Source organism: Heterocephalus glaber, unplaced genomic scaffold, assembly GCF_053883595.1.
Source record: "Heterocephalus glaber isolate CG9 unplaced genomic scaffold, H.glaber_assembly_v1.0 deba00000546, whole genome shotgun sequence".
In the NCBI taxonomy this organism is placed as follows: Eukaryota; Metazoa; Chordata; class Mammalia; order Rodentia; family Bathyergidae; genus Heterocephalus; species Heterocephalus glaber.
Genome location: NW_028258147.1, coordinates 4,858,839 through 4,928,722, shown reverse-complemented (window position 1 = coordinate 4,928,722; position 69,884 = coordinate 4,858,839). Strand labels below are relative to the sequence as shown.

The 69,884-nt window shown below is 47.0% G+C and overlaps 1 protein-coding gene and 1 long non-coding RNA gene across 2 annotated transcripts; both read right to left on the bottom strand.

Annotated features, from left to right (window-relative positions):
* Positions 1–9,756: 9,756 nt before the first annotated feature.
* On the bottom strand, positions 9,757–58,478 carry Podxl (podocalyxin like). Its single transcript, XM_087204421.1, has 8 exons — positions 58,028–58,478; positions 20,014–20,619; positions 18,629–18,885; positions 18,243–18,332; positions 15,933–16,080; positions 15,615–15,676; positions 15,234–15,401; positions 9,757–13,788 (listed from the first exon to the last, which is right to left on the bottom strand). The coding sequence occupies exons 1-8, from the start codon at positions 58,101–58,103 to the stop codon at positions 13,591–13,593; spliced, it is 1,605 nt and encodes a 534-aa protein (XP_087060547.1). The 5' UTR covers positions 58,104–58,478; the 3' UTR covers positions 9,757–13,590.
* LOC147829599 (uncharacterized) lies at positions 55,660–58,016 on the bottom strand. Its single transcript, XR_015448630.1, has 2 exons — positions 56,894–58,016; positions 55,660–56,105 (listed from the first exon to the last, which is right to left on the bottom strand). It is a non-coding gene; the product is annotated as an uncharacterized LOC147829599 (long non-coding RNA).
* Positions 58,479–69,884: the final 11,406 nt, after the last annotated feature.

Genomic DNA, 69,884 nt, shown 5'->3' with positions numbered 1-69,884 from the left:
GTGTTAGGCAAAATTTTACTTTCATTTGGAAACTTCACATTGGGTGACAAACACGACTATGCCCATCTTCTCCACACACAAATTCAGCCATCTTCCCCAAAATCATAAAACAAGTTTGTCAACCAGGGTACCACTGTATATGTCCATTACTACTTAAAAATTTGTTCATTTTGGCTTGGTCCCAAATTGAAAAACCTCGATGATGCTTTAGACACATTAATTAGTGAGATACAATTTGCTTAGTTTATTTGGAGCTTCAGCCTCATTCCCATGTCTTTTTCCCAATGGAATATATTACTTTCAACCAGAAATAAACTAGATCTCAAATACTATTTTCAGGGCTTGTATTTCATGAGAAATGATTTGATTTGCAAGTCACCTCTCAAGTGCATTTGCATTTTATTTTTTGAAATGACAGAGACCTTGCATGACCAGATTGATTAATTCAGAGTATATCACTGTCTTATTCAAGCAAAGGAATTCAGAGTTGGGTAGCTACCTCTGTGCTAAAGCTGACAAGACAACATTAACCTTTACCAGGGTCATCTTTTTTAGATGTAGTTTTCCATTTATACTAAAACTGACCTGTCCATGCCTAATAAAAACTAATAGGAAACTTGAGAAGTTTAAGTTACTGGTTTGTCCTAGAAAATCCAATCAAATTTAGGCCTTAGTGATTTAAGCTTATAAAATGCACTCTTGAGTGAAATATACATATTGTATATACATGGTTGGCAGCTTTTCATTCCAGTGGGTCTTTTCACATCTGCCTTAAAAGTGATATTTAGAGCTCCATCTTAACAGAGTTTCACTTAATAAAAAAGGATTTTAAAATCTAACCAACAACTACAAACTTACAAATCGTAGCATTTAGTGGGAGAGTAAGAATGATGCTTAATGGATCAAAAAGTTGTACTCAGTTTCATGGTAATTATACAGAGAAATTACTTTTAAATTGTTCTTAACATGGCATGGACTTCATTGGGTAATTGTGGGTCATTTGATTATTTTATGAATGAAAGTTGCATGAAGTCCTTAGCTGGTTGAGTGTTGTATAAACAGTTGAAAACTACAGTTTGAGGTAATTTCTGTGGGAAGGACCATTACAGTATGTAACAGTGTAAACAGACATGTAGCTATTCAAAATATGCCCTTCCTTAACACCTATTTTCTGAAAAATCCTTATTCATCCACAATCTCATTCCTTTGCAGTAATTCTTGACTGAATTTTCACTAAGTTTTAACTAGTCCTTGCTCTTAAGATGTGCTGACTGGCCTCAGAAAAAGTCTCTGGTTGTTGTTGGAGTATCTTAGAGGTCTGTATGTGATCATACTTGTATGTTTTTGGGCTCTCTAATGCAAAGATTTTTGTTTTCCATGTATTATTCTTTTGTGGCTTTTGACTGTGGCTTATATCTCCCATGTGATTTGTCTTAATGTTAAAATGACTTTGTTATCCAAATCTTCTAGTCTAGAGGTATGTCAGTTGAAGGTTGGGGTTTCCAAGTTTGTTGAAATCACATGGAACTGACTAGCTCATCTGAATAACATTGCCACAGTTTTGTTTTATAACTCATTGCTGTTTCTTAATTTCTTTACCAAATGCTCATTTTGTTTTTCCTCAATAAATGCTATCTCAGAGATTTTATTTATATATGACTTTTTAACCTTGAGTTCTCCAAATACTGTGAATTGTGTTTCCATTTATTTTTCTTAGCTAACTTTTTTTATTTTTAATTTCTTTTTATTTACTTTTTTTGTTACTGGGGATTGAACTTGGGACCTTGTGCTTGTGAGGCAGGTGCCAGAACCACTGAGCTAAATCCCCGGCCCTTCATTTCATTTTTTTGAGACGGTCTCACTGTGTGGTTCAGGCTGGCTTGAACTCACTGTGTAGTCCAGGCAGGCCTCAAACTTGTGGCGATCCTCCTGCCTCAGCCTCCTGAGTACTGGGATTACAGGCATGCGCCATCAGGCCCGGCTATTCTTGACTTTTTTTAGCCCCAGACTTCATTGACTTTCTGTAGCATTGCTTAGGACCATTTTACTGCTTGAAAAAAAATCAGGTCAGAATCATTCTTAAGCAAACATGGTCATCATCCCTGTTTATGACAAGCAATAATAGTGAAATTAAAAATTATATGTTATTGAATAACATTTAGATATTGCTATAAAAACGTATGCATCATTTTTATTTGGAGATAGTTATAATGGCTGCGGCAGCTTTAATAAAGGAGCCTGTGATGGTTTCTTTTCCTGGCACTGGGAATTAATTGTCATAAAGAGAGCTCATGGAAAATTCAGTATAACTCCAGAATTTCCACTTGCCTATTGTCTTTTTATTGTTTTTAGCCTTTTTTTTCTGTTCCTACTTCCCATAAATAGCATTGATTTTCTGCTGATGTTGGGATTTATATTAAGAATTGGCTTTCAATTTCTGATATAGTTGAATATTAAGAATAGCTTTCATTAGTGACTATGAAATGATTGGGTTTTTTCCTTAAATAAAAACAAGTATATGAGTGTCTCTTCCCCTCAAGAATATGACTAGACCTAATTCTGAATAACTAAATCTCATTCTCAGTTATACAACCAGTGATAAAATCACCCAACAGTAGCTTTCATAGCCCTTAACCTAAGGAGTCATTAGAGGTTACAGTAAATTAGATTTTCTAGTGTCACAGAGAGAAATGCCCTTTTGGGAAACTATCACTTGTCTTTTTCTGTCAAATCTTGAACTGGTTCCCAATTCACAACTTAGCACAAAAAGCAAAGTAGTTTATCTTCTATTTTACAATTGTTATTTGGAAATTAAGTTTGCTTATATACACTCATGTCCCCAAACGCTGCCAATCTTCCTTGAATTTTTTGTGGATATCACCTGAGCACTACGACGTCAACAAGAAAAAAGATGGCAGGGAGCTAAGCGGGGTGTTTGATAGGGAAGGAGACTAGTTCTACGAAATCACTTAAAATTATGAATCTTATGTCTTTTGTTTATCTGCTCTTCATACAGCCTTGGTGAACTATTACACACTTGTGTGCAGTGTCCTGTTTTGCCTATCTAAGGCATTTTGACTTGGAAGTATTGAACCTCAGGAACAAATCTAGAAGGGAGATTGGGAATATGTTGGGAAAAGAATAATGGAAACTTTTGGCTTATGGATTTGACAGTTCATAAATCTAAATGAAACAGAAAGCTCTTCATTTTTTAACCCTGAATAATTTTATTTATGCAGCACAGGAAAAAGACTCCCAAAAAAGGATCAAAGTTTAATTTTCTAGAATATTCGGGTTAGTCTTTGGAATGCATTTCTCTTCTAGTAGTTGTAAGAGACTTTAAAACAGAAAACCTTATATAATCAACTCTAGATCTCAAATAGGTAAGCAGCTTTTTTTGTAGATCTAGTTCCTTGATAAGTGCAAAGTGAAAATCAACAATAAAACATTTTCACATGCAGTTATTTGGCTCCCAGAGGACTCACTTAGATAGCTCTGGATATTCTAGGTTGCCAGTCTCAGGAGATCACCCTTGTTCAGTTTCATTCACTACTTAATGAATGCAAAATTAATGGCCAGGGAGGAGAAACGTTGTGTGTGTGATATATGGAACAGGCCCATGTACATAATTAAGGAATTGCAATGTGGTCAGTTTTGAGCTTTCTCTCTCTCTCTCTTACTAGCAAATCTCAAAAAAGTCTTTCTTAAAGTTTTACTAGTGCCGTTGGATTGGTTTTCATTTACTAGCCCTTTAAAATAGGAAGAAAGGCTAAGTGTGGTGGCAAACTCCTGTAGTCCCAGCATGTGGGAGACTGAGGCAAGAGGATTGCTGCGAGTTTGAGGCTAGCCTGGACTACATAATAAGTTCAAGGCCAGCCTAAAATACTTAGTGAGACCCTGTCTCAAAAAGTTAAATAGGAAGAAAATTTCCATTTCATATAAAACTTATAATCCATACAGAATTGAACTTACATTAGTTTTCATGCCTTAAAATAAGTTAATCATATATACAATACCAGAGATTTCTCTATTCTGCTTTGCCAAGAAGTCCATGAGTCCTAGATGTTAGAGATATGTAATAATTTTGGCTTATTCTTTAGGTTTTCTCCTCATTTGTAAAGTGATGGATTAAATTAGAGATGGTATGTAGAATAAGCCCCAATTTCATTACAACTGGCAAAGCTTTACAAATTGAATTGCCATAACAGAGAGCTATGCTAGCCCTTATTTCCAAATGACCATGTAGCATGTTGCTTTTTAGTGCTGGATTTACTTCTGTTTCCTTATTTGTGGTATTGGGGATCCTTGCACATGGCTAGACAAGCACTGTACTGCTGAGCTACACACCCACCCTTGTATTTACCTTCTTGAAATGCAAAGGGGAACACTGAGGACAGAAATGTGTGGCTTTGCATTGTTAATTACCTGTTTTGGGAGTCCTAAGGTATTTCTATCTTTGTAAAGCTTAGCTTAATTTTACATATACTGTACATGTTAGCTTTGCTTGTAAAAGCACTGAATACAAAGATGTAAGACACAACAGAGTAATGTCAGCCCAGCTCCAGATTTGATTAATAGTATGTCAGAGTCAAAAATATTAGGTTAAATATAAGTAGTCTTCTATAAGGGAAGACATACTTTTTAAAAAATTATGTAATCTCCTTCAGATTTTTTTCTCAAAAAAATGATCTTGACTGACCAGTTATAAACTATTTTCTTCCTCAATTGTAAGCCATTTATTTAGAAACATAAAAATGGATTTCTATTTCTATTAAGCCTGGGCAAGAGATGCTCATTCTGTTACTCATTAAGCCAGCCTACCTTTTTAACTTCTGTTAAATGTCTTTTGAAATAAATTAGATTGTATAGTATTAATTGTCCTTTATATAAATGAAGCCTTCAGCTCAATTGAGATTGCATAATTCTGTGAGCAGACTTCTTTGTGGAAAAAAAAAAAAAATATATATATATATATATTTTTTTTTTTTTTAATTTTCCTTCTAATAAATTGCTTCCCTTACCACCACTCCAAACGTACAGTCTTCAGCCTCAGACGAATAGTACAGGAAACCTAAGTTGAGAACCTCTTTTTCTTATCTTATTCTTGCCGGTAGACTGAATGTTCCATATTTCCAAAGTGACATATTTATAAGCAGCGTGGGAAAGATGTTAGAATTTTTAAAAAGTTAACTCATAAATTAGAAGTACTTGGTGGCCAGAAATTAAGATCCCTTTGTTAGAGAAAGATCTTTAAAACCAAAGTTGGACTGGAAATTAGATTGAGAAGAACAATACAGCTTTACCCATAGCCAGCAGAACCTTGTCTTTCCAGGCCTGCTCCTCAGCACTGCGGAGAGCTGCTGCCTTCTGAGGGCAGCTCCTGGGCTGGAAATGTGCTAATAGCATCGGCTCACTTTAAGGTTGGAAAGTGTTATTATCCTTTATGGGTCTTTGCCTTTCCCAGAAAAATAGGAACTTACTAAATGTAAAGAAGGAAAGCTCTTGTTGATGATACCTCTTCATTTTCTTTTTCCTAACCTCTCAGCAAAAATGGTAAAGATCAGAAAAGGTTAAAAAAGCAAAAAAAGTTATTAGACCTTTTCTCATTTTCTCCTACCACTTTATATGTAGGAAAGACCAGGTTGCAATTGTACGTCCCCAACCTTATATTCCTTAAGCATTACCCTTTTCTAGACAGTCTAAAAATAATTCTGTTGATAAGTGTCTTTAAGCCTGAACAACAGATATAAGATGGTAACCAGCAGCTGTGGAGAGCTGACTTGTTCGAGTCATTGAAAATTTCACCCCTAAAACTCACTGGAATTTTAAAGCTCATTAGGCACCACTATGTATGAAGCATATTGATGAGGAGCCACTTTTTGTGATGCACTTTTTTATAAGGCCATAATTAAACCCACACTAAGAGAATGAGCTAACTTTTCTAAGGCTCAAAGCACAGCAAAAGAAATTGTCAAATGAACATAAATGTAAGGCTTAGTCTGTGAAATAAGAATTCCTTATCATACTTAAGTAAATGTCTCAAAAAAAACCTTGTTTTTCCATAAATACCAGCTAAGATTCAGAAGTTTGCACCCCAGTAATATCTCACATGAGACTCCTTCTCTTAGGATGTGGAAAAGAAAAAACACCTTATTAGTTCTCTTCTTTCCTTTACCCGCTCTTGTGTGGTGTTGTGGGCCTAAACTGTGTCCTGAAGTACTTGAGTCAGAAATGGCCCACTGGAAAACTAGGTGGAGCATTTAAACAGAGTGCTCTTTGGGTAGCAGGTCTTGGATCTCTTTCAACATCATTGTTTTAGGTTACTGTTAGGCTGAGTTTTATCTGGAGTCATCCCTCTCAGATCCTCTGATTTGCCTTTTGTCCAATCCATATGGATTTTTTAGGATTTTTCTTCTTTAGTACAAGTAATTTTCTGATCCCAGGTTTGGTACATATGTTATCTTGTGAATAAATAATGAGTGATCTGCTGGACAATTGCAGTTGTAGAATTATGTTGTATGTAATGTACATATGGAGAAAGAATGTATTTTGTTCATTTTCTTAATAAAAAATTATATATAGACACTACAGAATGTCTTGTGTTTGCCAAAGCTACTTTGAAATCAGCTTTTTGGGTGTTTATGCACTTTATACTTCTTCCTCAAAAAGTTAGTTTTATTCAGATTTCCCCAAATGTTTTCTTTTTTGGTACCAGGGATCAAACTCGGAACCTTGTGCTTGTGAGGCAGGTGGTGGCACCACTGAGCTAAATCCCTGGCCCAGATGTTTTCTTCTGAGACAGTGCTCGAGGAAGTAATATGGATCTCACAGAGCTCCTGGAGTTTTCATTTTAGATGAACACTGACAAATTATTTCACGAAATGCTTTTCTATCTGCTATTAACAACCAGTCTTATTTTATCTGTTTTGTGAAATTACACGTGTCACAATTTTTCTTTAAGGGGTACATACTTGTGCCAGTTAGGAACTAGAAGGAAACACTGGACTGAAATAGAAAGTTGTAGAAAAGATAGTACAAGGAGAGAATCTGGAAGTATTGACTTTGCAAAAATTCTGGGTTCCTGTCCCCAGTGAAGAAGAAAAAACTCTTAAGGGCCTGACCATAAAAAAAAAATCGAACTCAGAAGTCTGCCAAGTAAAGGCAGGGAATGAGAGGGTGTTGTGTTCACTGTCCAGGTGGACATGAAGATTACTCAGCCCTTGTCTCCCCTCATCTGCTTCACTTGTTCTTGGCTTTGTGATCCTGGATTCTGGGGTGAGTTGTCACTTATTTATTCAAAACAGGGCCTATGTTTTCTTATTTTATAAACCACATAGTCCATATCTTACTGCACAGCTTTCATTTCTAAAGTGCACTCAGAAAGCTTTCATTTCTGAGCTTCAAGTGTGGGTCAAAGCTCAGAAATGACATTTCTTTGTGTTCTTAAAACAGGAAAACAAACCTGAGGTTCAGTGATAAGGTAAGGAATTGGCCTTTCCTTGATTAATCCCTAGAGAATTAACTCAAAGATACCAAAACATGGGACTCTACATTTGACGTGTTTGTCATTATCTTCTGGCCAGAAGATAGCGGTAAGCAAAGAAGGCTTGGTTGTGATGCAGGCTGCTTACTGGAGCGAGTGTGGAGACCCACAAAGATTTAAGTTGCTACTTTATGGCCATGCTCAAGCTCACATAATTTCTAAATTTCACAGAAATTGGAAAACAGTACTGTCCCTGGAGAAGGCCACATTCTTGAGCACTAACCCTTCAGATTCTGCAGATCTGTGACTGATAAGACCAACTGGTGGCTCTCCAGAGCCCTGTGCTGGTTCTGTACAAGTTAAGATACTATGTAATGATATTTTCTCCTTTGCCTGCTGGGTATCCTGGAAGGAGAAAAGGAAGACAGTCTAGATTTTTTGTGACATAAGGAAAGGGACAGCAGACCATAATACTTAAGAGTTATCCAACTATTCCTGATCCTCAGCTTCTCTGATATCATAGGAGACTGTCATCCTGCTGGGCAGTTGGTTGTCCTTCCAGAGACACCCTAAGAGAGGAAAAACTTAGCTGAAAGTGGCCTGTCCTAGTGTGTGCTGTGCTAGTAAGTTTTGATGGCTCCCCAAAAGGGGAGATGAGGACACTTGGCAGCGTACGTAGCACTCCTTGTACAGCTGCCCTCTGAACTTGGACAATAGTCTGGGCAGTCCTAGAGCCTGGAATCCTGATTTTTATCTGCATATCCACCAACTTCTGTGTAGCCTTGGGCCATCTTAACTCTGCAAGTAAATGTTGGCAACAGGTCCTGTTTGCTAATCTACAAAACGCCAAGATCTTTGAAAAATGCAATCGCAGTATTTATCGCTAGTGTTCATTTAGCATAGCCAGTCCTATTTATTTTTTTCCCTCAGTGTATAGAAGTAGCAAGTGATTTGGGAGGGAATGTATAGAATGGGGAGGTTTTGAATGATAATAAGAGGCATAATGTTTAAAATACCAACCAGGAGAATCGCTTGGTTAGCAGGGCAAAGAACAGGGCCAGTGACCTACACAGGAAGAGAACAGTTAGATTTAATTTGTTGGCCTGAGATAAACTGTGAGTCATTCTTAGAAAAGTGCCTGAGCAGGGCCAGGGTCCTGCAAGAGTTCTTGGCATGTGGACTCTTTTCTGAATTCTTGGTACACTTTGAGAAGTTAATCTCAAAATATATGGGCCCAACTCTGACCTACTCTTCTAGGTATTAGGTGCCTTTCAAAACTCCCAGATGAAATCAAAATTATATGGTTAACTACATCCTAGAAATTAATTTTATGGTTGAATCTCGAGCATGAAGGTACAGAAAACAATGTAGAACTGCATAGAGAAAAGTTGGAGTCAAGGACTAAGGCTACCATTAAATGGCTGCATAAATGCAGAGATTGCACCTAGTTTCCTTTGTAAGAGGTAACATCTTCCTATAAACTATGTGAACATGCTTTGCAAACTGTAAGGTGGGGCCAAATAAAAGAGACTTTTGTCTAGCAACTACCAGTATGAGCCAGATCTCCAAGTCAGTGTTTTCCTTTCCTCCTGCAAGCTGGGAAGAATGGAGTTAACATGCAGCTGTAAATACTACCACCCCAGGAGATGAAAAGGATCGAATCGTCTCCGAGCTGAACCTGCAGTATGTACAAAAGACAGGCAGAAAGCCTCTTGTGACAAGTAGATAGATCCTTTTATGGGCATAAATGTCCAGCACAGAGCATTTCTGCTTTTTATATTTTTATGTGTGTATTTCTTGGCCAGTGTTTTCATACCTGATCAGGGCTCAGCAGCCCCTGTGGAGTCTTTGGTGGTGGTGACTCACAGATATGTTGGAACCAGAAGTAGAGCAGAGGAAGATCATGAAACACTTATAAAACATCATCTTGGGAAGAAAAGAAGTCCTCGTGATTATATTCCCTAGGGCAGTGATGGCAGCCAGTTGCAGTACATGTGCCATAGGTTCACCACCACTGTGGGCCTAGGGCATCCTGCTATAATGTGGAGAACTGTCAGCACCTCCAGGATCCTCCCCGCAACTTCTTTCTTTGGGCCTCTCCCCTCCTCCTTATGATATATGTAGGTCAGCAGGTATTACGAAGAGAACAGCATGCCTCACACATGGAGTTTGGGGCATTGCTGACCTTCTTTGGATGTTTAGTGAAGACTACACAGGTGAAGAAGCCAAAAGAATTTGAGCAATTTGGAGCAAATTACTAGGACTTGAACCAGTTTACACAATAGCATTTTAATTGACAGTGTACGATTTCCCAAAATATATTTTTGTAAGAAAATGCAATAATTAACTATAGTCTTTACAAACAAGTTTCTCAATAAATTCCAGTGTACTTCAGACCCCTGTCCACTAAGACATGCTCCCCTAGTCTCCTGGGCAAACTGTTTAACATTCAATAACACCTCACCACCACCACCATGAAATAGTAATCCCTTCCTTTCACCTGGTGTTGAGTGTCAGCAGACCTGAGGGAATCTGCTAGTGACAATGAAAACAGCTAGGCTACAGTTTTACTCTTGACCTCTGCCCTCTCCTATCTTGTTCCCTTTGATCCTTAGTCTGCTAGAAGTTCCAGAAGCAAAAACTTGTTCAAATTATTTCCTGGCAGAAAAGATACTAATTTACAATTTAGACCTAAATGACTCAGGAAGTGTAAAAGACCAGTGGCATCCCTGTTTCTGTCTTGGAGTCCTCCCTGGCCTTGCTGGTGTAACTCTTGGGAAGGAATGGCATCTTCTGTGTCATCCTGGTTGGTGCCTGTGAGTGGCAGAATTTAGTTTCCTGATTCTTTGGAGGACCATAGCATGGGACAGTTGGTGGGACCAGGTTTTAATCCTGTTTCTGTCACTGACTGTGTCATTTCAGCCAAGTCACTTTACTTTTATGGGCTTCAGGTTCTTTTTCTGTAGAAAAAGATTAAATTAGATCTCTACATCTGTCTCACTTTCCAACCAACTCACCAACTCTGACCTTTCCTGGTATGGCTGGAACTTGGCTGGGGAGGAGCAAGGATAATTTGAAAATAAAAAATGCCTAATCTGCAAAGCAAATACTTTGTCACCAGCCCATCTTCTTGTATTTCATGAAAACAACAACAACAACAACAACAACTTGTTTCTAGTAAAATAGACATTTACATTCTTGTTCAGAGGGGAAAAATAACTCAATGTTTTCTTTTTTCAAAGTATATTCACTTAAAGCAGTGCAGAATAGATTAACATGTGGCTCTTGTATTTACATTGTGAAAACATACATCACTTTGAATTTGTTCTTCAAAGTTTCTCCAGTATATTGCCAAAAAAAGGATAAATTCAAAAAGTAGTTTAAATAAACCTGCTCATTTTCCTTATCAAGAAAGGGTAAATCTAGTGTCTCTAGATTAACCCCTATCGTCCTAAGATGCATGTTCTTCCATACTTCTATAAGCACAGCAGTTTCTCTCCCTGCTCACATGACAGCTCAGGGCCCACTAGGTTACATCCAGTCAAAATCATCAGACCCATGGTTTTTGTAGCTTTTGGGACCCCGATTCATGGTTTTTACACCTTGGGGAAACCACAGTTTGTTACTAAAATAAAGAGCCCCTAACTTCTCTTTGGTACAACTGGTTTGAAGTCTTGCCAAGCTGAGCCCCTGGTGTTCCTCTTAACTCTTCCTGGCCCCACAATCAGAATTACTAGATAGCACAGAGAATCCAATAAAGACATGGGAAGAAGATGACTTACAGATGGTACCAGTGTGGTCTATTGACACCGATGGTTCAGCAGTAAGAGCAAGCCAAGACCTGGTATCATATTCTGAAGTTGTGCTAAAAGGCAGCACAGCTTGGATGCAAAGAAAGAAGGAACCTCTGGATCAGCTCCAAGCCTCCCCAGCTTCTTCTTGGATGGAGCCACGGAGATTCTTCCTGACCATCATTTCTGTTTCTTAATGCTTGCAGTCATCATCTCTAGAGAGCCCTTGGGGTTGCAATGTCTGATCATTTTGCAGAAGCAATTATTTGCTATCTCTGTCAAATGCCCTAGCTGGTCAATGTGACCCAGAATCTCCAAAGGAACAATAATCTAGCCTTTCACAGAGATGGCATGACAAACTCACTGGGTACACAGAACTCAGTGGTGAGCAGGAAGGAAGCAAGCAGACCTCTTTCCAGAATAAAAATATTTCCTGTATTTCTCCTTAACCTGCCACTGTTTTCCTTCCTGCCCCACCCCTAAATGCTAGAGAAACAGGGCAGATGTTTGTCAACAGAGCATCTAACTCTTGAGAACTTGCTGGGGGCCCCCTTGATTCTCTGACTGTCCTTTTCCCCTGTGGTATCAAAAAGCTACAGACTGTAAAGAAGGAATCAGGCAGCCAGGGAAGGACAAAGGTCTTCTCCATAGCTCCTCCTACCTTTTGTTAATTAAATTTTGTCAAAGGAGATAGTTGGTTCGAGGGAATTTATGCTCCCAGAACAATACAGACCATGGCCAAAAGTTCAAAATTGCATGCAAGATCCCCCCTTCTCAGAAGCTGAGATGAACCTTCACTATGTCTAGCCGCCAGGAGCTTCCTACAGGTAGCTAACTTCTGAGCCTATAAAAACCATGTTGGGGAATAAACATGGCTTTGTGTTTCCCTGAGATGCCACCAGAAACAGCAGAGCTGCTGAGGCTCCACCAGGAACACAGGTAAGAGGAACCATTAAGGCCTACCTAGGACAGTGGGAAATTAGAGATTTTAAAATTTACTGCATGTAATTGGACCATTCTCTATGGCATAGGAGAATCGTAATCAGTGAGACTGACTGAAAGTCTTCAGTAGTATGAGCTCTGACCTTTGGTAGTGGGGGGCTACATTAAAAACAAACAATAAAAAACCCAAACATATACAACAAAACTCTCAGTAACTTGAAAAGTCCCTGAGTTTCCTATGAAAAAGAGAGTAACTCTTGTCTTCCAGCAGTTTCAACTGATTGTCTACTGAAACACATCTCTGCCAATCAGGGCCCCTGGGACAAGACTGTCCTGTGACAACTACTCTTGAAACCTGGGGCTCAGGGATCCATCCCATTAGCTAGCAGTGAACAAGAGAAACATTTTGCTTTCAGTTACTACTGCAGATTTCAGTCCCTGAAATCTGAGAGCAGAGGGTCAAAGGAGATCTTGGGGGGCATCTTCAAGGAGTCTTGGGGGAAGGGCCAGTGTGAGGGCTAAGCCCGAATCAGCTGCCTTGGGGAGGCCATCCTGGGTTGAGATGCTCCCCTTCTCTCCCTACCCACCTACCAGTCCCTTCTGCAGATCTCATTCACTCTGGAGGAAGAGGAGGTCCTGACCTCGTTAAGCAAGGAGATCAGAATCCAGAGCAAGGGGTTCAAGATCATGAATGACCTGTGGGACTAAAAATTGAGTGAAAGAGTTTGTAAAAGGAAAGGGGAAGAGAGTTCTGGCAGACAGGACTGGGGTAGGAGACAGAAGCTTGAGACTTGTCCTTTTGCGCAAGTCAGATCCCCTGAAACGGTACGGGCCTGCTTTCCTTTCCAAGCCCCCCCCCCGCCCCGCCCTTACTGTAGTGTCATCCCCTGCCCAGCCAAGGAAGCTCTGAGGAGAGGGTGCAAGTGAACACAGCAGTGTGACTTGGTCCAAATGAGCACTGGACTGAAGGGAGGAATCTGTCATCAAGTAGCTGTGTGACCTTGTGCAGCCAGCTGCCCTCCTTAGGCCTCAGTCATCTCACCTACAAAGTGAAGGATTCTACTAGAGGATCTCAAAAGTCCCTTCCATGGCTCTTTCTCCATCTTCCTTCTGCTCATCTTCCAGCAGCTCTGAGCTCAGGCACTAGTGGGTTATTTTATGAGAAGAATCTAAACAGAATGTGATTTGTTCATCTTGAGAAGGGAAAAAATTAAGGCCCTGGGGGAGTTGAGAGGAAGTAACCCTCAAGAGTCCACTCCCTCCCCAGTCTTGCCCTCCTCGGATGGGGAGGCATTTTCCTCTCCAGCCCAAATGGCACTTCGGGTGGTCAGTCTGCAGCTCTGTGGCGCTGACAGGGGCAGCCAATAGACCCGACTAGAGGTGTGTGTCTTCCTCCTCATCTAGGTCATCCTTGGTCAGGTTGTCCAGAGGGACGATCCAACTGTCCCCAAGCTCCCCATTAAGGTTGACCACCTTCTTCTCCTGCATCTCGGAAGAGGTCTCCATCACTTCCAGGGTTGGGTTGTCATGGTAACCATTTTCCACTGTCTGTAGCTCCTCAGTAAGTCGTTGCTAGATTTCGGAAGATGACCAAGGACAAAAAGGTAATTTTGGAGAGCTGTGAGCCTTAAAGTCTTACTACATGTAGCCCCCCTTTCAATCCAGGGGCCTCAATTTGGCTACAGCAAGCACTTAATTGTTCGGGTGTGGGAGATTGGCTGCTCCTGGTGGCCACTCTGGCTACTGGCCTGCCTGCCTCACACAAAGACTTGCCCTTCCTCCTAAAATTCCCAACTCATCTTGCATTTACCCAGAAGACAAATCTTTTTTCTTTTTTTCTTTTTTTCCAGAAGACAAATCTGTGCCATCTGTGGAGATGGACTTTGTTCTCTCAAATCCTCCCAGCTCTTTCTTATCTCTTCCTACCTCACTCCATAGTATGGGAATGGGCAAGACTTGTGAGAAAATGACATCCCTCAGGTTGAGTCACTGAGGACCTCTCCAAGTCTGGGCAAGGTTGGAATGGGAGTCCCCATAGCCATTCCTGCTGGAGGTGGCACCCATTGGACAGTGGTGCATTCTCTGAGATTCAACCTTGCTTGCATGTTAGGATCACCGGGCAGGCTTTTAACACATACACTGATCCAGAGATCGGGTTCCCGTTGGCGAGTGAGGAAGCTAGGCATGGGAATGTTCTTACAGCTCCTGCTAGTGCGCAGCCAGGGTTGAGAACCAGGGATCTGGGTGGAACTGTCAAGATGGGAGTTCTAGTAAGGCAGGTGAAAGGTTTTGATTAGACAGGCACACACAGGGCCATTTATATCCAGGGCTTGCCAGGAAAGCTCTGCAAGGTGGCCATTATCCCCCTTCTGCAGGTGAGAAGCTCAGAGATTTAACAAGGGTAGAGGCAGGGCTTAAGCCCTGTCTTTCTGCTCCAAAGCCCCTCTCTTCCTTCTAGAAATGTATCCTCTTTGATGACCCCGGCAGCAGGTGGCTGCCAAAAAAGACAGAGTTGGAGGTTTGGATCAAAAATATTCCCAAAGTTCTCATGTGTTCACAAGTGGGGTTTTTGGAAGGTGACTGGATTGGAAGTGCACTAACTTAATCAATAGATTAACCTATTGATGAGTTCATAGCTAAATGGGCTATTAGGAGATGAGGACTGGTTGGAGGAAGTAGGTCGTGGGGCATACCTTCAAATAGTGTATCTCTCTATGGATCTTCCTTGCTCTTTGGCTTCCGGGCTGCCATGAGTTGAGCAGCTTTGCTCCACCACACCCTTCTACCATGTTGTTTCTCCCATGGAGCCAGCCAACCATGGACTGGAAGCTCTGAAACCTGAGCCAAACTACTAAACCTCTTCTTCAAGTTGTGTATGCCAGGTATCTTTGTACTAGCAATGGAAAAGTGACAGGGTGGTTCTGCCTGCCAGAAAGGCCCTGGTCCACCCACTTTCCCCTGTTGGACTATGGAGTGACAGAATGACTGCTGCCCCAGCTGGAGAAGGAAGAGCCCACCTGATCCTTCCTCTGGGAGAAGCGCTGGTGGCAGCAGCCATAGAGGGCTGCAACGAGGAGCAAGAAGGATGCCATGCAGACGATAGTGATGATGAGAGGCATGCTGTAGCGGTCCTCTGTCATTTCCGGTGGACCATCATCCCCCAGCTTCATGTCACTGACTCCCAACTGGCCAGAAAGGAAAAGTTATACGATGAAAACACAGTTGTATGATGAAACTGTCCCCACAAGCTCTCGTGTATCTGTGAGCTATTATACACGGGGTCTATTGCCACTGCCCGACTCCTGGTGGCCCAAGAGCTCTTCCATGTGCAGGGGCCGATGGGCTTCCAGCAGAGGCTCCTGACCCACCCCTCCCAGCACACAGTGGGGCCCATTTACCTCTTCTAGTTCATCCCATTGGTCCTTCAGTGATTTATACACATCCGTGGGAAGAAGGTTTGCTGTGGGAAAAAGGGAGAGCTGCACCTCTGGAGTCTATCTCAGAGTGACATGAGGTTGGAGGTGGGCCCCAGGAGGAGGATGTTCTGTATAATTCACCATCTCTTGGGTGGCCCTGGGAAACCACATGGCTTGACCCTGCTTAGAGACCTGGGGTGGCATCACTCAACCCATCCTCCAGTGAGGTGCAGGCTCTTGCCTACCTCTTTCCACCCTACTCCCACCCACACAGGCATGGGCCTCCTGCCCTCAACTCACTCTGAATGCTAATGTGTTTGATGGCCACTGCATGGCTATTGGGAACAGGTGCTAGCTGAACATTGCAATTATCTTGACCAGGGTTGAAGTTGGCTTTGACTGCCCGGCACAGCACTGTCACCAGATTCTCGTTCAGGAGATTCTTATTCTATTGTGAAGAGAACACAGATGATTCCTAAGGAGTTATGACTTAGGGAGGTACCCTTGATCACTTCCCCTCTCCACACTCTACACGTCATGCCCAGGCCGGCCAGGAGTCAAGTTCTGTCCTGTGCCAGTCTTGGCCAGCTCTGCACCCTCCAGCCTCTCCCCATGCCCCTCAGCTTTTATCTTGGCTATGGTGCACAGTGCCTTTCCCTCTAGTGCCACTTTCCTCCCTCCAAGCTTTTTGCTGATCAGGAATTAGTGCCCTGTATTGAGTTTTTCCCAGCACTGCACCCCACCAGTGAGTGGGGGGTGGGAGTCAGGGGGATCCAATGCTCTCTCAAGTTGCCATTTGCCCCCCTCTTGTGCACAGTGCAGAGGCCTCAGGAGTGGGGAAACCACAGCTCCCAGCGGGATGACCCTGTCCCCCTCCCTAGGCTAAGACACTGAGGCCACGATCAGACTGGCAGGGAAGCCAAAGTGCTACTGAACAGAGCAAAAGGGGAATCCTGAAAATGTATAAGAATTGCTTATATATGCAATACTGTGAAAACATGTGACCGAGGTTCAAATTTTTAAAAAATTTATTATAGTTAAAGATATATTGCCCTTAATCTCACCCCTCTTCCTTTGAACACACTTATTCCATCATTATTGCCACTTTCTGAAGCAGTTCTGGAAATCTTTCACGAGTATCTTTTGTTGTGCTGCCATAGTTGTCTCAGTGTCCTCAATTGATTAAAAACATTTACTTTTCACATTCATTCTGACTTTGGGAAGAGCCAAAAGTTAGTTACATGGTGCCAGACCCAGTGAATAAAGTAGGTGAGGACATTGTTATGTTTTTACAAGCCTGATTTTTCAGTGGATGCTACTGAAACAAGTAGCAGCATTTACTGTATTTTTGATCACATGTAATAAAGATACCCATGAAAAGACTTACTGAATTGCTTAGGAAAGTGGCAAGAACGATGGGATAAGTGTGTTCAAAGCAAGTGGGAGTATTTTAAGGGAAATTAATGACAATATTGTTTTCTATTGTTATAATTCAAAAAAACTAAATATTCACTGAATATTGTTCACTCCGTCTATATATAAGCAGGATGAACATGGCGACACGCCTCGGGCTTCTGCCTACGACTTCCTTAGGCTTCGTGATGCCCCACCCTGACGACAGGAGGAACCCAGCACTTTCCATCTTTCTTTACAAGAAGAGAAATGCTTCTCTCAAACAATACACAGCTTGGCAAGTGGCACCAAAAGACTGTCCCCAGGATCAATCAATGCCATTCCTGCCTTGTCCCCAAAGCCTGACTCCTGGACAACACTGGTTCCTTTAAAAACTCTTTTAAGTAGGTGTATGCATCTGGAAGTTTCACTTGGGAAATAACAGCAAAATGGATGCCCAAGAGAAAACAATGACAGAAATACAGGCGTTGTAAGTTCTGCAACCTATAGAAACCAAATCTTGTTGTTCTAGTTCCTAGGAGTGGTTGTAAAACTATGCACTGGCCAGGAGGGGGCAGCAGCGAGCCAGAGACCACCTGCACTTACCAGAGCTCAAGGCTCTTTACTAAGAGCTGCACATCCCAGACCTGGGGAGGCCAGAGTCTGGGACAGCTGCAGGGGCTGCTACATACATCCTCTCATACCAAACGTGTATACACACACACACACACACACACACACACACACACATACACACATACACAGACCACCCACAGAGGAGGCACAACCACAGGTGGTAGGTCCCTCATGTTCAATTGGGGACCCTATTATCTCCTGTCCAGGCCATAGCTCCTTGGGTCACAGTCAAGGATAGTCTTTGTTTTTTTAAACTCTCTTTTTCAAAGATACTGACTTAGCGAAGTCACACCCAGAGCTGGAAGCAAACAGGAACTAGGATCAGGGTCTCTCACACCTCAGACCACAGTGAAAGCTCAGGAGACCTGGGTCCTCGTTCTGGCCCTGCAGCAGTCCTGTTGGTATGACCTGACTTAGACAGGTCTGAGCCTTGGCTTGTTGCTCTGTAAGATGGGAAAGGGCCAATCCCCATGGAAAGCCACACCTCAGTTCCTTTTAGGAGCACTGTGGTCCCCTTGGCCTCCCTTCGCCTGGCGACCTGCGGTGGGGCTGGGGCTCTGGTGAGTAGTGTTCATTACTCACGCAGTGGTTGGTTCCCGGGTTGGTTCCCTTGCTTGTCAAGTTCAAGACAAGCAGCTTGTCAATTGACTCCTTGAGAGACTCACAAAGTACCTGGAAGAAGCCACAACACAGAGGTTCAGACAAGTTGAAAGGTCTTGGACTCCCCTGGGTGAATGAAACAGAGGGAAGAAATTGTGGCAATCTGGGGCACAGCTGGGCCACTTTGGAGCAGGTATGTCCTTGGTGACCCAGCTGTCTGAGCTGCTCTGGGGGCGGGGTAGGGGACAGACAGTGATAAACAAATAGACAAAATCTCTTCACAGCCCAGGAGGAAGCCTGAGTTGGGGGGAAGAACAGAAATACTTTTCTTTAAATCTCTTTTTTTGTCCTACCCATCATGGAATTACCGTCTTATTCCCAAAATTCCAGAGTTTAGTGGGTATGCTGGGGCTTTGGGAAGCCGAAACAGTGCTGAGGCTTGTGGGTCCCCTGATGCCAGGCACAGTCACAGTTCCCGTTGGAGAATCCGTGGGCTGTGGTGTCACAGAGGAAGAGGGTGAAGGGCTAGGAGGCATCTGGCTGCCAGACATGGGGCTGGCCGGCACCTGGCTGGCCGGCCGCATGCTGGAGGCCTGCTGAGTCCCAGGTGACAGGTCCACTGGTGCTGTAATGGAGGAAGCAGAGTCTGTGAGAGGTGAGCTGTACCCTCCAGAGGAAAGGACAGGCTCTTCTGGCTTTAGTTCATGCAAGCTAAAGCCACCAAGCAGGCTGTGAAGATGAAGAGACAGAAGTGATGCCACAGGAACCAGTACCATTTTACAGGACAGGTCAGACTGGATCAGCTGGACTAAGAACCAAGCCAAAGAAGTCACAACAATGGTATCTCTGGCCATAGCTAACATTCACCAAGCACTACGATATGTGACGTTGAGGATACTTTCCTAGAGGAAGGGACCATCGTTATCCCCATTTTATAAACAAGGAGACTGAGCCTTGGAGGGACTTCGCCTGAGACCATGTGCCAATGGGCGGCAGAGGGGTATTTGAACACAGACTTGTCTACCTCAGAGACCAGCTCTCCCTGCAGGACACAACCACTGTCTCCCTCTGTGGCAAGTGGTGAAGTCTTTCAGGATGCCACCATGTCGCCTGAGCTCCTGGAAATGCTGAGTCTCAGGCTCACACCCAAAATTCTGGTTCAACAGAACCTGTGGTGGGTCACGGTTTTGAGGCTCATGATCCATCAGTACAGTCTGAAATTAATTTACTGGGCTAAGACCAGCACTTTAAAAATAAGTTAAAGGAAATGGAACAGAATAAAAAAAATCAGAATGTACAGCATATAGTGAATCCTAGTTAGTCAAACTTTGCTTGACTGGTGTGTGTCATGTGTGTTTTTTGGATTATAGCATAACATTCGAGTTCCTGTGCTTCTTATGGTGGGCTGCCATCAAAAGGGTCCGAGAAGCACTGTTCTAGAACCTTCTCACACCCTGCCTCCACCACCATGCAGTCTTGCCTGTGGATAGACTGCTGGCTTGTTTATGTGCTTGACTGGGCAGGACAAAACATGGAACTCTCGTTAGAATATGTGCACTGTTGGCCTCTGCTTACCCCTGAAACGGGAAACCAGGTCTGAATGAAGGTAGAAGATACCAGATGTTTCACTGTCAGCTCTACCTTCATTTTTAGCTAATCAGATGTACGGGGGCGGGGAAGGGGGGAGCCCTGAAGTGTTTCTTCTTGCTTGGAAAAACAAAAATAAAAACAAAACCACCAAGGTCTTACTTACTTTGAGTGGTGAGTGTCCTCTGGGCTGTGGGGGTGAGACCAGAGTCGGGCAGAAGGCCTGAACTACTGGAAGGCGTGGTGGAGCTCTTCTGTCCCTGAGGGGAGCTCCCAGAGGGCACAGCAGTAACACTAGCCAGTGGGTTAGAGCTTCCTGTACTGGGCAGTGAAGGGGCATGAGTGGGTGCTGTGGTCTTCAGGGGTAGATCTTGAGATGGAGAGGTCTCCAGTTGGTTTTGTGAAGTGGACACGGGGTGTGTGGTAGCAGGGGTGCCACTGTTGCTTGTGTTCTCAGGCGTGGTGGAGGTGGTGGTGGCGGGATGGCCAGGGCTCCCACCCTGTGAGTCCACGGTAGTTGTAGCAGCTGTGTTACTCGGGTCAGGGGATAGAGTCACAGAGGTGCTTTGCTGAGGTGAGCCTGTGAAACCTGCAGAGCTGCTTCCCAGGACTTGGTCTGTCTTCAGTGAACTGGAGAGCTCTGTTGTGGAAGTCTCTATTGGAGTAGTGGAAACTGAAGATGGGCTTGACTGGCTTGAGGAGGCAGGAGATTCCGTCACAGGTTTTGTAGGAGTCTGTGTTGAGGCAGTTGTGCCAATACTGGGCTGGGATGCTGGTGACAAAGACAACACAGAACCACATCAGGATATCAGGTGGAGTTTCATTACCACTTTGTTCCTGCTCCCGTCCCTACATCTGCCTTGAATGCCTGGGTTCTTCCTGAGTTCCAGAGCCCTCAGGGAAGGAGGCCGAGAGGGAAGGGAAGACACAGGGACACAGGAAAGGGAGCTCCACAGAAGGGGAGGACAATGCCAGCTGATTCGGCCTCACGGAGTCTGCAGGGGCCCCCACCCTCTCTGCCTGGCCCACACACACCTCCTCAAGTCTGTCCACAGCTCCCCTCCTCCAAAGCTCCAGGGGCAAAGGCCCCATGGTGATTCCATGGACTGATGCTTGCTGAGCTGGCCTCGTCCCACTGCGGGACAAGCGGGTGCCAAATGGCCTTTCCCAGGGAAGTTGCAAGCAGCAAAAGAAACTGTGATAAACTGGGGTCACACAAATGACTGTGCCATGTGGGGCTGTGCCAGGAGAGTAGGGCACAGAGTACCCGGGGTCTGTTCAGCATGGTGGCTTCACCTGGGGTGGCAGGGGGGGGTGGTGGCAGGGAAGGAAGGACTTTTATTGGTTTAACCAAATGCTGAGTGACAGCACTTTTGTATGACAGGTCTTGTGTTGGAGCCTGCAGATACAATGGTGAAAGACACAGAAAACTAAATGTCAGGTTTTGGTGACTATAGGAAGAAAGTGAACAAGGAAATGACACCCAGGGCAGGGGAGATAGAGGGAAGGAAAGACTATTAAACTAAGTCCTGAGGAAGACAAAGAGAATGCTGTAATGTGGGCAGACAGTCCCCCAACAGAGGGAATAGCATCTCCAAAGGCCCCGAGGTAGGAAAAGGCCTGGAGAAGATATGTGTGCATGGAACATACGAGGGAGGGGGAAAGAGAGGCTCAGAAATGCAGGAACTTCCATGTGGGGAACTTCTGGTTCAAACCAAACATTTCAGAGAGTAACAGAAGGGGTCACTTAAAAATCAGATGCAGGGCTGGGGATTTAGCTCAGTGGTGCTGTGCCTGCCTGCCAAGCGCAAGGTCCTGAGTTTGATCCCTGGTACAAAAAAAAAAAAAAGATGCAACAGCTGAGCCTGGTAGGCTAAAGTAGGACTGCAAGTTTGAGCCCAGCCTGGGTAACTCAGCAGCTTAGCAAGACCCTGTTTCAAAATAAAAAGCACAAGGGCTGTAGCTCAGCACAAAGGCTGAGTTCAATCTCCCGTACCACCCCCCAAAAACCAACCAAACAAACAAACAAATAATCATATTTAAGCCAGGCTCAGTCATGCATACCTGTATTCTCAGTACTCAGGAGGCTGAGGCAAAGAGATCACAGATTCAAACCCAGGCCTGGGCAACTGAGTGAGTTCAAAGTCAGCCTGGACTACATAGCAAGAGCCCATCTCACACAAACCAAAGTATCCTAAGTAAAATGAGACTTTAAGTTCAAAGGCTTAAATGTTTAAAATTTTATTCTAGCTGTAAACACAAGCCATGGATGACACTAAAGAAAGGAAGTTGTATAGGCTGAGAAACCCTAAGCTTCCTTGCTGCTTTGGGGTCCTGGGAGGTTGGCGGGAAAGAGCCTGCAAGCAGGAAGACAAGCTACAAGCTGTCAGTCAGAAGTCACGGAGATGAGCTTTCGATGGGCACCTGTGGACGCTAGGCATGCTGGGGATGAATGGAGGGTGGAGTCAGGGCATGGACTGCTTGCTCAGGCAGCACGTGGGGGAAGGAGAGAGTCTGGCAGTTCTGATTCCTGGTTTTCCACCTAGAGCAGAAGGGAGGCCAGGGTGGGAAGGGATGTTGCAGCCCCAAGCCACCCTCTGGCCAGGCAGCATCTACACATGCCTCTCTGGACATTTCCTTACCCCGAGACTAATGGCAGCAGAGGGTGCCCCTATCAGGGGCTGAATGTGCAAGTCTCACCCATGGCGAGCACAAGCACCACACGCTGAGTACTCTCCGTCCAGCTAGGAGACGGATGTTGAGGATCCCAGTAGTGAGGGGGCCTGTTCAAGGTGCCCAGAGTCACCCAGCAGGCGCAGCAGCTCCACAGCCCACCAAGGGACCCTCCATGTGGTCTCTGCCTGGCCAGCTACTCTGTGAACTGGACAGTGTCCCAGTGTCTTACACAGAGGTTCTGTTACTAAGAAGTAGAAGTTCATATCGAGTAGCTAGGGGTAGCAGGGTTTCCAGGATTAGTGATAGGGCCTCACTGGGGCCAAAGACAGTCAGAGCTCTATTTAGGGGACAAGATTCTAGTACCTAGCTATAGATTGCCTGGGGGTTGCCAGGGGGCCCCTCCACCCCTTTCTTTGCTCTTTGGTGTTTTTTTTGTTTTGTTTTGTTTTCCCGGCAATAAGGAATTGAATCCAGGGCCTTCATACTAAGATACATCCCTAGCCTTTTTTTTTTTTTTTTGGTACTGGAGATCGAACTCGGGACCTTGGGCTTTCGAGGCAGGCTGTGGAACCACTGAGCTAAATCCCCAGCCCATCGCTAGCCCTGTTTATTTTGATACAAAGACTCACTAAGTTGCCAAAGCTGGGCTTGAACTCCTGATCCTCCTGCCTCAGCCCCCCAGAGTGCTGGGATTATAGGTGTGCTACCATGCTCAACTGTACATCACAAAGTAATGGTACTTCTTGTAATTGATGGATTATGGTGTCTTGTCAAGAGGTACTTGATTGCTGAGGGAGGTATCAATATGGCTGGGGAATTAGGGAATTCAAGGAATGAGGGGTGGGATGGGTACTTTGTACTGTAGTGTGGAGCTGAAGGTGGGGTTTCTCCACTCTGGAACTACTGACACTTTGGAATGGATTCTTCTGTTGTAGGAAGTTATCTTTGCATTATAAGATATTCAGCAACATCCCTGGCAAGTAACACACACAAAACCCTGCCATCCGGAACAACTAAAAATGTCTCCAGTTCCCCTGGGGAAGATGAGCTACTACTCAGTGAAAACTACTGGCTTAAAGAAAGGGGGGGGAACAGTCAGTCACAATGGTGACACCTGTATCTCCAGCTATTTGAGAGGTTGAGGCATGAGGATCTGGGAAGTTTGAGCCCAGCTTGGGAAATTTTACAAGACCCTGTGTCAAAATTAAAAGGGGGGGGTGGTGGTGCTGAGGATGTCACCCAGTGGTAGAGTGCCCCTCGATTCAGTCCCAGGTAGTGGGGAGAGAGAGACCTCAAATTCCTAAATCCTTCTATCAATGTCCAGAATGAAAACAAGACTTTCTAAGATGCGCTAAAGGAATCTCTTGTTTGCAGTTGAAGGGCTGAGAAAGCCAAAAGTTGGACTCCACAATTGCCAAAATACAGTGCTGACTTAATGCATAAACTCACCATGCCTCTTATGTAGAAATGGGAATTGGTGGGTGACATTTGGGAGAATGAAGATAAATGAGACTACACATGAATCGCCAGCCCCAGTGGAATTCACTTGCCACAGACCCAACCACTGCTCTGTCTGATGAGGCCATGCCGACCTTGCTCAAGACGCTCAGGAACTCACCCTGAGTCACTGGCACAGAAGCTGGACCTCCTCGGTATTCCTACCATTCTTCATTAGATTCCAGTGTGCCCCAGGGGTACAGATACACAGTCTGACCCTGGGAAAACATTTGTGTGCTAAAAATACTTACAAATATCTAGCAAATATGTACAAGGGCACTAGGTCAAGGAGGGATTCTTTCTATATTGCACTGAATTTGCCAATGTGGGAACACACACCAGAGATTTTACATTCAATGTGCAGGTTCACGCAGCTAGGAGCATTCTGGTTGTTTTCTTAGTTGGTTGACTACAGCCTGAACATTAGACAGCTGAAGCAATGGTTTGGATATGGTCTGAACCCCAGAGGTTCAGACCTCTGAAGAGGTTGCCAATGCAACAGTATTGAGAAGTAGGAGGAGCTTTTAAGAGGCGGGGCCTGATGGGAGATGCTTGGATCTTGAACACCCTTCATGAAGGGATTAATGTTGGTCTGGTGGAGCTGGTTAGTTATCACAGGAGTGGGTGAGGTCCCCCCAGAGAAGATGTTGTTGCAGAGGGAACCTGGCCCCTCCCTGTCCTCTTAATTCCCCTCTTACCAAGTGATCTCTCTTCCCTATGTGTTCCTGCCTCATGCCACCATCTGCCAAAAGGCCTTCATGGAAAACTAATGACACGCTGTTTAATCTTCCTAGCCACCAGAATCATGAGCCAAATCAACTTTTTTCCATTACAAAGTAGCCAGATTCTGGTATTTTGTTATACAACAAAAAATGGACTTGGACAGTAGAGTTGCCAAAAATTCCCTGGAATAGCGTATAAGAAGAAATCCTAAGAACTGAGCAAGAGAAACATGAAGTGTTTATCCTATATGACCTGCTCAATACACTCTTAACTTTGTCTCCTGAGAAATGTTCAAATGCCACTCCCTTTGCAAGGCTTTAAAATATTCCATTTCAGGGCTGGAGATTTAGCTCAGTGGTTCCACTGTCTGCCTCGAAAGCGCAAGGTCCCAAGTTCAATCCCTGGTAACAAAAACAACAACAACAAAAAATCCCATTTCATGAGTTCTAGGATACACATCTGTCATGTCCCCAAAATGAGCATGTATTATAAGTGACTGCAGATCACAATTGGACAGTGGTTTGGGTTTTTTTCTAAGTGACTGATAAAATAATAGCGCATCTTCTAACTGATGGTGTCCAGGGTGGTGGTGATTACCTCTGGGATGTTACTGGGAGTGCTGTTCCCATATTGTGAGCTCCGCTGTGCCTGTTCCTTACCAGCCACCTATGTTGGGAGGAAATGCTGCTGACTTCACGGGGGTTGGAGGTGGTGGTGGAAGCCAACTTCCGTGGGTGGTGGAGGCAATATTCGAATTGACTGTCTAGGAAAAGGGGATGTGTATGAATCCATAATGGGCAGCCACTCCAGCACGGTGATCAAAACAGTCCTCCAAAGGGTATTTTGAACAGTGGATAAGAAGTCATGTGCTCTTAAGGCTGCAAATATGGAGCTCTCACTAACTTCCTAGCTCCAAGCCCAGCAAACCAAGACCTATGTTGAATGACAACAGAGAATGCAGCCACTCATCCAGTTCAGGCTCAATGTTTTCTCAACAGTTACCTTCAGTGAACTGCATACTCCTTGCAAAAGGCTGCTGTGACAAATGCCTACCCACTGGGTGGCTCAACACAGCACAAATGAATTCTCTTGTGGTTCTGGAGGCTAGAGGTCTAAAGTCAGCAGAACCATGCTCCCTATGAAGACACTGGGGAAGAATCTTTTCTTGCCTCTTCCTAGCAATTCTTGTGCTCCTTGGCTTGTAGCTATATCACACAATGCTCTCTGGCTTCATCAACTCATGGCCTTCTTGCCTGTGTATCTCTCCCTTTTGGGGGTTGAGGGTGCCGGGAAGCGAACCTAGAGCTCCTGCAGGCTAAGCATGGACCCTATCTACACCCAAGCCTCCCCTCTTATAAGTATACCAGCTGTTGGACTTAGGGCCCATCCTGATCCAGTATGATTTCACCTTGACCTGATTACATCTGCAAAGACCGTTTCCAAATAAAGCCATGTTCACAGTACCAGAGCTTAGGACTTAAACATTATTAAATCCCCTAATCTGCTCCCCTATAACCTAGTATGAGAAGCGGGGTTCTCAGTTGCAAACATTAATAGTCAACTCTGCTTTAAACAGAAAGTGAATTTATTAAAAAAACAGGGGTCAGGGATTTAGCTCAGGGGTGCTGCTGCCTGCCTCAAAAGCGCAAGGTGCTGAGTTTGATCCCCGGTACCGAAAAATTAAAAAACTAAATTAAAAAAGGTACTTAGCTAATAAAATACTTGAGCTGGCTAAAGTACCAGGCTTGAGTCAGAAGCAGCACCCAGGCCTCTCCTGCATGGTCTGGTGAGGCCATCTCTCTATAGCACGGAGCAGGGGCAACTTCTGCCTGCAGCCCTGACGCTCTGAGGACTGGACATGGACACATTTCCTACCAATGCAGTCCACAGGGAGGCTGTCAGTATGAGTTCCTTCCATTTACTTGCATGACTGGGCACCACAGGGGCATCCTAGGTCCCATCCATATTCCTCCCTGTTTCATTATTTTTTTTTTAAGGTTTTTTTTTTTTTTTGGTACCGGGGATCAAACTCAGAACATTGCACTTGCGAGGCAGGCGAAGCACCCACTGAGCTAAATCCTGGCCCCAAAGTCTGTATTTTCTTTTTTTTTTTCTTTCCTTTTTTCCAGTACCAGGGATCAAACTCAGGACCTTGTGCTTGCCAGACAGGGGCCAGCACCTCTGAGCTAAATCCCTGGCCCTGTTTAATTATTTAGTAGCATGAAGTGTTCATGGCATGACAAGTAAATCATGCACTTAATGCTCCTGACTCAGCCTTAGAGAATTCTGTAGGGGATCCCTGTGCTCAGAGGACCGTTGTGGTGGTGAGGAAGACATTCTGAGTCCATGGACAGTACTGCTGATGGAAACAGGGCAGCTGGAGCCATGTGCAGACCAAGGCATGTCTGCTTTAGTCACCTCCCTGAGCCAGGTATGGTGATGCATGCCTGTAATCCCAACACTCTGGGAAGCTGAGGCGGGAGGATTCCAAGCTGAGCCTGGCTTGGGCAATTTAGTGACACCATGGCCACTTGGTCATGAGCCCACAAAGCAACCATCATAATGAGCCACCTGGCTCCCAGAGCTTCCCCTAGAGAAAGACAAGATATCCACCCACTCCGTGAATATCCAGCAGGTGTGTCTGTGTGCCTTCTCCTCTAAACTTCCAAGCACTGATTCTCCATTCCTGCTCCTTCTGAGTTCCTAACCACTGCTTTAAGTCTTTAGCTACTGGCTATGAATCTGTCACACCCCACCTCAGTGTAACCCTCCTTCAAATCAAGGAAATGCCTAGGAAATGCGCTATTCAAAGTCCTGATCATGGGAAAGTTTTCCACCCTTTTAGGGTCTCTCCTTAACAGAACTGTGATCCTATAGCTTGTCGACTTTTGGCTGGCAGCAGCACCTTTCTCGAGTCATCTCCAACCAGCTTGACATTCCTGCTCAGTCAGCTGATCACAGGGAACAAACTCTGGGACACTGTGACCAGGGCTGGGAGAGGAGCAGCGTGCTCGGAACTGGCAGGCAGAGGCTGTGAGGCCCGCTTGATTTCCACCTGTCTTTCTCTAGGACCTGCTCAGCCCTAGTTCTGTATATGTCTTCAGTTTGATAATGGAAAGTGAAAATCAAACCTAAAGAAAATATAGTAGGAAGAAAATAATGATAGAAATCAGGCAAGCCTTGGTGACACACACCTTAATCCCAGCTACTCCATTTGGGAGAATGAGGCAGGAAGACCAAAACTTCAAGGCCACCGGGCAACTTAAAGAGAGCCTGGGGGGGGGGGGGGAATGTAGCTCAGTGGCACAGAGCCTGCCTGGGAAGTGTGTGGTCCTGAGTTCGTTTGCCAGTACCAGTAAGAAAAAAAGAGAGCCTGTCTAACAATATTAAAAAGGGAATGTAAAGCAAGTGTGGTAGTGTACACATGCCTGTAATCCCAGCACTCTGGAAGGCAGAGGCAGTATTACAACTTCAAGTCCAGCCGGAACAACTTACCAAGACTGACAACAAAAAAGGGGGTGGGGTGGGTGGTATAACTCACTCCTCCCTGGGTTCAAGCCCAAGTACTGCCAAAATACATGCATACATACATAAATGAAATATCAATCAAAATACAACAGCAAATATCAAGAACATTAAAAATTTGATTTTGGGGGGCTGGGGATTTAGCTCAGTGGTTCCGGTGCCTGCCTTGCAAGTGCAAGGTCCCAAGTTCGATCTTCAGTACCAAAAAAAAAAAAAGAGAAAAATTTGATTTTTTTTTTTTGAGATGGAGTCTCTATGTTGCCAAGGCTGACCTCAAACTCCTGGGCTGGAGTGTTTAAGTGATCTTCCGGCCTCAGCTTCCACATAGCTGCTACTACAAGCAGATGCCATATCACGCCTAGCAAAAAAAAGGAAAAAATGAAAACAAACTTATTTTTTGTGGTGCTTGGGATTAAACCCAGAGCCTTTCACATACTACACAAATGCTCTACTAATGAGCTACATCCCTGACTCAAAAGTTGATTTAGGACCAAGGCTAGTAAAATGATAAGCTATTTGGTGATGTTAATAAGAGGAACAATTCCAAAGGTATAAATAAACAATGAGGTATAAAAATAATATTTAAAGCATAGGCTGTTACAGACAAATGCTGATAAATTTAAAGCAGATGAGATTTTCTTAAAGTGACTCAGAAGAAATAGAATAATTTATCCTACAGTCCTAAAGAAAGTGAAAAGGTAATCAACTCTTTCCTCATATATAAACTCCAAAACCATATTCAAGGGTCAAATAATTCCAGCCTTACACAAACGTTTCATAGCAGGCTGTTCTGCTATAATGTGTACGTAAAGGAGTCTACATGTGACACTCCATCGACAAAACATGAAAAGTGCAAACCAAGAAAAAGACCCATACATTTGGCTTCATCAAAGATATGAACTTCACCAAAAGAAACTATAAGACTTACAGTTTCAGCTAAGAAAAGTAGAGAGCTGGAAAGAACTTCACTCTGCTCTTAACAAGAAAAGAGCAGAGAAACCAAAGTCATGATGATGGTTCTCTGGCCCAAAAAGGAATTGAGGTCCCAAGGAAAGCTACCATTCTCAACACCAGAGGCACAGGGTGACTTCAGGAAGAATCAACCTGAGCATTTGCTTTTTAGGAATATCCAGGTACATTTTTGTGTCTGTCTGTCTATCTATCCATCCATCCATCCATTATCCATTTTGTGGTGTTGGGGATCGAACTGGGGGCTTTGTGGATATTAGGTAAGCACTTTACCACTGAGCTACACCCACAATCCCAGGTAAATTTTTAAATAAATAGCTAAAGGCTGAGCATGGGCTAGTGTGAGGGGAGCTGTGGACATTGAAAGGATTCCAGAAGGAAGCCTTAAGAAAGTGCTCCCCGTGGGTGGGGCTGGCTGGGGAAGAAACCAACTAATGCTGGAACTCCACACAGCTCCAGGTCCTGTATATTCAAGAAAAAAAGCTTTCAGGTGGCACTCGACAAAACTTCCATTCTAAAGGCACTGTTGGAAGCCCCACTGCAACTGGGGAAGAGAACAGAAACAATAAAAAAGCTTGTTAGAGGCATTAACATCTAACAGCGCTGGTGAAGGCCACACTTTCACCAACAAGTTCCCACTGCCTTCAAGAGATTTAATCAGAACCTCAGACAATGTCCCCTCTTAAGCTGCACAATCCTGCAAAGGCAAATAACAATGAAATTCTGCTGGTAGAGCAGGAAAAAAAAGACCTACAGCCAAGCAGGGAGACAAAGGTATTACTGAAGAACTTTGCAGGCTCTTGTAGACTGATGGTATCCACAGCAGTAACACATTTTAAACCCAATCCCTGATTAGACTAATACAAACCCTTACACTAAAGACATAGCAGAAGAAAAGTGCTATGGTTGCCATAGGTAACCACTAAAGAGCTTTCTGTCTATGGATCTATTCTGGACATTTCACGTAAAATGTTATCAGTGGTCTTCTGTGACCAGCTTCTTTCACTTAGCTTAGTTTTTAAGTTTCACTTTTTACTTTTATTTTCAAAGTTCATCCATATTGTAGCTTGTGGTAGTACTTTATTCCTTTTCATTGCTAAGCAACATTTCATTGTATGGATCTACCACATTTGGTTTATCTACTCATTCATTAAAGAATATCTGGTTTATTTCAGCTCTTAAGCTATTATAAATATTGCTGCTATGAATGTTTGTGTACAAGTTTTTATATTAACATGTTTTCCTTTTTATTGGATAGATACCTGGGTGGAACTGCTAGGTCATATGTTAACTTGGTGTTTAGCATCTTGAAGAACTGCTAAACTATTTTCCATAGTGGCTGCTCCATTTTACATGACAACCACCAATGTTTTGTGGATCCAGTTTTTCCACATCCTCACCAACAATTTCATCTCTTTTTCATTATAGCCACCTTAGAGAGCATGAAGTAGTATCTCACTGTGTGTGGCTTTAACTTTCACTTCCCTAATGGCTAACCAAACCCAGCAATATATAAAAAGGACAGTACATCATCACTAAGTCAGGCTCATCTCAGAGACAGCTCAGAATCTGAAAACCAACACAATTCACCACATTAACAAACAAAATATGAAATACCTTATAATCATCCTATTCATGATTTTTTAAAAAAAAAAACCCAAGTCTCTCAGCAAACCAGTAATAGAAGAGAACTTCTCTGACCTAATAAATTATATTTTCTATAGCTAATGTCAAACTTAATGGGGACAAACACTGTACAGAAATCCTAGCCAACTCCATACGGGAGAAAAAAACCTTTTAAAACTCAACAATAAAAAGACAATTCAATTTTTTTCAAGGACAGAAGATCTACGAGGAAAAAAAAAATGCCCACGATATACACTTGACAAACATAAAGTGATGCTCAACATCATTAATCATTAGGCAAATGGAAATTACAACTACAATGCAGCTGTGCAGGACAGTGCACACCTATAACCCCAGCATTCTGAGAGGTTAAGGCAAAGGCTAAGGCTAAAGGCTACTGCAAGTTCGAGCCCAGCCAGGTCAACTTAGTGACTTAGAGATGCCCTGTCTTAAAATTTAGAAAATGAAAAAAACTAAAAGGGCTGCAGGCATAGTTCACTCCAAAAGCCCTAGATTCAATGCGTAGTACCACAAAAATAAACAGAAAAAGAAAAGGAAAGGACAGCAAAAAAACCCTTAAATGCAGTATCATCTTAGAGCTATTAGAACAGCACATAAACTGACGGTATCAACTGCTAAGTTGGAACTCTTAAACATGTCTGGTAGGGATATTAGCTAGTACAGCACTTGGAAAATAGTTTAGCAGTTTCTTTAAAGTTAAACATACCATCACCATATGACCCAGCATTTCCATTTTTAGGTATTTACACAAAAGAAAATGAAAACTTTTGACCACACATAAACCTACATGCAAATGTCTATAGCAGCATTATTTGTAATAGCCCAAGTTACAAAGCACCAAGATATCCTTCCACAAGCGGGTGCATAAGCAAAGTTTGGCACATTCATTCAATGATTATCCAATAGTAAGATGTTTTGATTCACGTAACTGTATAGATTAACCTAATATATACATTTTAAAAAGCAAAGCCAAAAGCTACGCAGTGTTTGATTCTGCTTATGTGATATTACAGAAAAGGCGGAACTCTAGGGATAGAAAACAGATCAGTTGAGGGAATGGAGGAGAAGCTGCCTCCTTCACTCCCCATTAGGTTTTGTTTTTTGGTTTTTTTTTTTTTTGGTACCAGGGATTGAACTCAGGACCTTGTGCTTTCGAGGCAGGTGGCAGCTAAATCCCCAGGCCACCCATCAGGTTATTTTAAAGACAATGGAATATATGTGTGTTTGTGTGTTTCCATGTGCATGTGTGTGCGGTGCTGGGCTACCAGATACAAGATCTGCATTTGTTAAAACCCACTGAACTATACCCACTGAACTATACACCTCAAAGACTTAGTTTTACTTATGGCAAATTTAGAAAGGTAATCAATGGGGATGTTTAGGAATTCCCAGGATATAATGGAGACTATGAACACAAGTTTAACTATATTAGATACCAATGTATAACATAACCTCTCTAAAGGGTGTGGGAAGCAAGCATGTGATTTTCTCCAAAAATGAGAAGCCTGGCTCATGTTCTCTGTAATTTAATTATTTGTTCAACCTTGCAATACAGGTAAAGTTGGCTTGAAGCTGATTACCTAGATATACCCTTGAGAGAAACCATCTTACTACTGTACTTAAAATGCACTGTGTGTATATAGGTCTTTCCTTAGGTTGCAGTATTCATTCACGTTAATACGTTTCAAAGGAATTAAAGAAGCAAGCGGGATGAGGAGGAGGCCAGACTAGAGCCAGAGATGCTTGACTGTGAACCCAAGGTGTATGAACATATCTGGATTTATGATAGAAATAAATGCAGATGTGAGTGCTCACATAGGAAAGTACACAGAAGTGCCTTTCCTAGCTGTCCACTGACAGCATCTAGAAACAGTGACAAGCCAGCAGTGCAGAGTACACAGAGTGCCTGGTTTTCTCCAAAAAATGAGCTGGGGGTCCTGGGGAAATGGCTGGCTCTAGTGCTAATGTAAGGAAAAAGTAATAGGAGCCTGGAGCATCTTTTTTTTTTTTTTTGGTACCAGGGATCAAACTCTGATCCTTGCATTTGCAAGGCAAGCGGCGCAACCACTGAGCTAAATCCCTGGCCCTGGAGCATCTTTCTTAGGATGCCAGAAAGTCAGGAAGTGCTCTTGGAAAAGGCAAGTCCAGAAGGCACAGGCACCCACCTGAAAGAGCTAGCTCCTGATGCCAAACTTGGAACGACTTAAACAAAATTTTTTAAAAATCAGAGCCAAAGAATAGATTTCCACGAGTCCATTCTGATAGATAAATGAATAAGTAAATAAACAAGGGAGAAGGAACATATTGTCTTTACAGAAAGAAGTATTCCATAAAATTGTAGACAACCTCCTCCAAAACTTTTATAACAAAACAACAGATGAATGGATAAAATGTGGTGTTTACACACAATGGAGTACTATTCTTCCACAAAGAAGGACAAACTTGAGTCATCTGTAGGAAAATGGTTGCACCTTGAAACCATAATATTAAATGAGATAAATCAGACACACAAGCTGAAATATCATGTTGTTTCTGGGGCCAGAGATTTAGCTCGTTGGTGCCGTGCCTGACTCACAAGCGCAAGGTCCTGAGTTCAATCCCCGGTACCAAAATAACCATGTTGTTTCTCTTATATGAGAAACCCAAAGTATAAATAAAGAGCAAACTAAAAGACAGATGTTAGGAAGCAGGGAGACAGACCTTTCTCAGAGCCGAAGGGGATCACGAGGTGGAGGGAAGGAGGGAAGAGGGGAGGGCAGAGGATGAGAAAAGGAATTAAGATGTGCTGTGCACATGTACCAACTCCACCCAGGGAATGTAAGCATTATATACTGCACAGATGTACTAACAAAAAATAAATAGATGTTTGCGCCCTGAAAAAAGGGGAAAATCAAGAAAACTAAGGCAAAGACAAAAGAAAAAATAATCCGAGAGAAAAAAAGAGATGAATTAACTATTTCACAGAAAGGAGGGCACAAATAGCATGTGACTATAAACAAATGTTATTAATTAGAGAAATGGAAAATAAGATAAGAAATTAGCACTTCATATCCACAAGATTGTAAAAAATTTTAAGTCAGACAATGAGTATCAAAAATATGGAATAGTATAAACTGGTACACACACTTTGGAAAATAACACAGTGTTATCAAGTAAACTTAGACAAAATAAAGTTAGGCACAGCTTTCTAAATCCACAACTTTCAACTATAACACTAGGTGTTTACCCTAGGGAGATGCATACATGCCTGTAAGTACTTTTATATTGGAGCCATATAGATAGGAAGCAAATGTTTATCTACAGTAGCATAGAAAAGTAAGTTGCGATATTTGTGTAGTGGAATGCTACAGCACTAAAATGATGGGCTGTGTCTTACTTTATAAGCATTAATTCATTTCATTTTTTGTTTGTTTGGTTTTTTGAGACAGGGTCCGGCTATGTAGTTCAGCCTGGCCTTGAACTCACAGCAATCCTCCCGCCTCAGCCTCCTGAATACTGGGATTACAGGCAAGCTCCACCATACCCAGCCATTAATCAATTTTTTTAAAAAAGCCTGCAACCAGGCATGGTGGCATAGGCCTATAATCCCAGGACTCAGAAGCTTTATGCAGGAAGATCTTGGTGAATTTGAGGCCAGCCTAGATTATATAGTGAGTTCAAGGCCAGCCTGCACTACATAGTGAGACCCTGTTTTCAAAAATGTCTGCACAATAAAAGGCTAAGAATACTTACTTGATTCCATTTATAATGTTTCAAAATCTGAATTGAATAATACATATTTTTATGGGCAGAAGCAGAAAATATTTCTAATACTTTACAGAGAATTTAACAATGAATGTAGGATAATAGTTACTCTAGGAAGAAACAGAGAGACCCAATTTTTTTTTGTTTTTTTATTTTCCTTTTTCTCATGCTGGTGATTGAAAGCAAAGAGCACTGAAAGCTGTATCCTCAGCCCTTATTTTTTTTATTTAGAGACAAGGTCTTACTAAATTGCCCAGGCCGCTCTTGACCTTATGATCCTCTTGCCTCTGTCTCCTGAATAGCTGGGATTACAGATGTGCAACACTGTGTCTGGCTTGACTTGTGGTTTCAATGGGCATAGCACAGATGGCAGCTTGACTCGGGCTGGCTGAGGAGGGACCGAGCATAGGGAAGTGCATGTGCAGGTGTAGATGACCACATCAGATGTTAGGCAAGCAGAGAAGTGTGGCAGCAGTTGGAGGGAGCTGATGTAGACACAGCTTCGGTTTCTTTGTGAAGCAGGAGGTAGCAGCATGGATAAGGATGCTCCCATTTCTTTTTTTCTTTCTTTTTTTTTTTGGTACCAGGGATCGAATTCGGGTCCTTGTGCTTGCGCAGCAGGTGGCAAAACCACTGAGCTAAATCCCCGACCCTGGATGCTCCTATTTCGATGGAGCCTGTTTATCTCTCTCTGCTATTTCACAGGGTCCTTAAAATATAGAGGGAACACACTTGGGCTGACTCAGAGCACACGGTGGGCCACTTCCAGCTTTCAAATGCCAGGGAAGGAGATGCCAGCTATGCACATAGGTACACGTGTCATTCTACTGTGGGGAGATTTTACAGAGACAGTGGAAGACTTCCAGCTTCCAGCTTCTGTTTCTCAATAAAGTCCAGATGAAATCAGATGCAGAGCTCTGGGTGTAATGAGTCAGGAGCAGAGATTATGTGAAGGCTTGAGGAAAGGGTGTGAAAACTCCTGTTGGAAATAGGCCCTGGAAATGTAACTCTCAAACTTCAGTGAGCATCAGAATTCCCTACAGGACCTATTAAACACTGGCCTCTGGGCCCAGCCCCATGTGTCTGACTCAGCTGGTCTGAGATGGAGCATGAGAATTTGCATTTGCTCCAAATTACCAAGGGACTCTGCTTGCTGTGCTTGGAGGACCACACTCTGAGAAACGTCCTAGAAGGCAAATAAAAGCTGATAGCCAGGGAGTATTTGGCGCCAGACTGAGACATGGAATCATGAATTTAAAAAGAATCCAATCAGATCGAGGGAGTATTCTCCAGCAACATCCAGCTGCTTGGGATCTGTGGCGTGAGCAGGGTGGAAGAAGGGGGTGGCTTGAGGCCAGGTGTCAGGTGTGGGCTGGAATTGTGGACCAGGAAAGTGCAGGGTGGGGGCCGGGGATTTAGCTCAGTGGTTCTGCCGCCTGCCTTGCCAAGCACAAGGACCCGAGTTCGAATTCCTGGTACCAAAAAAAGAAAGTGCAGGCTGGATAGAAGGGGAGTAAAGCTCACAGACAGAAAGGCCACTGCCCGGCTGTCTCAAGTTCAAACTGCAATACAGGCACACAGTCTGCCCTTCATAGCCACAGCTTCCACATCCTTGGATTCCACCAAAGAAGATCATGCCTGGAATCCCAGCAAACTGAAAGGTGAAGGCAGGAGGGTCGCAGGTTTAAACCCAGCCTGGGCAACTTAGCCTCATAGTGAAAATGAAAATGACATGGGATGTAGCTCAGTGTGAAGGCCCTTGATTCAATCTCCAGTACCACTAAAAGTACCCTAAAACTGTGTCTGTATTGTGTGTTGTTATTACTCCCTAAACAAGATAGTGTTACAATTATTTGCACAACATTTACATTATATTGAGTATTCTAAGTAATACTCAATGTATTGATGTGATGATTTAAAGTATATAGGAAGATGTGTGTAGGTTCTACGCAAATACCGTGCCATTTACGAAAGAGACTTTAGCATCCTTAGATTGGCAAGGGAAGGATCCTGATCCAATCTCCCGCAGATCCCAAGGAGCTGGAATGTGGGCAGGCGGAGGTCTAAGAAAGGAACATGAGCAGCCCATTTCAGAAGCAGAGTGTTCTATGTGGCCATCAAGTTCAGGCTGGGAAAGTGAAATGGTGAATGGAGTAGAGATAGAAGGAGTCAGGAAGCAGAGGCCAGGCTGTTTCACCGTTTCAAGTGGGTCCAAAGTCACCGAAGATGAGAATGAACTGAGACACATGAACTGAGACACAGGGGACACAGCGAAAGCTCGGAGAGTGATGGAGCGAACAGACGGCAGCAGACACTGGGAGGAAGAAGACACCATGGTCCCCAGTGCTGAAGGCCATGCTAGCCAGGCGCCTGTTCCCTGCAGCGGGTGGAGGATGGGAGTGGGAGAAGGCAGACTTCAGCCTCCACCCTGGAGAGAGGTGAGGGCCTGTTTCCGCCTATTCCCAGCCATTTCCAGACCTGGGACTGGCTCTCGACTATTAATAGCAGGAAAGGAAGCTGGAAAGAATGCCCCAGGAAGAGGGCGTGTGGAAGACAGGCAGGAAGGCAGCGGGATGGAGGCTCCAGTCCTGGACACTCGTGTCTGCCTCTCCTTCCTCACTCACCCTCAGCTCTCTGACCCCAGCTGTCATCTCCGTGGAAATGAAGCCAAAATCTCCCAGTGGGGAGATGAGGCAAGACCAACGGATGTCTTCCTAGACCATAGGCGAAGGATGTCTGGCTCCAAAACCTCAGGCAAGCCATCTTCCCTCTTGAAACACAGCTGTCAAATGGGCCCACACGATCTCTAAGAACCCTTAGGATGAGGACGAACTTGCCTGAGCAGGCCGCTGTGGGAGCCTGCAGAGGGCTTGTATAGGCCTCCTTCGGGGTCCAGGTGGGGCCCTTTCCAGGTGTCACCCAACCTCAACATGCACTAGAAGCCCCTTCATTCATGGGAGGAGCTGGCAGCCATCGGGAAGGGCATGGTGTGACACTCTTAAGTCCAGCCAAGCAGAGGTCTGACCCCTGCCATCCCTCAGGGTCCCTCTTCCCTGCTTGGTTGCCAGGCCCTGAGTGGTAGCTGGGGAGGACTGTGGAGGAGAATGGGCTGGAAGAGCAGACTCAGCGAGGGGCCAGGGCCTGCTCTGGACACTGAAGTGCCTGGGCTCACTGCTGTCCTGGCCAGGACTTGCCCAGCCCCACACTGCCCGGCCCTCATTCAGCAAGACTTGACCCACCTCTTTGAGTCTCAGGCTTTGTTACTTAAGTCAGACCCCTCATCCAGGGGGCCTCAGCACAGTCTGGTCACCATTCCCTGCCACCACCCTCTTGCTTAGCTGATCATTCATTTCCTCCCATTCCAAGACCCTTCTGAAGGCACCCCTAGCCCAGTGTGGAGCTTCTCGAAGCTCTGTGCTCTGGGGCCAATAGTCCTATGCCCATGCCATATAAATGCTTTTCTGCTTCGGGCTTTGCTAAAGCCCTCACCCTGAGCCCTACAAGGTCATAGGCAGGTGTCAGTGTCCCAGAAGGGGGCACTTGATATGGGGAAGCAGCATCAGCCAGTGTGGGTGGGCAGAGGGCTCCCTGGGAGCCAGGAATAGGAACTGAGCACTGACTCAGTGACTTCTGCCAGGCAGTTCTGAGCACTTCCCAGGACTGCCCTGAGCCTGGGTAGCAGTAGGACCCTCTCTGCCCTTGGGGTCTCATTGGCTTCCTAGAGTTGCCATACGCTGCAGCAAAGGCTTCAGAACAGAGATGCAGAGGTCTGAAAGCAGGTGTCTGCAGGGCTGTGCCCACAGTGGAGGCTCTGAAGGAGTGTCCACTCCTTGCCTCCTCCGCTTTTGTGGCTGCTGGCATCCCTTGGCTCCAAGCAGCAGCACAGCCCAGTCTCTGTCTATGGGGCCATGTGGCTGGTCGCCTTCTGCTGTTTCTTTCTTTCTTTCTCTATTTGAGGAAGGGTCTCTCTTTGTAGTTCAGGCTGGCCCTGAATTCACTGTGTAGCCTAGGCTGGCCTTGAACTCGTGGAGATCCTCCTGCCTCAGCCTCCTGGGTGCTGGGATCACAGGCATGTGCCACCACGCCTGGCTTTCTGCTTTATTTCTTAGAGGAGAGTGTCACTGGATTTAGGGCCCGCCCATATAATCCAGGATGTTCTTGTCTCAAAATCTTTAATTTAATTACATCTGCAAAAACACTTGGTCCAGATAAAATAAAAATCACAGGCTCCACAGATTTGACTTCATGGGTTGCGGGGTGGGAGGGTCTTTGATTTGCCATAGGTCCCCATCCAGGAAACAGGGATAATGTCCCCAGGCACTGTTCCCTGTAACTCTCTAAGTGGTCCCCTTCTGGGGCTAATGGCCCCAAAGAGGGCCCGCTCAACTCCCTTGGCATAAGAAATGAAAGTGTCCCCCTCCAAATGATGCTGAAGTCCCACCCCCAATGTGATGGCCTTGGAAGGCAGGACCTTGAGGAGGTGATTAGGGTTAGATGGGTCATGAGCCTGGGGCCCCCACGATGGGATTAGTGTCCGTTATGGGTTAGGGTTTAGATCAAGAATGGTCCCCAAAGGCCTCATGTGCTCGTAGGTGGGGCTTTTGGAAGGTGAATGAATCATGGGATACAGCTGACTTGCTGTTAGGAGGTAGGGCCAGGTGGAAAGAGGTGGGTCATTTGGCACTTGGCCTGGAAGGGTCTATCTCCCTCCAGCTCCTCCCTTCTCTTTCTGCTTCCAGGCCACCTTGACATAAACAGCTTTCCTCCTCCCAGGCCTTTGCACAGTGCCCTTTTGCCCAGGAGCCTGCCAACCATGGACTGTGACCATGAGCCAAAATAAACCTCTCCTTCATTAAATTGTGGGCATTGTTATGTGTTCCAGTGATGAGACAAGTGACTAAGAAGGAAAAGAAACACCAGAGCTTCTTCTCTTAGCCATGTGAAGACACAGCAAGTAGGTAGCCATCTGCAGCCAAGGGAAGACCTCACCAGAACTTGACCACACTGGAGCCTGATCTCAGACTTCCGCCTTCCAGAGCTGTGACCAAATACATTCCTGTTGTTTAAGCCACCCAGTACACAGTATTTTGTTGTATCCTAACAAAATCCTACACAGTTTTGTTGTATCCTAACCAAATCCTGAGCTGTCTAAGACAACTGGTTCTGGGAGGAGGCAGCCAGCACGAAGGACAGGGTCCCCAACCTGCCCTCCTTAGCCCACCCAGGCTGCCTGTCTTCTAGCTGTGCACTGGCCACTCCCTGTCCCTTCCTGTTGGGAACTATGAGTCTCGGTGACTCTAGGCAGCAGGACAGCACCTGGGGGTATTGTCAGGCACTGCTCCTCAGCATTGCCTTTCCCAGAGGGGCCCAGAGCAGCTCCCGGAGGGGAGATAATTCCGGGAATTCTTCAACTCAGGGGCCATTCTGCCCTTATCAGCTTGTTTCAGCTGGCCTGCCTGGCACTCCCTTCCAGGGCGGGCCCATCTGCCTGTGTCCTGGGCAGGAGAGAGCTGCCACTGTCCAGCGTGTGAGTGAGACCACCATGGCTGGGACTCGAACAAGCCATAGCTCCTACCACTTGCCCCCTCAGGCCACAGTTCCTCATTCTTCCCATCCCCTATACCTGGGTGTAGGTATGCACCTACACATGATGCACAGCATCCGAGAGTACCCCAGCTCCAGTCTCCTACTTGTCCCTGCCTGGTTCCCCTGTGACTCACCCACTTCAGCAGTAGAGGACTGTGGGCAAAAGCCCAACCACCTGGCTTCAAGTCTGTACACTGTGTGGCCAGGCAGGGTCTTAACTCGTTCCTCAGTTTTCTCATCTGTCAAAGTGGGCAGGCAAGTTCTATAAGGAAGTAACTCATACTTTGAAGTATACTTGGAGCAATGCATTCATATAACAAGTGCTCAGTTAACAGAAGCTATGACTAACTTCCCAGTGAGATGTGGCCAAGGGAGGAGAGCAAGGTGCTTCCACCTTCCAGCCCTGTTTGCCCTTCCCACTTCCTGTTACAGAGTGGTGCTGCTGACCACCTCCTTCTCCATCCTAAGCAGCATGCACGCCTGCAAGGGCTGTGACAAGGTAAGGGTAGACATGGTTGTAGGACCAACTGCCTTCCCTCCCAGGATTCCTGAGGAAGTACCAATTCCAGGAGGTAGAAACATAGCAGCACCAGGGAAACTGTAGTCAAGAGGACACCCAGTGAGATAAGTCTGAATCTGCTGGTGGAAGAAGAGGAAATCAAGGGCTGTGCAGGCCCAGCACCAGGAAGTGAGTCCTCACCTCCTCAGAGGAGCCTGGAGGAGGCAGAGAAGGGACAGGCAGAAGGGCCTTCCTGCTGTCGGCCTAGGATTGCATCCTGACAGTGACCCCAGATTCCAGTCTTGCAGAGAAAGGCTTGGCAGCCGGAACCTTATCTATGAGAACTTTGTCAAGTCCCAGCGCCTGTAATCCCAGTACTCTGAGAGCCTGAGGCTATAAACTCAAAACAAGCCCAGGCAATTTAGCAAGGCTCTGTCCCAAAACAAAAAATAAAAAAGGCTGGAGCTGTAGCTCAGTATGAAGGCCCTGGGTTCAATCCCTGGTACCACCCTCCCCACAAAAAAGGTACAATTTAGGCTAAGGTTTAGCTCAGTGACAGAGTACTTACACTGCATATGCAAGATCCTAGGTTCAATCACTAACACTGAAAGTAATATAAAATTACAATAATAAAATGGTACACACACAAACATTAAAAAAGGTAACTAGCCAGTTCAAAACCACAGCAAGCAGATTCTCAAAGGGGACTCATCTCACCTGGTGGCTTTCTCTCAGGGTAGCATGTGGCTGAGGAAGAACATCTCCACTGGTGAGTGACATGGTGACACTAAAGTATAATGAGGGCTGCAAAACATTTTCAGTAAGACACAAAGACTCTGTCACAACTGCTCAACTTCACCATTGGGAGCCCAAAGGCAATCATAGACTGTCTGTAAATAACTGGGCATGGTATGGCTGACCTTCAATACAGGTTTATTCACAAATGCAGACAACCGAGCAGTAGTTAGCAGATCTTTGATGTATCAGATCCCTCCTGGGTCTGGGGTTGGAAGCTGACATTTTTATCCAGCTGTGAATCCTACTGTGATTTCCCTAGGGAGCCCAACAAGTGCCACTTGGGCTAGTGTACTAGCCACGTCATACAGTGACACATTGGGAAAAAATACGTCCAATTCCTATCCCAGCACAGAAAACACCTCCATTGTTACCTAATGGATAAACAAGTTTAAAAAGTACAAATAAAGGTTGGAATCTAAAGTTCCATGACCCAGTCACAGACATCAGAGGTGACTGGTGTGACGGGTCCTTACACGGGTGTTCTCCCTCTGTATGGCTGCTGTTCACTAGCAATGTCACAGTTCAGCATGCAGCTCTGGGGTGCTGTAGACCTGCTGGGAGGGACCATGGTCACGCCCCTCCTATCCCTAGCACCTGCACAGCACCATCCTAGGGGACACCTGTAAGGGTGTTCCAGGGATGGTACCAGTAGGTGCTGTGCACGCTGACTCTCTCAGGAATGGCAGTGGCAGCTTTGTCATGCCAGCTGTGTTGGGGCCCGGGGAGTTGGGTCAGCAGCCACACCAAGTCAGTGCGAACAACTTGCTCCTCCCTGAACTTCTCCCGGGGGCTCAGTGCCTCCAGTCCACAGAGCCACTCTCCCGAACTGCCTGCCCAGAGCCTGCTGCTGTGAGCCCCAAGTATCTGCTGTCCCCAGGAGCTCACAAGAGCCTTGGGCAAAAATCCTTACTTACCCCCTTAAAAAAATCACTGAACTACAGACATTCAGAGCACAGCACATTATCACAAAGCAGGCCGCACTGCACTCCATCTCCAAGGGAAACAACCATGCTGACTTAAAATGCCACCCAGGGTTACTTTGCTGTGTGTGCATATGTGGTGCTGGGATCAAACCCAGGGCCTCTCACATGCTAAGCAAGTGCTGTACCGTTAAGCTATCCCCACAGTCCACTTTTGCCTGTTTTTGAATTTTCTATTTGGCAACACAGTCTTTATACCTTTGGCTCTGGTTTCTGTCACTCAGCATCTGATTTGTGCGATTCATCTTTCTTATGCTGTACAGGTGCAGGTTATTTTCATTCCGTTATTCTATGTTGTGGGACTGTGCCACCATTTATGTCCATTTTAGTGCTGATGGGCATTTGGGTGGCATTCAGTTAGGGCCATTATGAAGAGGGCTGCCACGAACATGCAGCCCATAGCTATGGGGAACAGCTATAGGTACTTCAAGTGGGCCCATGGCTGGAGTCCTGCACAGTACAGGGACGTGAACTGGAGGCCTGGCTCCAATGCACTGGGCCCTGGCTTCAAGCCTCCTCCCCCCGATGGGCTCAGACCAACCCTGCCTGGGCCACTTAACTCAGCTGGGTGTCCCAGACCCCTTCCTGGCCAGCCAGCTGTCACTCAAGTGGCGGGGTGTCACTCAAGTGCAGAGGGGTGTGCACTGAGAGCCACAGGCCTGCTCTGAGGTCAGGAGCGGTAGAGCGCCTGCTTAGCATGCAGGAGACCCTGGGTACCCTCTCCAGGTGGAGATCAGGAGCCAAACCCCAGTCCTGCCTTGAGCCCCTGGGTGGGAAGCTTCTAAATACATTCTTTGGAGGTTGGAAACAGAGAGGTAAGAGGAGAGCCTGGAATGTCATCAACTGTACCACCAAAGACTCAGCCCTCCTGCCACCTGTGGTGCCCTCACCGCTGCCCTTTTGGCTCCTCTCCCTGCTTCTGCTCCCCACATTCTGTGCTGGACCATGGTTTCTCTTAACAAGGGGTCCACAGGCTGAGCCCCTGGAAGCTTTGTCTGGGGACTGCGGGCCTGCCCAGGGAAGGGCTGGGTTCTTCCTGAGCTGGAAAGCACAGGCTAACTCTTTAATACAATGCCCTCTCCAGGGCCTCCTAATCCTTTGGCCTCCTGCAGACCATGTGAATCCTGATCTGTCTGACCGGGCAGGGTGCCCAGGAGTAGCCAACCTGCTGCCAGGAGCAGGCAGGGACAGGGTGATGCCCACTGCCTTGACAGGCTCCGGGACAAAGATCAGGACAACAGGACTACACGTGGGGGAGGTGGCAGAGTGTCCTCTACTGGGTCTTAAACTCCATTTCAATGGCTCCAGGTATGATGTACATGCAGCCTCCCAGGAAAAGCCAAAGCAAGCTCTAGGAATTGGAGAGCCAGGTTCCTGTGGGTAGGGGTCTCTCTAGGCCTTGCTTTTCCTATTAAGGCAGGAAGGAATATACCTCTTGGGAAAAAATGAACATTAAAAAAATATAAGGTGGGCCGTGGATTTAGCTCAGTGGTTCTGCCGCCTGCCTTGCAAGTGCAAGGTCCCGAGTTCGATGCCTGGTACCAAAAACAAAAAAACAAAAAAACAAAACAAAAAAAATATAAGCCTTGGGGAAAGTACCATAATGCCTCAGTTCACAAATGCCTCTGTTTGCAAACAATTCAGTTCTTGAACAAAAGTGTTAGGCAAAATTTTGCTTCCATTCTCAAACTCTGTATCAGGTGACAAACACAACCACAGCCATTTTCCCCATACAAACACAAAATGCAGCCATCTTCGCCCAAAGCATAAAATAAATTAAGTTTGTAACCTGAGGTGCCACTGTATCAAAATACTCCAAATGTATAGAAAAAGTTCTTCCTGAAGGCAGGTCTAGCAGGATGGGAAAGCCAGCTCAGACACCCTTGCCTGCAGACTGGAGCCACAGATGTCTGGGCCCAGTCGGGATCCTTTTGTGTGCCCTGGTATATCGAAGGGCCCTTGGAGGCCAGGGGTCAGCACGTGGCTGTGTCACCTTGCTCATGTGTTGGATTTCCTGCACATCCATCCACTGAACACCAACATCCATCATTACTGCTCTCAAGCCCTTGCCGAGGGAAGCCCTCCCACATTGGCCAGACCTGGAGCAAGCCCTTCACACATGCGGTGTCACTGCTGTCCCCTCTGAGGTACCTTTATTATGTTCCTTGTACTGAGAGGAAACTGGAACTAGGGAGGCAGGTGACCAGACTGGGGAGGCCACTCAGAGCAAACCAGGGAGTTTGATGCAACTCCCTGTGGACACCAGTGTGGCATTCCTTCCACAACAATGTGCCATCCTGGGCCACCATGCTGCACCTGTGGAGCTGACCCTCCCTGTCCCAAGAGCGCCTGATACACGACCTTGGGCACACACACACTTCCAGAGCCAAAGGGCGCGCACATTTGGCACTCAACTCTTCCCTTTGCAGTAAGTTCAAAAACAATCTTGGTAAATGTTTTTCCCAGGGAGCACACTGTCATTCCCACGCCACCTCCCCCTCTTGCAGCCATGAAAACAGCCAGATGTGTAGTTTTCTCAGAGGCCCCCGGAAACCTCCACTAGGGACCCCGCCACTCCTGATCTGAAACAAAGGCCTGAGGCCACAGGGAAGTCCCCATTCATGGCTGTGGGATGTCACCTCTGAAACCCAGCATGACCTCTGGGAACCAGGGAGAAAGTTCTGTGAATTTCCCTGGGAATGACAAGTTTCCACCTGGTAGAAGCCAAAGTTCATGACAGCAAGTGTAGCTTTCCAAACATCCAAATTCTGCACTCTGTCCTAGACAGAAGTTCCCCTTCCAGGAGTAACACTTGTATCCTTCTAGCTGCAGAACGACTCGAGGTGGTGCGCGTTCCCAGACTAAGAACCTGTATCCTGGGGGTGGGGCAGCCAGCAGGCAGAGGCTCAGCTTAGCCAGCTCCCCATCTGTCACCCTGCTTACTCTCAAGGTAGGAAAAATAAACCCCAAACTCTGTCACCCGACTGCCCCATTAAACCTCCAGAGTTGGAGGCCAGCGTGTGACTCTCTGCCATAGAGCACAAAATCTGGGTTTCTTTGGTGTTTGAAGACAGGGGAGCTCTTGGCCCACTGGTGGGGAGTGGAGGTTGGGGTGGGGAGTGGAAGTCAGGATGGGGAACAATGTGTGGTTAGAAGTGTTGCTTAGAAAGAACAAACAAACCAAGTAAATGGCTACAGCGAAGCAAGTGGGGACTGGCTGCCTTGTCCCCAGGAAGGGTAAAGGCCACGTAAGTCTAACCAGTTGTTAAGAGAGTCAAGAAAGCCCTGTTTTCTACAGGCTCCATCTAGGAAGTGAATCAGGAGTCCCAGGCTAGTGCTGGGTGTAGCCAGGTGTCCACATAGCGGCACACACTCCCCTCGTAGTCAAGGAGGCTCACTGACATCAGAGGAGGGAGGGGGCAGATGGGGTAACCACAGCAAAGGCTTCCAGGTGTGGATTTCACAGCTCTTCTTTCCCCAAGAACCTGGGAGCAAAATGGAATGTCCCCTCTGAAGTTGCGTGGGTTAGGAAAGGAGTCAGGCTTGCTGGAGATTGCTTCTGAAGACAGACTTGGGGCTCCGACGTGGGTGCAAGGGGCAAGGCACCATCTCTCGCCCAGTGGCCTACGCATACTCCCATCCTCACCATTCTCTTGGCCTTCATCACACCGAATCCCCAACTCCCCCTCCTTTTAATTGTTTAATTTTATGACAGACTCTGGCTAAGTCACTAAGTTGCCTGGGCTGAGCGCAAACATATGATCCTCCTGCCTCAGACTCCAGGTGTGTACCACGACGCCTGGCTGTTGTGTTGGGGGGGTACCAGGCATTGAACCTAGGGCCTCAGGCATCCTCAGCAAGTCTTGTACCACTGAGCCACATCCAGGCCTTTCTCTGCTCTCTCTCTTTCAGTCTTGGTACCCTGCAAGGCAGCTGCAGAAGCCCAGATACTGAGGCCAAGATTATCTGGCCACTCCTATGCCCAGAACTCTAAGGGATATCCAAAGTGGGAGGAACCTCACAAGACACAACTCTAGGTAAATCAGTCAGTACCCTCCCTGCCTTGGAGTTCCCATCTGGAAAGTGGGCACAGTACCATGTGGAAACTCCCTCCCTCCAGAGCAGGTAATAGCACCAGCCATGCCCACAGGATTTCAGAGATCCTGGTCCCATGAGCCTTCACCTATTTTGCCTTCCCTTCAGCCTGGTCTTTGCTACTGCAGTGCCCAAAGATGCCCAGGCGGAGGAGCTGGTATCCAGCCCTCAGGGCAAGCAGGAGCCAGGGTCAGGCAGAGAGCAACTGAGCATCTAGAGCCAGGCTGTGTCCACAGTGCACCTGACCAGTGGTTTGGTGTCTCCTCCTCTTCAACAGCCAGGCAGGCATCAGCTCCCCTGTGCACCCCACTATTATAACATCACACCTAGGGAGACCCTTGGCATCCCTTGATTCCATCCAACAAAGGAGTTATGGGCACCAGAAGGTCAGAGTACAGAAAGCAAACTCGTCGTTCTTTGGCATCTAGAGCCTTGTGATCCAGTGCCCAGTGTGGCTCGCCTGTGGGACACAAACGCCTGTGGATGCCAGCCTCGGCTCCTGCCTCTTCTCCTGGTTGCTGGACAGCAGGGGGAGGCAGATGTCTGGTGGCTCAATGAAGAGGGCAGGCCTCCCACGCCACCAAGGGGCCGGCGCACGTGGCCTCCCATATTACCCCTGAGCTCTCTGTATCCTCAGCTGTCCCGGCAGGAAACTGCCATGAAGACAGCTTCCCCTCCAGCCACCGCCATGACCCACAGCATCAGTGCTGTCTGCACCCTTAGGCTTCCTCCCTGGATGTGTCCACCTGCTAATCCAATCCTGCTATGGCAGCAGCTTTGGACCCAATTCACCAGGTAAGTCAGGCGGCTCAGGCAACAGGAAATACAAAATGGAAGTTCCCTGGGAGCTGGTGGACCAGCCCCTCATTCACAGATGAGGAAAATGAGGCTAGAAAGAGGACCGTGGCTCTGAATATACAAACAGACCATCCTCTTTGGCAAACCTGGTTCCTTTTTCTCTGAGCTCTGCAGTTAAATGCTCAACTCAGAAGGACTCACTTGGGTGTCTTACCCATGCCTGCCACCAAGCCCAGACACACAGACATTCTGAGCAGAAGTCACAGGAGGCCCCCGTGGCAGCTATGGTTGATCTGTAGACATGGTTGTTCCCTGTGACTTCAGCGATGTGACTGTGCATGGACAGAACCAGATTTCCAGACTCTCCCAGGGCCTAAGAGTAAAGCCAGAGAATTTCCCTGCCTAAGTGCCACCCCCTTGGGAAGCCAAGTGAAATGTGAGCAGAGGACTGGCTCCCACCTTGTGTGTCCCCACAAGCCAGCTGTCCTCAGCACAATGCCTCTAGTACCTGCGCCCACTGTGGCCACAGAGATGTCAATACCAGATGGCCTGGGGATGAGAACCAACTTTGTGAGGTGCTTCAAGGGGGGCCATGAGCCAACAGTGGAGGTGACAGCACAGGACAGGGGAAGGGACCCAGCAAGGCCACTGCATTGGTCAGCACTTGCTCCTCTAGGAAGTGGTTGGCCACATCCTCCAGGGCTGGGTGTAGGATGCACTCACCTGAGCAAAGGGCACCTCTGGCTCCTTGTCCCTCCTGGGATGGCCGCCTAATGTGCCAGCTGGCTGGGAAAGTGCATGTGAGCTGGTGGCTCCTGAAGCCACTGACTGGCTGCCCCCTCCCAGAACTATGACGGCCTGAAGGTGGCTGAGCACCACGCATTCAGTGGCCTGGCTTACGTGGCCCTGCCACTAGCTGCTGACTGTGTGTCCTAGGCTGACAGCATGTCCTTCGGAATCCGCTCGTCCAGGCCCCTGGGGCTGGGCTCAGGCTGAATTTAAATCAGGAAGGTGATGCTGTCAGGGTCAGGGCTTAAGCAACTGGGGGGAGAGGCACAAACAGGGAAAGAAGGAGCCAGTGCCATCAACCAACTGTCAGCCCCCTAGCTGATCAGAAAGATCAATCAATGAAAACATACATCTAGTTTTTTGTTGTTGTTGTTGTTGTTTTTTGGTTTTTTGAGACAGGTCTCGCTATTAGTTCAGGCTGGCCTTGAACTCAAGGCAATCCTCCTGCCTCAGCCTCCCAATTGCTGGGATTTCAGGCCTGCACCACCACGCCCGGCCTCATCTAGTTCTTTTAATTGTGTCTCTGTCTGAGAAGCAGCATTGTTGTTAATATCCATGAGGGGCAGCAAGGCACAAGAAGCCTTCGTAGTGGCCACAGCCTTCCATACGGTTTCCTCTAAATCCTCTAAAAACAAAAGGCCCTCTGAGGTTCATGTTCATTTGAACAAGATCTTGCTCAGCTAGCCCCCAACACAGACATACACATATTCATACCTGTAATCCCAGCACCTGGGAGGCTGAGGAAGGAGGATTACCACGAGCTCAAGGCTAGCCTTGCATACATAGTGAGTTCGAGGCCAGTCTGAACTACATAGCAAGACGCTGTCTCAAAAAATATACATACATACATAGATACATAAAAGGAAAAAAGATCATAAAATGCACCACCCTTCCAAAAAGAAGAGAGTAGGTGACACTTCCCAAACTTTTTGAGCCTGGTTCCCTTTAATTTTAATATTTTATTCATTTATTAAACATTTGTCTACTAAAGTCTTGAGGTGCACTAGTGTTTTTTATGGAGTTTGGCATGCAGCTTGCTTTATAGAGTTTAAAAGTAAAGCCCAGAGCTCCATATGGTGCTACCTCTGATTTATTGTTTAGGTAAACTGAAGCATGGAGCAATGCTGCCCTGGGATTTGTACAGACTGTCTCACACTCCCTTGCTGTCTTCCTCCCACCTCTTTTTTTGGTAAGCAAAGCTCCTTTTTCCTGGTTCCTATCGGTTGTTGGATTGTAACAAGAGGCACCTCCTCCCTCCTCTGTTCCCCTCCCTGAGGAGGAAAATTCAGAGGTGGCCGTAAAAAGACCAACATCTCGCTTCACTGCACCTCACTGCTTGCCTCCGAGATGTCACTGGGAATCTGATGCTAGAGTCCAGGTAGGGTCAGGCATGCCAAGAGGAAGCTACTTAGAGGAAGTGAGACGGAGAGACTTGGCGCTGAGGTTGGATGGAGGTGTACAGATGGGCGGGTTGGAGCTTAGAGCCAATCAGAGAGCATCTGTCCAGGCAGAAGGGAGCCGTGGACGTGATACACCACTGAGTGACGACGTGTCAGGCGGGACCTCAGGGGCTGCCAGGGTCATCACGAGGGTGACTTGAAGAAAGGCTGTTCTGACTCAGTGCCTGACGGTGAGCAGCAGTGCCCCGTAGAGCTGGGGTGAAGAAGGTGGGGGCTGGCCACCTGGGCCCCCTCTGAGCTCAGCACACCCTGCACCCTCATCCGGGACTGTGGTATGTGACTGCCCCCCAGAACTGGAGTTCCCATCCGAAGTAACTTGGCCCTGGAGCACCAACTAAATGGGAAAGGTCCTTGAAGGATACAGCGCAGCCTGGAGATCACAGTGGGTGCTCTGGTGCAGGAGGCAGCAGGAGCAGGGCCACACTAGGCTAGAGCTGGCACCAAAAAAAGAAATAAAAACAAAACACACTGATGCTTAGCATGTGCAAAAAATATTGTATTTGATCTTCACCACTGAGGAGGGCAATATGTCCATTTATTCCTGGGGAAACCGAGGCCAAGGAGTGAGTGTAAGACAAAGTTAGCAAGTGTCAAAACTGAGACTAAAAATCAAGTCTGTAACATCCAAGTCTGGGCATCACATCAAGAGACTTCCCTCTGTCAGCAGGATATTTTTCTGAAAGGAACTCTTGCGTGGAAGCAGGCCACAGGGAACAGACCAGTGCGGAGCCCTGCTCTGTGGGTGTTCACACCCTGCCCCCAACCCCAAGCGCTCAGTGGCCTCAAACTCTGCAGAACCCAGCCACCAGGTTGGAAAGCCACTGGCCCCCAGCTGCCCCCAGCCTGCTGGTACCAAACTCCTAAGATATTGTCTCCCTCGGCCATGAACTTGCCTCCACAGAGTCACACGGGAAAATGGGGTGCTGAGAAACTTCATCCAGAGGCCACTGCTGAACTCAGGTCCTCCCTATGACTGGCCTGGCCGAGGCCCAGCTCAGGAACCCCAGGAAGCAACTCAAGGTGGAGGGACTTGAGTAGAAGGCTTGGGGTTCCTGTGCATTGACAGGACCTGCTCCCTCAGCACCACTAAGCCAGAGGTTCCAATACCAAGGGCAGATTGGGTGGGAAGGCCAAGCCAGAGGCATCAAGGCCTGGTCCCCAGAAGGACACTGCTCTGTTTCCTTCCTGCACACGTAGCACTGAGCTGAATGGCAAGGGAACTCGATGGTTTTTAGGGTCCAATGCTGCAGTAGCATTTGCCAGTCACCGCTTTTTGTACTGGGGATCAAACTCAGGACCTTGCGCTTGCCAGGCTGGCACTGTGCCACTCAGCTATATCTATGGCTCTCTTCACTGTTTTTTGTTGCTGTTGTTTTTCCTCCTAGTACTAGGGATCAAACTCATTGCCCTGAGTCCCCTGTCCCTTTTTACTTTTCATTTTGAAACAGGGTCTCATTAAGTCACTTAGTTGCCTGGGCTGGGCTCAGACTTTGCAGTCCTCAAACTTGCAGTGCTGGGGTTATAGGCATCTGCTACCATGCCCAGCTACCACTGATTGTTTATAATTGAAGCAGTGAGTTCTGGTCAGGCATCTGGACTCTTGAAATAAAAAATGACTCTTCCCCTAAGGAAGTACTTTCCTGCTTCCCTTGCAGCTAGATGTGAGTTTGTGACTACATTCAATTCTACAAAATGTAACTGCAAGTGGCAAGTGCAGATTTGAGGAGGCAGCCTGAAAGAAGAACCTGCAGCCTTATTTTACTGTTCCTTTTTTTTCAGATAGGGTTTCACTATACAGTTCAGGCTGGCCTTGAACTTGTGGGGATCTGAGTGCTGGGATTACAGGTATGTGGTACCACATCCAGCTTTCTTCCTTTTTTCTAATGGCTGGAACAGCAGAAACCATCCTGGTTCATGAGGCTGCATGCAACTGATGGCAGAACTACCATATCAGCTCTGTGAATTCCCATTATATGACAGATGTAATGTCTGTCTTGTTTAACCCATTATTTCTTTTTAGTTGCCATAAGCAGCCAAGACAAGTTCTAAAAAATAGCAGCCCTAATGCTGCACTAAAGAGTCCTTAGGTTGGGGACAGCACAGGAGACCTGAGGCTCTCCACCTATCAGGAGTCCCCTGCTTCCTCTCATACCCACCTGTCCATTTTTCTGAGACTCAGGACCAGCACCTGCCTGCCATCTGCCTCCCTTGTTCTGGAATCAGGTCAGGAGTCACGCAGTTGGAGAGTACAGAGTTGGCAGAAGAGATTTGGATTCCAAATTAGTCCTGCCACTAGCTCACTCAGCAAGTATTTACTGAACACCTACTTTGTTCCAGGTCTGTTTCTAGATGTAGACTAGAGCACGAACGGAAATCCCCGTCCTTGTGGAACTTACAGCTTAATGGGGGAGCTACAGGAAGAAATGCACATACATCAGTGATGGGTGCTACAATCTTATGGGTGTGAGAGTGTGCGCCATGCGGACATTTGGGAGAAGAGCTGGCTGTGTGATCTCCTCAAGTCCTTGTGCCTGAGCCTTGGCTTCCTCTCTCCAAAGTGGCTGTGAGACCGAGGCTATCCGATGGCAATCTGTGCTAGCCAAGCTGGAGTCCTATGGCTCCCACCCGCATGCTCCAGGAGGTGGGCATAGGATTCGGGCTGGATGATGACCGGGGGGCCTATAACTCAAAGCTCTGTGAGTTTCAGCTCTGTGGCTGCGGCATCACACAGAGCTGTTCAGTTTAAGACTCACAAAGTGCCCTCCTGTCAGGCTTTGCCTTGCCATTGTCCCATCTACCCCGACCAGACTTGGTCAGCCCAGGTCCCCAGGGGCCTGGCACTGGGAGGGCCCTGCTCCCCACCCCGGGCTGAACGCAAGCCTCTCTAAGCCCCTCCTCTGAATTTGCTTCCCTTGGGCTGAGGCACACAGCCTTCTGGCTGTGACAATTGGCGGACAGGGTGCCACCCTACACCTTGGCCCTAGGGAAGTTCGAGGTGGCTGACCCGATGGGGGATAAGGCTACGAAGGAAGGGAGGATGGTGGCGTGTGTGTCAGGGAGAGGGGTGGGGACAGAGGAAGAGAGGGAGGGCAGAGGCCAACCTGAGCTGGGGGTCTGTGCTGGCCACTGCTGTGATGATCCAGGGTGGGACCAAGGCTCAGTGACAATAAAAGGGCCCAAGATGCAAGAGTTGAGGGGAAGAGACTCCTCAGCTGACAAGTGGCTCTGCATTTGTGCAGCAAGCCCTCATCCCACAAGACCAGTTGCCTTTCTTCCTTTCTCTCTCTTTCTCCATTTTTTTTTTTTTTTTGGTGCCAGGGATCGAACTCAGGACCTTGCACTTGCAAAGCAGGTGGCGGCTCTCTCTCTCTTTCTTTCTCCCATTCTCCCCTTTCTCTCTTTCTTTCTCCCTTTCTCCCCTTTCTCTCTCTCTGTTTTCTTTCTTTCTTTCCTTTCTTTCCCTTCCTTCCTTCCTTCCTTTCCTTCTTTTTCTTCCTTTTGAAAAGGGGAAAAAGGGGATAGAGAGAGGAATTTTATATAAGATATAAGGCAGCCCTCCTCTTGGGCTTCTCTCTTGTTTATTTTTATGGTACTTGGGATTGAACCCGAGTGCTCTACCCCCTGAGCTACATCCCCAGCCCCATTTTTTATTCTGAGACACCGTCTCATTAAGTTTCCTGGACTGGCTTTAAACATGCAATCTTTCTGCCTCAGCCTTTCTTTCACCAGAGTTTCTTGACCACCTATTCATGGCATTCACCTGAATGGATGCTGTGGACACTACATGGCTCACAGCCAATGAGAGACACAGACACACACAGTCACAACACATGGCGGCAACTCTGTGTGTGACTCAATACCTGAGGATCTCTTGGAGAGTCTAGCTCTAGAGCAACTAGATGGCTCTAATCCTCCATTTACCCCGATGGTGGAGAGGTGGGAAGAGTTTGGACACAACTCTAGACTTGTCACCATCACTGAGTTTCTTCAAATCTCAGGAGAGAACTGGTGTGGAAAAGGCTAAGTTCTGTTACCAGTGACCATGGTCACACCTGTACACACTCCTAGCAAGACCTTTGGGAGCTACAAGGAACTTGGGCAAGGGACCCACCTCCCCAGTCTGTACACCCTCATCTGGAAAATGAGTGGTAATAGCAGATGATTTCCAGAAGGCTCTCCAGCTTGAGAATTCTGTGCCCTATGACTTTCCAGATAACTTAGAAATGCTGTGGAAATTACCCATTGGCCACTGGATTCCATTTTGAACAGCAGCAGGCTGCTGCTGGAGGAACCTTATAGGCAACACTGCTGCAAATATACAGAGGCTCCTGGTAATGGATCTTTCATGGAGGTCTTTTTGAAGGGTTTTCTTCACTAGAATACCTATAGTCCTTTTGCATCTGTGGCCCCTAGAGTCACCGTCCCGGTCTGCCTTTGATCTTCTAACAGCCCCTCAAGCGGATGGGACACATGATAAAAAGACTGCCCAACTTCTCAGTGTTCCCGGGAACAGGATATGATAGGAAACCTTACTGGCTGAGCAGTCCCCTGTCTCATACCCAGAGGCACAAATAGGAAACCAGTCAGAACGTAGGAAAGAGGTCTAAGCCTGAGCTAAGCACTAAGCTGATGTCATAGCAGCCACCTATGTCATGCAGCTCTGGATCCCAAGCCCAGAGCCCATACTCCCAGCATCTGCTCCTGCTAGCTCTGCCTGCTGGTCAAGGAGCCCACTGGCCAGACACAGAGGCCCAGGACACAAGCTGGTCTGGTCCACCCATTCCTGAGGGCTGAAGCCAGGGGCCAGGGTCAGCTCCTCCAAATCAGCAGTCTGGCACTCAGCTGGGACACTACTGGGACTCTGGAAGAGATAGCCCTGCCCTTTACTGCCCGGATAACTGTGGAATACAATGTAGTTGCATCTAGGAAACCACCTCCCCACTCTAATCCTGCAGGGTGCTTCCCCCGCCCCCCATCAGCTAGATGTCAAACACTGCCAGCAGGAGTCCCTTTCTTCCTTCAAACTCTTGAGGAAAAGGCAGGAGGGTAGCTGTCTGCCTTCTCCAGGCCCAGGGTGACTCCAAGGACCCCTGAGGACCCTGAGGTTGCTAGCCTCTGCCCCTCCCTGGGTGGCCACGCCCCACAGGTCTGGCCACATTGCCACCTGGTGCTGTGTCAGAGACCACCCTGCTCAGGCCTGCCTCAAGCCTGCTCCTGCCTCAAAATGAGCCTAGTCTCACAAAACACCTGCTGAGAATACCTGTGCCTGCCTGTCCACCCCAGGAACCTTCTCTCAGCTTGGATAGCTCATCTCTCCCCAGTGCCTGCCTGCAGTTCACTGACCCCACCCCAAGACTCCCATCACAGGCCGTGGTCCCTAACCTGCATCTCTCCCACATGTACAACTGATTCCCCCTCAGCCACCCTAGGAGGTGGTCTCCTATCCCCACTAGACCCTTATTTTAAAATTCCTTTACGGAAACCCCACCTCCTCCAGGAAGCTTTCTCCAGACCACCCCTCCAAAGCTCATGGTTCTTTCACATGCTCCTCCCTCTCCCTAGCCAGGCTTCTAGATCTACTGCTACATAAGCTGCTGACGCCCAGAAGCATCAGCAGAATTCTGATGCTTTGGGGTGCCTTAAACCCATCAGGTGCTCCATGCATATGCTTCATTAATTATCAGAACTGTTGCTGCCCAGGAGTTGACTCAATGCCAAGCCCATTACACAGTCCTGCTGGTCTTCAGAGCAGGCTGAAAAGCAGGTTTGCAATCACTCTGTGGAGGAAACTGAGGCTTGGAGAGGTTCACTACCTTATCGATGGCCGCACAGAAGTGTCTGACCTAGTCTGAGTGTTTCCCCCGCACCAAGCTGCCTTTCTTGTTCTCATATTTATCCATCAAGCGGCTATCAGATTGGTAGTACTAAATCAGTATGTTCCTTCAGCAGCTGAAGGAACACAGACGACCAGAAATCTTATAATGGTGGAACTAGAGGTCCTTTCCACTCTTTTATTCTATCTCACAGATTAAAAAAAACTGAGGTTCAGAGGTATGACTTGCCACATGCTTCAGCCAAAAGGATAGCTGAGTGAAAAGCACTGCAAAGGCCCTGAGTTTAACACTGTTTACTGAGGAGGCTGCAGGATCTACCAGTATTATAAGGTAAGCTCCAGGGGACCTGTCTGGGGATAATTCCCAGCGACTTGCACTATAAGCCTATGTTGTCTTGCATCAAACTGCAGAATTCCAGCAGCTTGAGGGGTCTATGCCATTCCTGATGACAGCAGCCTCATGGGGCCAGCCTCCCTGAGTCCCCAAAGAAGGGTGCAAATTCAGGACAGCTTGCACCTTTTAGCCTTTCTGGTCCATCTTCATTGTTGTCATCGTCACTGTCATCGTCGTCGTTGTCCTCCTCCTCATCCTCATCCTCTCTTGCTTCTGTGCCCTTCTCAAAGCACTTCCCCATAGTACTGTAGGTTGTAATAAAGGCATTTGGGGCATTGGGTGCCTAAGGCTCCAAAAGGCTGAGAGACTTGCTGATTGGGGCAGAGGTTGGGAGGTGGACACATTTTGCACATCAAGCTCCTACCAAGGGCCCTCCCTATGCTGGGCCTGGGGAGGGCTTCATGGCAGAGATAAGGTTTCTGCGAAGTGCCCAGGTACCTGGAAGAAAGCCAGCCTTGAGGCTAGCATCGAGCAGGGCTTGGAGATTTCCCCACTGGTGGCTCAGGAGCATGCATCCCCCCTTGATGGATAAACAGCGGGCTCGTCCACCTCCAAGATAGGGTGGCTCAGCCCCGTCAGGCTCAGAAGCACTATGGACTAACTATTTTGCTTCAGGGTGGTGCTAAGCGGCTCCACCAAAAAGTTGTAGGTGAAGGCCCACCCTGAAGTCTTGCTGCCCTGAAACCAGGGCTGAGAGCCAGCATGCTCCAGCACCTTCTCAGCCTGGAGGATGGAGCAAATCTGCAAAACCACCATCCTCAAAGCTTTCCCCACCCATTCTTCAGACTGCACCTTCCCCCACTAGGAGCACCTTTCCCTCTTCAGGCCAGGCTAACAGAGTCTGGGCCCACCCACTGGCCCACCCATCCACCTACCAGAGGCCCAGGGCCCCCCACCAAGGTTCACTGTGGTACCCTCTCATCGTCCCCTTCCCATAGAAGCAAGTTCCACCCCAGGAGCACCAGCAAAAGCAGAGTCCTTTCCCTGTCTGGGCTGTCACCAAAGTCCTCCCGGCCTTATAGTGCACCCCTACCTCCTTCTCCTTGCAGACAAGAGCTCAGGTGGGGAAAAAGAGAATATGCAGAATGCTTCTTCTGGGCTGAGGCTCTAGCTGTTCCCAAGGGCTCTGGGACGCTCCCTCTGGTTGGGTTTGCAGCCACCGCCTGTCCCCCTCAAAGAGAAAATAACCTTTCACTTTAGAAGAAAGAGTGTGGGTTTCTCTAAGGTGCGGTTCTCTCACATGAGCAGGACAGAGGAAGAGCGGAGGGAAGGGAGAGGAAGTAAAAAAGGATTAAGATGGATTATGTATGTGTGCCAATTCCCAACGATGATGTACTCATCCTTATCGCAAACGTGTTCTAAAAGAAAATAAAAGAGGAAAAAAAGAGCGGCAGGCGCCGTTTCTAGGATGTTTCTGAGATGCAGCCCAAGCCTCTTTCATGAGAAACATTCCTGTTTACACAAAGGGGTCGGAGAGGGTCCCACCATCCTGGCCATTCCCAGAGAAGGGATCTGTCCCTTTGGCGACACGAAAGCAGAGTTCCCCTCTGCCAGGTGACTGGGACGGTGAAAGGTCCCCTCGCTCCCCTCCATTTGCCCCAGCACGACCTCGGGTGGGTTGAGCCTGCGCACGTGGAAAAAGCTCTTCAAACCAGTAAGCACAGCGCCCGCCTGGGCCCTTACTGGAAGCCTTTCACCTGTTTCGGGGACTTCCTCCTGAGCCGCCGGCCTGACGCTCCGCCTGGAATCAACCGAGACTGCACAATACGGTCCCTCGTTCCCAACACGGAGAAAAGGACTACCCTACCCTCGTGGTTCCGCGGGAGAGAGGCGCTTCCCAGTACCCTAAGTTTCCCCTCTCTGGCACGCAAACCCCTTCAGCCCCGCGCGCTGCTTTTGCCCACGCGCCCCCTTGGCCACAGTGCGCTCCTCTGCCCCAGTCAGCAAGTCTGGGGGGACTCCACGCGCGAGCCGGCACCTGCGGCGGTCCCGAGAGCGGAGGGAGCTCGGATGGTGCAAGGTCAGGGCTCCGCGTGTGGCCCGCGGGCACAGAGGATGCTCCGGACCGGACCAGGCGGTGCAGAGGGCCTCCCCGCAGCCCCGCCCGGCCGTGGGTGTAGGGGCGACGCGGTAGGGGGTCCCGGAGGGGCTTGGCTTGGCTACTCACCGTCATTTTGGGAGAGCGACGCAAGTGGCGATCGCAGCACAAGCAGCAGCGCCGAGAGCGCCAGCGCAGTGTGCATCGTGTCCTCTCCTCCGGGCCCGGAGCAGGTGGCTGCGGGCGGCGCAGGGTCCGCGCGTCCGGACGGCAGGAGCGTGGGCGCCGCTCGGGGAGGCCTGGCGGTGGCTCCCGCTGCCTGGCAGTGGCCAGAGGCTCCGAGTGCGCTCCGGCGGCCCCTCCCCCGTGCCGCAGAGTCGAGCTAGGGCGCAGAGCCAGCGGCAGAGCGGCGGCGGCGGCGGCGGCGGCGGCGGCGGCTGCGTCCCGGGCGGTATCTGCGCGACTACGGCCGGGCGGGAGCTGCAGCGACTCAGACTCAGGCCCCGTCCGGTTCGCGCCTGCCCCCGCCCCTCCCCAGGAGCGCGCCCGCCGCAGCCCAGGCCGGACCGGGCGGGGCAGCGGCTGGGCGGGCGCTGGCCCACGAACAATGAGCAGAGGAGGAAACTCCGCCCTGGAGCGCTGCGGGCGGGGTATGCGGGCGGGAGGCTCCGCGCCAGTGGGTGCGGGTGCGGGTGCGGGCGCGCGTGTGTGCGCGCGGGCTGGGGGCTCCAGAAGGACAGCCGCCCCCGCGTGCTAGTGCCTTGCGCAGAGCGTTTTTGTAGGGTCTGGTGAGATCCCCGACACCAGGCACCCTTGCACGTAAAATCCGGAGTCGTGTGTTCATTAATCCCGACCCCTCGGGGCTTCCTTGGCTACTGCGTGTTCTGCTGCAACGCACGTTTCCCACCTGCAGGTGTAATTCACCTGCGTTGAGCCTGGATCCCGCACGACTGCAGGATTTAAAGCGTCTGTGCTGCAGGAGGCGCCAGCAACCTGGACCGCTTTGTTCCTTAACCTCACCAAGCCTAGGTTCCTCCCTTAGGAACCTAGGAAATAGGAACCTAGGAAGCAGGAATGGTGGGTTTTTTTTTTTTAAGGCGACGATGTCAAGGATTATTAATACTTGTCTTTGTTCTAAGGGCTTTACATACATTAATTGGCCTTTCACATTTAGCCTCACTTTGCAGACAAAGAAACTGAGTCAAAAAGAGGGTAAGGAACTTGTTCAAGATCACGTCCATGTTAAGTGGCAGACTTGTCTGAGCGTAGTTTGGAAAAATACTTCGCTCAATACCTGACATATACTAATTGCTCGATAAGAATTAGTTATTTTTTTGCAACATGAAAAGTAATGATAGAGGATTAGTTTTGGCGTCAGGCCCAACTTGGGCTCAGAATCTGCCTGCGCCAAGTTATTCTCTGGCCTCGGTTCTTTTCATACGAAAAATAGGGATAATAGCACCTACTTTCAAGAGTTGCTGCGAGACTTAAATAATACGAGAAAGGCACTTAGCCTAGGGTCAGGAACAAGGAATGTCTCAACCAGAGAAATGTGTAGACTTGGAGCATAGGTGAGGGGTGGAGAATTATATAAAGCTGAGTTTACCGGGTGAAAGAACAAAGAAGCCACCCCCCCCCCCCAATCTGCTTTGGGGAATGCACACTCTGCAAAGGAGACACCGCAGCGACGCCTGGATGCAGGCTGGAGGGGGAGGGGTGATTAACACTAGTACGGGGAAGGCGTAAATTGTTCCACGTGACTCCTGGGTTGCTAATCTGGAGTCTCTTCTGCCACATGGGGCTGAGTGGAGGGATTGGCCCCCCGGGCGTCGGTGGAGGGACAGAGAAAGAGCTGCAGCCCGGGCTGGGTTTCCGTTAGACGGCTTCATACTTGGGGAGAGCGGACTAGCTGTTTTCATCCGGAAGTTTCCACAAGATCGTTCTGGCCCGGTTTTCCACGACACATATGGGAAAGACAGAGGGTGTTCCATCGGAATGCTCTGGGATGTGTGTGTGACTATCTTTGAAGTTGTTTTTAGTCCTGTTCTCCTGATATCCGTGCCAACGAAAGGCATGCTTCTCCTGAAACCGAGCAATAGTTTTTAAAAACTGGGACTTAAAATTTTTGCTTCGTACGCTGATTTAAACTGGTTTTGTGCTCAATGAATGAGCTCCTCTGAAAACTCAGAAACAGACTTACCGTATTAACGTTGTGAAGCTTGGAGCATTTTATTCTATTTCATACGACTTAAGATAGGTACCATTACCAAATTCTGCTGAATTAAAATGAGAGCGGATATCTGCACTGCTCTTTGTATCTGAAGATGGCCAAGTCAGAATTGTGTTCCAACTAAGGAGCTTGCTGGCTTACAACACAAGACTGTAACTGAAATGCAAACCCCTTATGGATTTATTTCATTTCAGTTATTTCTACACAGGTGTTTGAATATTTACTGATAAAGGTACAGCTCTCCAGATACAGATACGAATGTAAACATGAATGCCAGCTGGGAGATACCACACAGGAATCTGTGGTGCTAAGGTTAGTGTTTTTTTCAACAGTCCCTGGCAGTCAATATTAGATGTCACGATTCTCAGCTCCAAGTTTAATTTGGAGATGTTACAGACCACATCCCTAAGTACAGGCCCCGTAAGTCCTCTTGACTCTCAGTCACAACATCTAATAGGGGTGGGACAGAGTCTCCTTCATTTCACAACACAATAAAAATTTAGTGCACACATTTATCCACCCTGAGGCCACTAACCTACTCAGAAGGAGCCAGAGATGCTCTTACCAGGGTTTCTTAACCACTGAGCCCTGAGTTCCCTGAGGACCAGAGCAGTGTTTCATGCATCTTGGAAGCCAGTGCCCAGGAGGACCTGACCCTGAGAAGATACTCAATACACCAAGGCTGAAGAGATGAAGTGGTTGGGTTTTTATCAACAAAACTGGGCTTTGTTTCTGACTGTCATGTTGCATGATTCTACAAATATCAGCTAGGGTTCAAGTGGGGTACCTCACCCCAAAGTCATGCCCTTTGAGTGCAAACATGGCACAGCCTCGGCTCCTTCAGGGGAGAAGGAACACCTCTACACAGACATGGCTGGCAGGTGGCAGGGGCTGCGGCAGATGTCATGGTAGGTATGTGGGCAGTGGAGAGCAGGACAGCTGGGCTCAGCTGAGGAGGTGAAGAAGGCTTCTGGAGGAGGGGTGTGGGTCTTTGAGGGGGCACAGGAACTCAGCAGGGGAAGAGTCCAAGGGAAGACGTTGCAGGCAGATGTAGCAACAGCTGAAAGTGAAGGGAGGAGCTGTGATCTGCAGGGATTTTGCCCTAAGCAGAGTGCAGGATTTGTGGGGATGATAGGAGACCAGGCTGGAGAGGTGCACAGAGGCCAGATCTTTAAGACAATGGAGGGTCCTTAGAGGGCTGTAAGCCAGGAGGAACAAGACTAGCTTTCCATGTGAGGAAGGTCATTCGAGCTACAGTGGATTTAGGGATGGGTGGGCAGGAGTGAGGCTGGAGGTGAGCATGGCACGTTGGGAGTGAGCACAGCCATCCCTGAAGCCCTTGACCTCAGACAGTGGTAGTGGGAAAGGGATGTGGGAGTGGTGTGGTGCAGCATGCATGGAGCTTTGAGGGCATAAGGTTGGCAGGAGACTAGGTTCCCTGCTTGGGTTATGGATGGGTTATCTGAATGCCATGCTTGGGTGGGAGAGGGAGAGAGGATAACACCAACCGAGCTGGAGAATATAAGAGAGGCAGATTAAGGGGAAGAAAATGAATCCAGTTTCAAATGTGTTAGAGTCAGGCACAGTGGCCTATACCTTTACATAATCCCAGCACTCTGGAGACTGAGGCAGGAGGAATGTTTGTTTGGCCTTGTCTCAAATAAAAACAAAAAGAAAAATATTTCTAATGTATGGTTAGGCCCATTGCACACCCAGGGGTAATGTCTAGAAATTCTGTCTGTGACACTGAAGCTTGGACCTGACGTCAGGACTAAGAGTAGAGACCCTGTGTACAGAGGGACTGTCCAGGACTGTAGAGAATGAGCCAGGAATTCTCTGCATAGAAGAGAGAAATCCATGTTTATCGAATGGGCTGCAGAGGTGGAGACTGTTGGCCAACTTGTCAACCAGGAGAGAGGGTGCCCTAGACATGGAGGCAGGGGGACATTGTGACATGGAGGAAATGGTCAGAAATGCCACCTTTTGCCAAGACTGAGCTCTACTAACAGAGCTTGGTCATGAAAGGGCCCATAGGGGTCTACTCAGAGTCATTTTCATGAAGTGCAGTGGCTTGGGGAAGTCAATGGAGACAGTGAGTGTGGAGTGAAGGGGAGGAGGGAGAACATGGAGCTAAGGGAGTTTGTATGTGTTGCCTTTTGTGTGTGTGACATTGGGGATGGAACCCAGAGGTACTCTACTACTGAGCCACATCCCCTCACTTTTCACCTTTTGTTTTGAGACAAGGTCTCTCTAAGTTGCCTAGGGTGGCCTTGAACTTGCGATCCTTCTGCCTCAAGCTCCCAAGTAGCTGAGCTTACAGATGTGCATCATCATGCCTGGCTCAATGCTTTAAGATTGGAGGAGGATGCATGACTATTGGCCAGAAGGAAGAAGCCAGTTGAAAGGGAGAAGTTATGAGAGTCAAGATGGGAAATGGGGACAGAAGGACTAATCCCAGGCCAAAGGAACTTTACTGCTAAACGTGTTGCAGCAGGTGGAGAGTGGCCTTGGAGTGAGTCAGGTCAGAATTTAATTCTGCTGTGCAGTTTAGTAGCCATGTGACCTTTGACTTTTATTTGACCTCTGTGAGCCACATTTTCATCCTATAAAATAGACAATAGGATTAATCTTGCAGGGTCCAGGTGAGAATTTGAGGGAGTGCCTCTTTGGTGCTCAGTATATGAATGGCATTCTTGTGCCTGCAGAATACCTGCTTCGAAGCCTATTACTCCCAGTGTTTTCAGGTCCTTTTTTAGAAGCCCTGCAGCCAGGGTCAAGGGAGCAGGTCATGCTCAGCCTGGCAGCTGGAGAGGGTTTTCCACAATGGCTGCATCCATCACAGGCCAGGGGGCCGGGAATCTAGCTCAGTGGTTCCGCCTCCTGCCTCACAAGTGCAAGGTCCCAAATTCGATACCCGGTACCAAACAAAACAAAACAGGCCAGGGCTACAAATTACAAAATCCCATTGTTCCTCCTGCTCAGATGCTTGGAGCTGTGTGGACAGGGACCTCAGAATCCCATACACCTCGGATGCAGAGAGAGCCCAAGGCTCAGTGAGCATTGGAGGTCACTGGGCCCAGCACCCACATCCAGCGTGGATGGTTGAGGTATTGTCTCCACTCACACAGTGTGCAACTGAAGAAGGCTCCAAGCAGCCTACGACTCCAGGTACTGTTCTAATGGAGCCGATCGGCTCCTTGTCAAGGTCATCCTTACCCATGCGTCTGTGTCCCACAGTTGTTGGACTCACAACTTGGAAAGCCACGGGTCCCTTGGCAAGAGCAAAAGAAAGGAAAGGGGGAAGGAGGGTTGGAATAAAAATGGAATAAAAATGCCCATATGCATCAGCTTTGGCTTTCTAGTCTCACTTAACCCAGGGCCATCTTTCCCATTCCTCTGCCCAGGACACACACACAGACACACACACACACACACACACACACACACACACACACACACACACACACACACACACACGGCATGCAGTTAGCTTCTTCTACCGCCAAGGTCAGAATGTGCTTTTGGGGAGGGCTGTGTGAGCTTTGCCTGTGTTTTGTGTGTTTGGGGCATGGTGCTCAACACTTCACATTCCTAACACGATTGGGTCCTCATAAATCCAGAAAGGCAAATGCATTGCCTTTGTCCCATTTTACAGATGAGGAAATGGAAGATTCTTTTCTTGGCACCCATCTGAAGGTAGCATTCACTTTGTTGCTTGGCTTCTTCCTGGGTGTTGGCACGCATGCGCCTCTCACTTCCTGGAGGAGCTCAGCCCCCTAAGGGCAGGGCCATGTCCCTCGGTCCCTGACTCTTGGACCCTCAGCTCTCTCCTCTCCTGCCTTCCACCTACCACCAGAGTGTTGCCCGCAGAGTCAGACATAACCTTGTCCCTCACCTCTTCAAACCCCCAAATTCCCTAACATGGCATCCTAGCCTTCCAAAGTCTCACCCACCTAACTTTTTCCTCCTCTTCTCCCACTGCCTGGGAGAAAGTCTTTCACATTCTACTCTCAAGTCATGGTGGATTGCTGATGCTGTCTCTCTTGTACCTGGAAGTAATTTATTTCTCACTCATCACAGCATTTGAAGTTTCAGTTATCACATAGCCTGTTCTGATCAGGTCAGAATCCTGCTTTACTGATAAGGATCTCAAAGTCCTTGTGGAAATTAAGTAAGTTGCCTAAGACCACACAACTATTGAGTAGGGAAGTCAGGATTCAACCCTGCCAGGCTGATCCCTAAACCACTCACCATTCAGAATGAATGAATGGTGTAACTGCAGAGTGATATTTATCGTGCTATAATTTTGCCTGCTGTGTCTCATAAACATGGTAAAAAGATAAAACATTTGCCCCAAGAGTGATCTAAAATATACAAAGCAAATGAAGCCAACTACTAGCGCTTTTCTCAATTCAAAGAAGTGATTGGCTCACCCACACCGCCTCGAATTCCCAACAAACCTGCCAAACTCAAGTAAACTGCAGGTGGACTTGGCCTTAGAGTTTACAGTTGCTGACTCTGTGCCATACAATGCACAGGAGGCTGTGCCCTGCGCCAAAGTTTAACAGGCCCAAGAACTGTCCCTGAGTCACAGTGCCCTTCACATCTCCGGGCCATTTCCTCCACCTGTGGAAGTCGGAATTACCATACACCCCATATTTTCACAGTACTCTTTCCCACCCCTCCCTTTCCCCTGCCCAGGAATCTTCCACATGTTTTACTCGTAATAGCTCAGGGCTTTAATTTACTTTTCTAGCAGCTTGATACACGATGCCCAGATTTATGCAGCCCCACTGATACTTGTGTCTTGGAGTGCACTCTCCATTTGGGGGGCCTTCTCCCTGGCTACAGAGTGGTACAGCTAGAGCCACCCTGCCAGGCTGCAGACCACAAAGGTAGACACACTGCCCAGACATGGAGGAATGACGGCTGGGCTGGGACTGAGCAGTGGAGGTTCCCACGACTTCTGTAACCTCTGGAGCATTGTGTCACCGGGGCGTGTTGATAACAGCTGGGGCTGGAGGAGCTGCTTCTCACCAGGAAGAGTCAGAACAATCTTGCAGCAAAGGGGGACAAAGGTAGGGGTGCTGAAGAAGGCAGAATTCCCCAATCCCTGTCACCAGCATTTTTTGCAGAGGGCAAGTAAGAATTCCAGAATTCTCCAAGTGGAAAGACTCCTGACCAGCATGTAGCTAAGGAGCTCAAGTGAAATCATGGACTTGGGCCAGGGCCATAGCTCAGTGGCAGAGCACTTGCCTAGCACACATGAGGCCCAGCACCACAAAATTAATTAACAAATCAATCAATCAATTAAATCACAGGCTTAGAGAACCCTGGAGCTTTAGGGGTCCCCCTGGAGAGCCCACTGTTCCCTGATAGCATATAGGTGTATGCATTTCTAGTTCTGTCTCTCTGTTAGCACTGGCCTCCCTGCTACACCCAATGTTCCATAAGGCTACAGCCCCTATCTGTGTTCACACCAACATCCGGGGACTTGCCACTATGTGTGCTGGAGAACTGAGTTAACCTCCAAAGATAATTTAAAAAGCAAAAAGTTGTGTTTCTATCCTTTGTTCTGCCGTCCACTAGTTTATGATATCAGGAAACTCTTTATTAGTTCCTCCTCTGCAAAATGAGAGAAAGAATATCTGCCCTAACTCCTTTTCAGAGACAATTCCAAACTCTGGAGGCAAAAGTTGAACAGCTTTGAAAAATACAACACTCTGTAGTTCTTGCAAATCAGGTTTGTATTAGTACAGTATTAATGTTCCTTTTTTGTTTTGTTTTGTTTTTTTGAGATAAGGTCTTGCTATGCAGTTTAGTTTGGCCTTAATCTCACTATGTAGCCCAGGCTGGCCTTGAACTCATGGTGATCCTCCTGCCTCAGCCTCCCAAGTGCTGGGATTATAGGCGTGAGCCACCATGCCAATCTTACTATTAATGTTTTACCCATTTCTCTCATGAGCTTCAAATATCAGCCAGGGCAAATCATTTCAGCTCTGGGGATGAACACTCCATCTTCCATCCCAGGACACCTCAGGACAGTTGCCTTTCTACCCTTCAAAGCACGAGGAAGAACTTTTGATCACCTCTTCTATGCTTTTGCTATGAACCTGTACCCATGTCTGGGACACAGAGCTGTGACATGTGTAGGAAGCTTTAAGGGTTGAGATCCAGCCTGATTTCTTCCTCTGCCCTATGGTGAGGCTGCACCTAGTTCCTTTCCAATGAGGTAGCCTCCCTCTCTTTCACAGAGAAGGTCAGCCAGGTAGATTCCAGCAATTTCCTCACCTCTTCTGAAGGATCTAATGGCCACTCTGTCCAAGGAATCCTACCCTCAAGTTGTTCTGTCCCCACTGCAAACGACTGGGTAAAATAACTGGAACTCTCTAGAGAAGGCCTGGGTCTAATGTTAGTTATGATGCCTCCTCCCCATAAGTCACAAAGGGCCATCCTGCCCCTCCACCATCTGGTGACAGCAGGCGCCTTTGCTTTTCTAATAACAGTCACTTCCGACAGAATCAAAAGACTATTGTCTTTGTATTTTACAGACCAAAGTCACACAGGTACCCTGCATGACCTTAGCTACTCTGCCATAGCTATTTGAAGAACTGCACGGTTCAAGTGAAATCCTTTTAGCTGGGTTTGGTAGTGCACGCCTGTAATCCCAGCTACTCAGAAAGGTGAGACAGGAAGATTGCAAGTTTGAGGCCAGCCTGGAAATTTAGCGAGACCTGTTCTCAAAATAAAAAATCAAAAGGGTTGAAAATGTAATCCAGTAGTGGAGTGCTTAGTTAGCATGTATGATGTTTGGGTCAATCTTCAGTACTATGAACAAAAACAAAAGAGTGGAGAATTCTCTCTATTCATTTCTCCAGGAAAATTTTCTTTATTATTTAAGGCTGAGCTCTAAAGTCCTACAAGGCTGTGGATACAGCTCAGGGTATAGCACTTGCCTAGTGGGCACAGCACCCTGCGTTTGATCCCCAGCTCTGTAAAAAAAAAAAAAAAGTACTCCACAGGTGAAGCCAGTTTTCTGTAAATTTCTCCCCCTACTGCTCTGTTAGATGTCCCTTGGAGCTCTTGTCCTGCTCTGATAAATGGTAGCCCCTGTGCTGTCCTCCCTGCCATGTCCTGGAGTAGAAGCGGGATGCTGCCCCATGTCTGCTGCTGGTTCCCTGCTCCCAGAAGAAGCTTCCAAATGTTTGCTGATTGAAATCATGATGAACACTAAGGTGCTAGATTTGTCTCTAAGCAGTTCTGGGACCAGGGTGGGCATCAAGCTTAGCTGGGATGCTGGAAGACGGAGAATGAATGAAAAGAGTGATACTACACTTCCTGGAGCTTTGGACCTGCCTGGGAAGTTACACGTGCATCGCTTGAACTGTGTGGCCCAAATTTACTGAAGTGACCTATCTACAAGGGCAAAAATATATCCATGGAGGCTGGGGATTTAGCTCAGAGGCACCATGCCTCACAAGCGCAAGGTCCTGAATTCGATCCCTGGTACCAAAAAACATATCCATGGAAATACTGACTGGAGAGTTGGAACAACTCAAGATGTTTTTGAGTAGGTAGTGATTCATGTGATTAAAAAAGTGTGAGTGGAATACAAGGACTACTGTCCTCCCCACGCCGACCTTTAGCCACCCAGTCTCCTCCCATAGACAACCAATGGTATTAGTGTCTTCTGGGTTTTTCCAGAGGTATCCTACTTATATGCCAGAAGAAATATAAACATATAACATATTTTAGCCACTAAAGAAAATACATGCATTTTATGGGTCAAATTTGGCTGGGGATAATTCAGTGATATAACAGCCCATTGATTAAAACCCAACACTTAACAAGCTTACCATGTGCATATGGCTTGTTAGGAATGAGACTCCTAAGATGAATTTGTCAGAAACCTTGAACCCTGTCTGTCTGCAGAAAGCCCCCAGGAAGGATGGGTGGAGACAGGCCCGTTCTGGTTTTTTCAGCCAAGGATGGCCTGGAAGGGAAGAAAGTAGGGAGGTAAAAGAGAAGATGGTGTGGAATTAAGGTTTTTTGTTTTTTGCAGTACTGGAGACCAAATGCAGGGCCTCACATATACTAGGCAAACACACTACTGCTGAGCTACCTCCCTAGCCCCTGGAATTAAGTTTAAAAGAGAATGAACTGTCCTTCTCTATTTTGTGCCCCTGAAAATGAATCCGAAAGCAAGTCATTGTAGAGCAGATCATACCTGATCCTTGAAAGTAATGCTGCATTTGGAGGTTGCATCTGGAAGGAAGAATTTGGCATCAAAAAACCCAGATGAGACTGGAGATGTCATGGGAGCAAAGAACTATAACCTTCACAGTCACTTAAAATAATAAATGTATGCTCTGAAGCTTTTAAAAATGTATATAAATGTACATAAATGTACCAATCACACTGATTACACAAAGGGCCCCAATGACCATAAGAGGAACATGCAGTACATAAAAAATTACAACATTGCTCTCATAAATTTTCCCTGTCTGATGTATCTCTTACAATAAGCATTAATTAAAAGATTAGTGAATGATAATTCTCCCTGCCCTTCAAGAAATTTAGAAAAGCTTTTAAAGAATAAGTTGAAGGGGACTGGGGATTTAGCTCAGTGGTTTCACCTCCTGCTGCGCAAGCACAAGGACCTGAGTTCGATCCCTGGTACCAAAATAATAGAATAAGTTGAAGGGATTGGACATGGTGATGCATACCTGTAATCCTAGCACCCTGGGAGACCAAGACAGGAGGATCGCAAATTGAACACCAACCAAGGCTATGTGTTGAGACTCTGTCTCAAAACAAACAAACGTAACTTATTCAAGGTGACGGGAACCCTAAAATTGTGAGGGACTGGGGATGTGGCTCAGAGTACTTGCCTAGCATGTGCAAGGTCCTGAGTTTGATCCCCAGCACTGGGGAAAAAAAAATTTGAATCATTGTGTAGTTCTTCTCCAATAATTATTATGAAGAAACCAGAATTGTTCAAAATGCCTCTTTTTGTTTTAAACTTGCCTTTAATGTGGCAGCTTTTCATTCTTTGAGCATGAGCTTCCTGCTAGCCCTTGGTATTAAAAATAAAAAGAAAAGACAATAAAACCTGGTCGCTGCCTGGAAGAACTTAGGGAAGCTGGCCAGCTGTGAAGTAGGTAAGGAGAGCAGCTGAGTGTCTGGATGTTTGTTCCTACGTAACAAGCTAAGCATTGGATGTCCATGGATTCATTCAGCATCCACTTTAAGAGGCAGCACTTTCAGTGTACCCATTTCAGAGAAGAGGAAACAGTTTAAACTTACCCAAGTGTTATGGATTAAATTGCATTCCCAGAAAATTGTTGAAGTTCTAATCCCCATTGTTTTAGAATGCAAACTTGGAAATACAGATGGTCCCTAGGTTAGAGTGTTTCCATTTATGAGAGTTCAGTTTTTTGATGGAACAGAAGCCATATGCATTCAGTAGAAACCTTGCTTTGAATTTTGCATTCTGATCTCTTCCCAGGCTAACAATATGTGGTCTACTACCCTCTGGTGCTGCTGGGCTCAGGGGCTCCTTGTCAGAAGAGATGCCTGTTGCTCTACAATGTGCCATGTTGGTAAATTGTGATGTTGGTACATTAGGTGGAGCACGTGCATTTTCTACTTCTGAGAGGATTTATCTGGATATAACTCCATTGTAAGTCAAGGAGCATCTACAGGATCATTGCAGGTATAATTAATTAAGAGGAGGTCATCCTTATTCTCACAGGA

Bases quoted from the DNA above. Each gene is read 5' to 3' on its own strand.
- Podxl (XM_087204421.1), bottom strand. From the start codon at position 58,103: ATGCACACTGCGCTGGCGCTCTCGGCGCTGCTGCTTGTGCTGCGATCG. The intron at 18,886-20,013 runs GTAAGTAAGACC...CCTCCATTACAG, and splicing joins GAGGACACTCACCACTCAAA to CACCAGTGGACCTGTCACCT. The intron at 15,677-15,932 runs GTGAGTTGAGGG...TTTTTCCCACAG, and splicing joins CAAACACATTAGCATTCAGA to CAAACCTTCTTCCCACGGAT.